The sequence below is a fragment of the Calidris pugnax genome, unplaced genomic scaffold, assembly GCF_001431845.1.
Source record: "Calidris pugnax isolate Ruff unplaced genomic scaffold, ASM143184v1 scaffold69, whole genome shotgun sequence".
Lineage (NCBI taxonomy): Eukaryota > Metazoa > Chordata > Aves > Charadriiformes > Scolopacidae > Calidris > Calidris pugnax.
This window is the reverse complement of record NW_015090859.1, coordinates 6,524,420-6,596,508: the sequence shown is the minus strand read 5'-3', so window position 1 is coordinate 6,596,508 and position 72,089 is coordinate 6,524,420.

Below are 72,089 nucleotides of genomic sequence, written 5' to 3'. Positions count from 1 at the left end.
TTTTGGGGAAGGATAAATCTCATCCTTTAATGATACTGAATTGTGAACAAGTGAAGCAGAGTGGAAAGATGGATGCCAGGATGTTCCAGGACTGGGGCGTGAGCATCAAAAATGTGCAGAAGGAGGTCTGATAAATTACTAAAGAGAAGGAGGGGGGATGAAAAGAAACAGGGAAGAAGCATTTGCTACAACTAATGATGTGGAAATCTCAAACATCAAGCAGGCAAAGAGGTTACAGCAGAATTTTTAGACAAGGGCAATCTTTGAGTTGTGTAGTAGAAGAAATATATAAAAAAAACCCACAAACCCCAGAGATTTGTAAAATAGGGAAATTTAGGTATCTGCAGCCATTCGAACTACCTAAAGTTTTTGCAGTTCTAGCAACAGTAGGTTATCTCACTGCCTTGAACAAAAGGGACCAGCAGGAAGCACCTATATATGAATGACATGCACTTGTGTTAGAAAATAGAGAACACAGTGCTAGAAGAGATAAGCACTTTGAGATAAAGCTTCCTGAATTGGAGTCTGTCTTAGGGATACAACTGTCAAAACAAGCAAAGTTTCTGATTCATAAATAATTTATTTGGTTTTAATTTTGATATTTATATATCTTTATAGAGTAATTAAATTTCCCAGGAAAAAGGAGAAACTTAGGTTCTGGTTAGAAAATTTGATATTCTTTTAAATTTATGTTCCATAACAGGGTTCTCAGGTTGTGGGCATGTATATCAGAAAACAGTTTTGGGACAAACCTGGTTTCAGAATGAGAACACCCTTACTCGTAAGGTTTTTATGTTTCAGGCAGATCTACTTGGAACCCACTGTGAGTTTTTTCATGCTTTCAGATCCTGCCTTTAATTCAACAAAAGCCTCTTGAACCAAAGATTATTGTTAATCAAATAGTTTGTGCTCATTGACCACATTTTCCAGGAAAATGTCATCTGGTAGAATTCTTCAACCAATTCTGTTCAGGGGGAATAGTAATGAAGTGAGTATAAAGAAAAAAGGTTGCAAAGAAAATAAAAATCATTCAGGGAGATTGTTAACATAGATATATATTAGCATACAACAGTTATTTAGGGCCTTTAAATATAAGTAAGAACTTGTACCAAACTTGATTATATTTTATAGAGTCATAGAATGGTTATATTTGGAAGGCACATTAAAAATCATCTAGTTTCAACACCCTGCCATGGGTAGGGACACCTTCCACTAGACCAGATTGTGCAAAGCCACAACCCACTTGGCCTTGAACATTTCCAGGGATGGGACATCCACAACTTCTCTTTGTAACCTGTTCCAGTGCCTCACCACCCCCATAGTAAAGAATTTCTTTCTGATATCTAATCTAAATCTACCCTTTTTCAGTTTAAAACCATTACTCCAATTCCTGTTGCTATGTTCCCTCATAAAGAGTCCATCCCCATCTTTCCTGTAGGCCCCCTTTAAGTACTGGAAGGCTCCTGTAAGGTCACCCTGGAGCCTTCTCCAGGCTCAACAACCCCAACTCTCTCAGCCTGTCTTCACAGGAGAGGTGCTCCAGCCCTCTGATCATCTTCGTGGCCCTCCTCTGGACTTGTTCCAACACGTCCATGTCTTTCTTATGTTGAGGGCCACAGAGCTGGATGCAATACTCCAGATGGGGTCTCATGAGAGCAGAGTAGAGGAGTAGAATCACCTCCCCTGATCTGCTGGCCATGCTTCTTTTGATGCAGCCCAGGATGTGTTTAGCTTTCTGGGCTGCCAGTGCACATTGCCTGCTCATGTTGAGCTTCTCATCCACCAAAATCCTCAGGTTCTTCTCCTCAGGGCTCCTCTCGATCCATTCTCCACACATCCTGTATTTATGTTTGTGATTGCCCTGACCCAGGTGTAGGACCTTGCACTTGGCCTGGTTGAACTTCATGAGGTCTGCATGAACACACCTCTGAAGACCTTTCCAGGTCCCTCTGGATGGCATCCCTTTCATCCAGTGTGTGCAGAGATTGTCCTGCAGCCCGTGATGAGGACCATGGTCAGGCAGACTGTCCCCCTGCAATCCATGGAAATTAATGGCGGAGCAAATATCCACCTGCAGCTCGTGGAGGACCCCTGCACTGGAGTAGGTGGATGTGCCCAAAGGAAGCTGTGAACCTGTGGAAAGAGGAACCTATGCTGAAGCAGGTTTGCTGGCAGGACTTGTGACCCTAGGGGAGACCCACTCTGGAGCAGTGTGTTGCTGAAGACCTGCCCCCCATAGAAAGGACATGTAGAAATGACTCACATTGCAGCAGCTCATGAAGAACTACAGCCTGTGGGAAGGACACACATTGTGGGAGAAGTTTGTGGAGAACTCTCTCCCATGGGAGGGACCCCACAGCAGTGCAAAGGGTGAGAGGAGGAAGGAGTGGCAGAGAAAACATGTGATGAACTGACCCCAACCCCCATTCCCTGTCCCCTGATAGAGAATTCAGAAGTGAAGTTGAGCCCAGGAAGAAAGGAAGGGTGGATGGAAGGTGTTTTTTAAGATTTGGTTTTATTTCTCATTACCATACTCTGACTTGATTGATAATAAATCAGTTTCCCTGAGGTGAGTCTGTTTTGCCTGTGATGATAATTGGTGAGTGTACTTTTCTTGAGCTGCAAGCCTTTTGTTATATTTTCTCTCCTTGGTCCAGCTGAGGATGGGAAGTGATGGAGCAGCTTTGGTGGTTACCTGGCATACAGACAGGGTCAACCCATCACAGAATTTTATAGAGGAAAATTGAGTAAAGATTGGGAAAATTTCTGCAAAGTATATATATCCTCATCGAGCCCTGCTCAGTCTAACAGAAACCTATAGACTATTGATTCCTGACTGGGTTACTTGCAGTTCCTTAGCTTTTTTCTCAGCCATATAGTTCCAGTTAGAAAGAAAAAAGATTGTTTCATGGAATAAGAAATAGATTAGGAATTTAATGCTTCCCAGCTGGAAAGTAGAGATGGGCTAAGGGGAGCCTGGTGGCCTTTCCACATTCCTTTTGGGGAACATATACAGTATTTAATTGTTTGAGTAATCTCCATAGCTGGCTGAGAGATATAGAACATATGGAATTCAGGGGAAATTTAAAAGCAAATGAAGTCTAAAACCAGATTTGCAAAGCCCTTGGTGATAAAAGGCTGGGCAAGCTTGTATTTATTTTTTTCTTTATTTTTTTTTCCGTAAGGGACATAAAGCAGGGAGAATGTAGAGGGACATAGTAAGGCTATTCCCCCATAGTTGGAGTGTACCTGCTGGCACACTGAGGGTGACTCAGAAAAACTACAGGCAAGCTCTTTCAGGAATAAATAATTCTTCCTGTTCAGCAACAGTTTTTTTAAGAGAACTGCAGATTTTCAAGCTTTGACAAATGAGAAACAGGACGCACTTGAGAGACCTGCAGAAAAGATGGATGTTCATATAGTTTTTCTATCAGTGAGAAAGCGAAATTCCCCTGGGGCTGGGAGCATAGCTGAAGAATTTTATCAGAGGTTAGTTGATCCCCTTTCTGTGGTGTTTTCAAGGGCTTTTGGTGATGTCTTGAGTGAAAGAACATTAGAATCTTTACCATATAGAGGCCTTTGCATTGCCTGCTTTCTTTGGTAAAAATAAAGATTTAGACCATACTACAGATTGGAGACTTATTGACAATTTGAAACAGATCACAAAATTTTGATTCTATTTCAGCTAAGAAACTGAGAAAGAAAATAGTAAGGCAATTATTGCATTCAGTCACTCTAATATCTTTAAAGGGCACATACTGCCAGACACTCCGTGTAGTTTATGGAAATTATTTGAAATTGTGGGAGAAGACAAAAATGGACTAGATTTGAAAGACTAGATTAGAAAGAGTGAAAATTATCTCACATATCTCAAGAGTGGATTGTCCTATAGTTTGTTAACTTGCATTGCAAGCACCTTGCAGATTAATGAAATGTGTTCTATTACATTTTTTAGTGTTTTTATTTGGTTCATTTACCAAATAAAGGTTCTTTTACCTTAGAAGGGTTTCAAGGTTTAGTTGTTCAGCTGGAGGGACAGAGATTTTCTAATGTCCCTGAAAATTATCACACTTCTGAATGACATTATAATAATGGTAAGCTATGGAAGGTAGTCATATCTATGTATGACATTAATATATATATATATTATACAGAGAAAATAGTCATTACAGTGATAAATGTAAGTGTGTGACACCGGGATGTTTATTGTGGGATACTCCTTCACAACTCCAGAGGCCTTAAAGATCACATGAGCCTTTTTGTAAGGAAGGAAGGGGAAGGACTGTTTGCTTTGTTTTTTGTTTGTTTTCTTAGGACTAACTGATTTTCAGGGACAATTCAGTATCTGATTTTAACTGGGAGAAACTTTTTATCCTGTCAGGTAAAAGTAATGAGGTGGAATAGATGAGCCTTGACTTTGGCAGGAAAAGGGATGTTAACTAAACACTTTACTTTTACTTTTTGCATATGTGTGACGTGTATCCTCCCTTTGCAGATTATTTTATTTAATAAAATAGCAAGTTAGAGTCACTCCATATGCTTTGAGAAAAGAAATGCAACTTAGTGGAGAGGTAGTGATCTTAACACCTGTCTGGTGATAAGGTTTCCTTCTGTTTTTCTCTGCTGACCATACCAGGAAACAACCTATTTTACTTTAAAAGCATAATGACATAATTGCAAGGTGAGGAGATTGAGTTAGGTAGCCTGTACTTCATCCATCCCTTGTCTGTCCATTATGGAAGGGTTAGTGACAAGGTGTGCAAATGTTTTCTTGATGATCCTATTTGGTTTTGTAATCTTCAGCATTCTTGCATAACTGAAAATCTTGGTTTTTGTACAGTTTGTTTTTTACATTCTTAATATCATAAGTTGTATGACTAATACCATAGGTATTGCTCAAATCGAGGTAAAAGACAAAAAAAAAAAACTTACTTTAAACTGAAGTTCAGATTGTTTATAAGATGATCCAGTTCTTAGCAGTCATTGAGAAAATTCGGGAAAAGTTTGGGACATGAATGTTGGATTCCATGTCCGTGGAATTTCATGGAAATAACTGTTTCCAGTTTTAGAAATTAGGACCATGAATGACCTATGTGTTTTCCTGTAAATCAACTATTTAAGAATTCATTTTCTCTCTTCTGGAATCTCAGTAATAAAGCTGGGAAGAGTGATGAAGACGAAAGAAGAGTGGCATGTGTCCATTCAAGTATAGTCAAAAGTCTGATAATGACAACTACCCCACAGTTGAGACATGGAATATCCTTCCCTGTGTCTTTGGTGCCTTTTCTTGAAAAATTCTGAAGCATTTTGGTTTTGTCTTAAAGTGTTGTTCATAGTTGGAATTTCTATTGATCAGCTGGAGAATGTGCTCTAGAGTTAATAGGATTGTTTACTTCCATCTTTTTGGAGACTTGCATTATGCTGTTTCTGGGAACCTTGAAAAGAAAACTCTTAAATTTAATTTGAGGTTTTATTCAGATCATTTATAGCAGGTGCCAAATTAACTCTTAGAAATATTTAGAGGTCTAAGACAAAAAGATGAGAATTTCACACCATCTGCTATTTAGGATTGCCAGACCGACTTCAAGTACAGACATTACTCTGCCTGAATTAGGCAACTATAGTAGATAATCTGAATACAGATTTTTATTTTTTAATGATGTCTTTATCCTGTTCTGACACCGCACACAAAAGAGAGAATAATGAAATGTACCTTCTGCCTGTCAAACTGTCACTATAAGAGCCTTGACTTTCTCAATATTTAGTACAGACCTAGGTTGACATTCAGCAATTGTTGCTGCCTAGAAGGACACAGGGAGCTTTTCACCAGAAATTAACTTCAATAACAATATCTGAAGCAGTCGCATTCATTGTCGATATCCTGATGGAATAAGGTCACCTCTGCTGGAATTAAAACAAGAGAAGGAAACTGTAGTATTGTGCTGCATTCCTGCAGTTTAAAATTAAACAGTGTCATGCCCTTGGCCACCGAACCATAAACCTGCAGGTCTCTAGTGGATGGAGAGTGCAGGTGCACTGTCAATCACAGCCTACGAGGCCTATCTCACTATTGTCTGGCTTTACATGCAAACACTATCTTTTAATGAGATCTTAGCTATTAGAAATCCTTCCAGGTTGTGCTAGGATTCCAGTTCTTCAGGCATTCAACATTTTTGATTACTTTAGCCTCTATCAGCATATTGAATTTTTGGTGTTACATGGGAGAGCTCCTTGGTAAGGGAAAGGTCTCGCCAGAGAACTCCAGTCAGCCCTATGTCTCAGCAACTTCTTCTTCACTATGTGGATGGAAAACTGTGAGTTTTCTACTGCTTTCAGGAAGTCTGGACATTGTGAGGTTAAATTTATGGTGCCCCAAAATATCACTTGACCTTTATTATAGTGTAAAGCTGTATTAAAGTAGTCCCCACTGATGTATAAATGCCATACCTGTGGGTAACAAGAGGCAGTCTCTTTGATCTGGTAACTTGTTACTAAATAGACAAGACAGTTCCTCATGCCTCACTTAAGTGCTTTTCTCACACTTCTTCTATTGGTTTGCCCAGGGTCAGTCAGGTCTTCTGTGAGAAGAGCTAAATATTGAACCCAGATTTGCTGAGTCCTCATTTAGTATACTAACCACAGTGCTATTTTTTTGCTTTCACAGCCAGTGTATGCGCTTTCCATTTTTCATAGGCTGCGTTAAAGAGAGGCTAAATTATTAACCAGAAACACTAACATTTGGAAAACAAAAAGCTCAAGGACACACATACAGTAGCTCTCAGCCAGCAGTGGTGTGGGGGATGTTTTTCGACTGATACTGTAAGTGCAGAATTAACATAAACAGCAATTATTACTCCAGAGTCTCTGGACTCTTTGATGCTCTTGCTGTGAGCAGAATGTTCTCCAGCGTGCTGTGCTCCACTCACAGAGAAAATGAAAGATTCGGAGAGACCACAGACTAATGATCTCCAGTTGGCCAGTTTTACTTGTGTAGTAACAGCAGGTAGGTTGAAGCTGAGAAAAAGTTCCAGTTCACATATTTGAAATTTAAAGGTAATGTCTGTCCTTCGAATGTATGCTGACACAATCCCCTCTGCAGTGTAGCAGAGTACTATTAATGAAATCATTGCTGGCTTTTTTATATTTTACTGCTGTTGACATCTTTGCAGCTGTTAGAGAAATGACTCAAGGCCTACAAGTTCTGGGTCATTTTTCATTTGTGGGATATTTTCTCCTCTACATACTCAATTCTGACTTTTATTTTTATTAATTTCTTATTGCACCTGAGGATCAGAGTGATATTTAATAGGATTTTTATAACCTCGCACAGAGATAGGGTTATTATCTGAAACCACCTTTACCAACTTGATGTCTACTTAGATAGGGCTGAATTCTGACATCCTGAAGTGAGTAGACTGTCTTTTATTCAAGTTGCTTGAGGCACTTTGCATAATGCCTTTAAATGTTAAAATTTTTTGTTGCTTGGTTTTATATGGCAGATCTAGAGCTTACTGTGTTTACTAGCAGTCTGAGTAACAGTGGTAGAAACAGGACACACAGTCAACTGCAAATAGAGCCATTTTGGTTTTTGACCTTCACAATATAAACTGATCATTAAATGCACAACTTGTACTTCACAATCTTCATAATCTTCTATAGTAGAAACCCCAGTTCTGCAATAATGTCAAAGAGATTAAAGTGACAAATATACATCAAAGAATATATTTTATAACCTTTAAATAACCTCAATATCTCTGTGTTTGAAAGAATGGAATACCACGACTTACTCCTAATCAATCAAAAATTCATTTTTGTTGATTCAGCTTCTTCAGTGACTTGGCAAGATTCTTAAAATTGGCAGTGCTAAGAGATTACAGTCCGTTTTGAAATTAACAGAAGTGGTTTGATACTGCCTGACCGTTTTTGCCCTATCCAAACAATATGTTCTACCTTTCTATAGTAATTATTATATAATTCCGTACATGTCAGGTTAGAATATTTAATGGAACTAAATGGATCATTTCCCTCTTTCCTTCATTTAATCTCCAAGGTTTATTACCCCCAGTAGAGAGAGAGGGAGGGATGTCCATCGCAAGAAATTACCCATGGTGTTTTCAAATAAGATTGCATGGAGGTGTATAGATTTTTATGTAATTACTCATCTACATTTTTCCTGATAACCTTTATTACTCATGCTGCTTTTGATCTCACTAACAGCATTGTTTTAAAGAATGAGAGCCATTTTAAAGTGTTCACTTTCTGAATCAATGCACGTAGTCCTGGTTGAATGAAAAATGCGTATTTTTACCATCCTTGCATTCTCTAAGTCAATATGAACTTGGTTCTGGCTATTCCAATGCTACTGAAGCCTCTGCTCAGGGTCTTATTTCCTTGGCTCCCAGGCCAGCTGGTGCAGGCTGACTCACCTCCCAGTGTCACCTCCTTCTCCAGTGGGCTGCACACATCTACATTATATATCAGCTGGTCCAGCTCTCCTCTCTGGCCCTATGACACAACAGGCCTGTAATGACATTTCATTTTCACATCCATAAAGACAGTGATGTCACAGTGTGTTTACAAGGCTTTTATGGAAAGATGGTAAGAGTAAGTGCCACGTCTTAAAATGTGATGTGGTGGCAAGTGAGGGTGTTTGAGGACAGAAAGGTGCCTGGGATAGTCCTGGAGGACTGATGGGGGTGTGGAATGACCTTCAATAAGCTTATCACAACAAGCTGGATTCCTGTGGACTAGAGTACACTATCCCTCAACCATAACTGGTCTTGTCTCAAAGAAACTACTGAGTGTAAAGAGGACAGTCAGTAGCAGTCAGGCATAAACTGCAGTGCTAAGCCATCCACTTTAGACCACCCTCAGTTATACATGCTACACTGCAGTATCTTAAAAAAATAGTCATATAATGGCTATTTAGATCATGAGATGCTTCCTATCTTGAGCCTGGATAGCAGAAATTACACCTATTATTATGTGCATAGTTTGGTGTCTAGTATTTGTCATTATAAACCTATTATAACTTCCCCAAACACTGATAATTTTGGCATAAATTTTTCCACATCTTGAGTAGTTATTTTATTTTAATACTTCGGTAAAAATGCCTCAGTCATTTAAAATGAAAATTAATTTAGGAGAAGAAAAACATTTTTCTTTTAAAAATAGTATTACAATTTGCTGCTTTGAAGTGCTCTAGTGCCTTTGGGCTTAGCAGCAGAAGCACTACATTTGCCCAGGTGCTTTTCTTCTATGCATATGAAAATATAGTTAGTTTGGAACAAATTATCAGACTCTGAAAAGCCACATGTTCATATACTGCAAACTGCGCCAACAAGAAGCCTGCTGCTGAATGTTCTGCAGGGTCAGGTGCAGAGCAAATTCCCAAGTGTCACAGACCTTTGATCTATGGATGAAGTATACAGCAGCTGAAACCACGTCTTTGGTGCTGTGGCAGCAGGGCTGGGCTGGGAGATAGGTGTTTAGGTCTTTCTTGTAGTTCTGCTAATAATTCTGGATTCATCACTGCAAGACCTCATGTATCTGTTTCAGATGGGATGGTTGAGCAGTTTCATAGATATTTGACCTGTCCTCTCCTCCCCTCCCATTCCCTGCCAGTTCATCCACACAAAGAATAATTTACCTTCATCAACTATGCTTTTCATTCAAAGCCCTTGGTCTAGGTTGCTGGTTTAAAAGATCTGAGTTAAAATCTATTGTCTTCCAATGTCATGCTGAAATATGGAATTATTGGCTTGTTTGCAGGGACTTTTTTTTTTAAGCTTCCTCGTCCTTTCCCTTCTTTTATTTTAAGAGATATTTCACCCCCGCAGCTGGGATTAAATATACCATCTTATTTCAGCCTTTGTATATATACATGCTGATAATCTATTAATTGTTCTCATTATATTTTTATATCTTCTTTATTCAGTGCACAGTCTGGATGACAAATGAAAAACAGAGCAGTAATAAAAGCAAATATGATTTGTAGTTGAGATGAAAACTAACTAGCCTTTCTGGATTTGTCACCATTTTCTACATAATTTTATTTAAGAACTTATTATAAGTGCAAGGATGCTGAACTGAAGCTGCAAAGAGAGCTTGATTCTGTCATTTCCTATTTTCTATGTGCTTCCCTTTGTGGTTGTGGTGAGTCATGAAGTATTTCATTTAATAATTACATTTAAAAGAAAGTTAATTATACAAAGCTGCACAGCACCACACACACACAGATACATTTAATTGTCAAAATTGCTGAACAAAATATCTCCCAGGAAAAGCTTTACTATCACAATTTTCACACTTCAACAGCAATTATGTAAATAGCAGACTCTGAACGCAAATGTTACTTCTTTTCCAATGATTATGTGTGTTTTATAACTAATATTTTTATTGATCATTGACACTTTTATTTTTCAGTGAGGCCTGTGATGCCCTACTGCCAATGTGAAAAATTAAAGTCCTGAATAAGATACTTAGCAAACACAGGGATCTCTCAATGGAAATCCAGTCGTTAAAGTGGCATTCTTCTGTCTTCTGTTACATCTTTTTTTAAAGTATGCTCAGTCACATTGTGTTTTTGGGATATGTTGATCTTTCTGTGATTGGAAGTGAAGGCAATATTTTAAACAATTACTAATACCTACTATAAGCTGCTAAGTAGCATATCCTCATAATGTGACAAGTAAGTATATTGTTAGCTAACATGGATAGCGCAATCTCATTGTGGAAGTTAAATGATGAAATGAAATGGCCCATGAATTGGAAATGCAGGTTACAGTTCCTTAGGTATTATAGACTGTATTACTAATGAAGCAATTTGTTCTGTGTCCCCTCACATTTCATTTGCTGCCATCAACAATTAAGAGATGTCGTAGTAAGGTCATTCCAGATTAACACCTTGTCTTTGCAAAGATCTCATTAAAATAGAGAGAAATTCTAATTTGTAGCCAAGATAATGTTAATTCAATGGGAGAATAAACATTGTGGAAGCAATCTGTGCAAAAGAAATGAATGTTAGAAACATTTTCTCTTTTTACTAGGAGAAGTAATTCTTACATGGAAAGACATCCTATTGAAAATAGTAGCAAGGCATGTTACTGTAGGAATTGGCTGAGTACCTTGGCCTGGTTAAGGAAGCGCGTCTTGTTGTCTGGGTTTTGCACAGATGTGCAGACCCATAAATAAATTGAACAGAAAATAAGATTTCTCCCTTTGCTGGTTGCCAGTATTACAGCTAAACTACAAAGAAAGTAATTTCTCCAACCATCATGCATTTATTTCCCAGTCATCCTTGGAAACTTGTAACAGTGAAGAGCGTTGTAATTGACATTTCATTCTAATATATTGGCTGCCTTGCCTGAATTCTGACTGGCTGATAAAGCTCATGGAAATCCATAGTCTCATCATGTCCTGAGCAATTTCAGTCCAGCCCTGTGGCAATCTAAGCACTTAACCAGCAAAATAAGAAAGACAATATTTGGGGATTCAACTTTTAAAATGCACAAGAACACACTGACTGAAATAACCCAGTTGTCCCGGTATAATGCAATTCTTTTTCAGCTTACAAAGCAGAATGAAAGAAAGATTTAAAAGAATATATATGCCAATTTAAATAAGTAAATGCTCTGACATGAGTTCATCCCAACTATAACTTCATTGAAGTTATATTTCAGATAAATTTCATCATAATACCACATTTTTTAAAGGAGAAAAAAAAAATCAATTATCTTGTCTACAGATTTTGCATTACATCTCAGTAACTTGAAAGAAAATGTAATGCACATCAACTCATTCTTCAGGTCATATTTTCTGAATAGATGTGGATAATATTACACAGAGTAAGGTATTGATCTCTCAGGTTCTCCAGAAATGAAGTGTCATGTCTTGCAACTTGTTCTTCTTTACTATTCCATCATGTTTTCATTCACATGGGTTTCTTTTCTTGAGAATGCATTACTTATATAATGAGCCTTACTTCATCCTAAGTCTTTGAAAAATGCTAATTTTTTTTCCATCTTGTTTTTTCTGTGTATGTGTATGGGTTTTGAATCAGAAGTTCTAATAGAAATTTATCTGACATCATAATTATGCAGATGTCTTCTTTTTTTTTGGTATTTGATTTGTATAAATGCTGTGGGGTTTGGATTTGTTTCTTTTTCTTTCTTTTTTTTTTTCTCCCCCCCGCCTCTCCCCCAGTGTTGCAGAAGGTCAAAATCCATGTTAACCTTGTCAACAACGACATGACCACCAGACAGCTGTTTCCCAGTCTGCAAAATGCCTTATTAGTGTTTGGCCCCTAACCTCAGAACTGTCACATATTTGGTTTTTTTACTGTTGGGTAAAAAAAGGGGGATCATAAAGTCATTTCATTCCTAATAGAAGATGCAAGAAACTCTTGTAATCACTAAAACACAGAAACTTTCAAAATAACCCTGCCTACCAGACTCCTGGAGCCAGGGTTACTCCTCAGGTCTTGTATTTCTATGTCAGGCTGGATAGCATCTAAAAAGTCTAGCTGTCAGGCAGATTGCTGTGCAGGTGAGTTTGGGGCCAGAGCTTCTCACAGACTCCGTGGGGTTTTCCATAGAGCAGAGAATATGGAAACTCCAGTTCTGGGACTACCTGCTCATGGGCATGGCTCAGGGGAGTGGGATGAGATGGCTTTGCCTTGTCATTCCCCTAGAGAATGAATGCCTCTAAGAATAAATGTCTGCAGGTAAACTAAAGGTGCTGCTTACCATTCTCCGGTACTGAGGTCAAAACCAGCATAAACCTGCCTGTAAATATAACATTCAGCTCCTGCTCTGCAAGCATGTCTGGTAAAGGTCTCTTACCCATCCTAACTCCTGAACTGCACCCAGGAACTGTTTGGAAGCATGTTAATTCATCCAGATCACAGCAAGGCCAGAGATGATTCCAAAGAGCTGATAGCATAGATAGCCAAGACCCGCTGCCTGGGCAAAGTGTCCTTCTGCTTTGTATAAGCTGGGAGCATATGCTTAGCCCTGAAATTTTAGCACTTTGATTCCCATACGAGGTTATACTTAGAATTTTATAAAGCAAAATGATATTCTGAAATGGTACTTCTATTATTTTGCCCCTGTGCATAATTTAGAAAATAAAGGTGTATATTATTTTAAAAAAGCAAGATCTGCTATAGCCACTCTTAATTACTTGTGAGAACACTACTTTGTTGCGCAGTCCTGTAACTTAAGTGTCACCTTGAGCTCTCATTTCCTTAAGGGACATATTATGTCTACGTTTTGTTAAAAGCTTAATGCATGACAATTTCAGGGGAATACACTGCTGCTCTGCTACATTTGAGCTGCTCAGAGGTAATGGCCCATGTGCATGGCTTACCTTCTGGAGCCCAATGGGAATCAGAAGTTATTCTGGTGAGCACACTCTTGCGTGAAACACAGATAAATATCTAATTTCTATCTTGGAGTTTGGAGGGGAAGAAAATGTACACGACAGTACGATGGATATTTGGTAACATCTTTCTTGGTGGTATTTTTTGTTCATGTATTTAATCCCTGTGAAGTAACTCTCCACATCCATCTGTATGCTCTTGTTCAGAATCTGTTCTCTCTCATATTCTCCTTCTTTTTTGCAGAATTAATTTTCTCGTCTTTCAAGACTCACCATAGCCTTGCTCAGTGCTGCCTACAAACTATCCATTACTGTTAAACTGTCAGCTAACATGTCTGATTGGCTTACTGTGGTGAATTTAATCACTTTTCTTAAGTGTTTTTGAAGGAGCTTCCTACAAATATTAGCAGGTTTATATTTTTTAAATATTTTTTGTATTTATTCATTTTTTTTGCAATAACAAAATATAAAACTTTCTTTAAAAGTCTCCATGGTGCCCATGAAACACTTGACACCAGTGAAGGATCCTTTGCGCTGAGATCACTTACCTGTCATGATGGTCATAACTTTTCCTTGTGTCTACCCCTCCAATTGTCTAGAAGATAGTTATCTAGCCATGCACATCAAACTAGACTGTAAATATTACTGATTAGAGATAGTAATTTTGTTCTGTGTTTGTATAGTGTGTGAAACAGTAGGAGTGTCATTGAGCCATGACTTCTTTTCTTTCAACATACAAATGCAAAATCAAAATTCTGCAACAGAACACACAGTGTGCATGGCAATCTTTACTTTCAGAGTTCTAGGACAGGTGCTAATGATCAGCTCCTAAAAAAACCCTTTATTTTAAAAACTAAGCAGGTTCTCAGCTGCTTATAGGACTTTGCAGAACCCAAATAAACTCCCTACAAGTTTTCAATGTCACTCTGTTCAGATTATATATTCCTCCAGGCACTAATAAAAAGAGGTTGGGAAACTGTGTAAAGGAACTTTATTGGCCTAATTTTTCAGAATTTGAGGTGGCAAAGAGTGTCTGCAGCTCACTATAGTCTGTAAGTCAAGACCACTAATGTGTCTTGATGATAAATCTGGGGTGGTTCTTACAATCATTGTAGTTGATATACATGGAAATATGTGTATAGAGATGCATATGTTTTTAGACAATAAATATGTGTGCACACAGACATACTTATATCTGTAAGAGCATGATCTTTCATTTCTGTACTCTGGGCTACTGAACTAAAATGTGGGGAATATAATTATTTTGGAAGAATTATCAAGTCTAGCAAATCAAACTCAGTATCAAATCAACTGCTTTCCTCCTCAAGGAAAAAAGCTGACAAAATTCAACATAAAAATCAGTAGTGCACTCATGACTTGCCTTTAAAATTCTCATGTTCTAGGTATCACTACTTATGCTCAGATTTTGTTGGTCACATTCACAAAGTTTTATTCTAGAAGCTCCTTTCCTATAATACAGCAATAATAATAATCAATCATAATATTAATAATATAGCAACAGACTGAAAGATAAGTAAAGTTATATATAGTCCTGAAAGTGAAGCAGTATCAAGGAAAATAAACTGCTGCTGTGGTAAGAAACTGTCAACTTTCACACAAAAAGTCATTAACTTTTTTTCTCTTTTGAATTATAATTTTGGCACTTTCATATAACACCAAGGTAATAGATTTTCATTATACCCAGAGTGCAAAAACATTGGCTGTGGAAAAAGCAACAGGGCTCAGATTAATGGGAGCCGACAAACTGACCAAAGAGGAAGTGGCAGCATGGCTGGCACCATGGCTCAGTGGTTGTGACAGGCAATTAGTGAACAGAGCAGAACAGATGTAACAGGAGGCAGCAACAATTTACTGAAGCATTAGCTTGCTCACTCTGTAGTGCAGAGCACTGATACTGTTTGCTGATACAAATAAATACTAATATGATCTGGGGCGGGGAAAAGAGGCAGTGTGCACAGTCATCTTACAGGACTGAAAAAACTTACAACAAAACAACAACAACAACAAACCCACCCAAAAAAAGCTCAGGTAGACTCAACAAAACAAAACAAAACAATTTTCTGGCCTTTTGAAGATGACATTGAGATTCTTGCCTCATTACCAGATGGTAACATGCCTTGAAAAAATAACATACTAGAGAGAACTTGTAATAATGTGTTCATCTTTCACAGTACTCAAAGAGGATGCATGATGTTCATTTTATTCCCCCCCTGTTGTTCTGGGACAGACTTACATTACTGCAGCTCCTTGAGGTTGCTGCTTGTTGGTATACTGATGTGGAGAGAGGAGCATGTTATGTCCTTACTACGTGGTCAGAGGAGAGAATAACAATCATGTGGGAGGTTTTCATGGTCAAAAGTGTTGCCTTGTAATTTTTAAAACCCAACTACAAAGTTTATACTGTGCTCTCTAGGTTTGTTTCTTAAGAGATGGCACAGATCTCACAGTGTGCTAAATTAAACTAGCCTACCTCAGAGAACTTAGGAGTTGTGGTTCCAGAAGGATCTGTGTAGATGTCTTGAGTCTCAGAGGATGAAGCCATCCATATGTATAGGGATGTGGAGACTGGATGAGGTGCCATTTTCTTCTATACTAAGAATTGTTGTCATTTTCCAAAAAGTATCAGTGTAATTATTATACTGTTGTTAACAGCAGAGAATACAACGTCTTCATTCTGTGAATTGACATAAATCCTATGTGTTATGGAAACATACATTTTATTTAGAACTGGAAAAGAAAATGGTCAGTCTTGTGTGTACAGTCCAGAGAATCACTATTGACATCTTGTATTGACAATATTAACAACACGGTCATTTGCTTCATTCCCACAAAGATTGGGCATTTACTTGCAAAGTATTACAAATTAGACCAATTGAACTAGGAGGAGATTTACCTTCTGTGCTAAGGACTGGACCTTAAGGTCCAGTCTCCTACCACCACCAGGTGGAGCCTGAGAATAATGTTCATGCTACCAGATCGAAAGTTGTTATATTTTGCTGTAGTTGTTCTTCCCTCACTGAGAGAGCATTTTACAGTAATGAAGACATGATTTGGTACCCCTCACTCCGGGTCACGCCATTTTAGTACTGCAAAGACTCATGGAAGGGAAAGTTGCTGCAAGAGCCAAGGGATCTCCTTTGCCTGCCTGTGGCTTCAGTTGGCTTCAATGGAGGTAGGAATGATTTCTGGTAACTACTTACTGTTTCTGGCTGAGTTTCCATGGGGAAAAGCTTCTCCTGTCCTCTTTTTGCCTCTCATTTAAATGCTGGTGCTTGGGTGTAAATAAAGCAAAATATGCTTAGCATGCATCCCATTCTGCAACACTTGTTTCTCTTTCACAGGAAAAGCATTGTCCTGCACTCAGAGATGTGTTGTCTCTGAGTCCCTGAGGAAAAAAGGTTGTGCCAGAATTAGACAATACTGTTTTACTCAGTGGAAAAAACTGTACGTGAATACAGTAGAAATGATTTTAATGTGGTTTTCATAAAATCATAGAACAGTTAGAGTTGGAATGGACTCTAACGATCATCTAGTTCCAACCCCATTGCCATGGGCAGGGACATCTCCACTAGACAAGGTTTTATGAATGAAGACAATAGTTTGTTCATGTAAGAAAGCCCCCCAAAAATTCAGCTAAATTAGAACAGGATGAAATTCTGAAGTTTTTCCTTAAAATTGTAAGAATCATATTAATTTGTGTCACTAAGGGATTTTTTTACAAAAATATGTGAGTATATGTAAGACACAAATATAGATGGGATTTGAGAGAATCTCTACTTAAGTGTGTAGTTAATTCATTTTCACTTAAAAATGCAGTTGCAAGCTGAGAAGGGAATGGGGAAGGCAGGCGTATCCTAGCAAATGGCTTAATGAGAAAAAAAAAAGACCACCACCACAGAAAACAAATTAAGGAAATGGGAAAGATAGTATATAGCCAGTTTCTTAAAAGGAGACAGAATAATTAGCTATTAGGGCTCAAATGGGGCCTATTAGAGCCCTATTAGGCTACACAAAGCTCTTCATTGTAAAGGATTTGCATACCTACTATTTTGAGAAATTGATGTTTCTCCATTGTATTCATCAGGCCTTTTGATATTCATTAGAGAGAACTTAGACTTTGGAATTGCCCTTTCCTTGTCCCACAAAATTTGGTTCAGGCTTTTCCTCAGAGCTAATCTAAGGGATGGTCATTTTCCTCCTGTCATTGACATGCATCATGCAAATGCCCCAGAGATGTGGACAAAGGCCACCACTTACAGTCCTGCTGCAGCAGGGGACATGACACAGCTTGGGGGCTCCTCAGGCACCTGACAGTGCAAATGGCAGGAGTCCTCTTTACGTGTCCTCACTGAGTGTTTATCTTCCCAATTCTGCTCCTCCAGCCTCCTCCAGCCCGTTTAGCTCACTGTTGATGTCTTTTACCTTCTGAAGATGGAAAGAGAAGATGCAGATCACTCTTCTTCGTTGTTCGCCCCAGGCACATGCCATATCTGAGGTTTCTCTCTTTCTGAGTTAATTCTTCACCTCCTCTTAGCAAACATATTCAGTCCTGTGTCTCATTAATGGTAAAGAACAGGTTTCAAATCTTGATGGCAAAATAATGTTATAGTCATGTAATTTTGATTCCTTCCTTCCTTCCTTCCTTCCTTCCTTCCTTCCTTCCTTCCTTCCTTCCTTCCTTCCTTCCTTCCAAATGGATTGCAAGGAAAGAACAATGTATTGTATTAAACCAGTTGCTTTAGTTGGAAATTAAATAAAAGGTTTTGGTCTTATAAGTTCTTTAGGTTTTCTGCAAATGTGTATGTGGTGAGGAATTTTTTACACAAAGTATTGTGTTTTCAACAGTCCCCCTTCCTTGCTCGTTACAGAATGTACCTGGAGAAGAAAGCAGAATTATGGCTGGAAAAGGAACTCTAAGTGTAGGCTTGGGTATTAAAAACATAGTAATTTTGTGTCTTTAGGTAAAAGGTAAAAGAATCTGTTTCTCCACCAAACTGTATAGCTGTGTATAGTTGGTTTAATTCTTGTAGCTGTTACGGAAGAGTGTTTACCTGTTGGATCAGGTAGGACTGCAATGCTCTCTCTTTGATTCAAATGTTAATGTCATTTTTTTGGAAGATAGAGGGCTTTAGAAGGAGAAACAGGTGAGGACACTGTTTTTCTGTTTCATGTAGGCCTAATTCTTTACAAAGAGTGGGCATAGCCCTATTTCCCTTACCTAACTGCAGTTCTCATGTTCAGAGTTTCTAAGTCTGTTCCTCCAATGAGTTTTATTCTGCTAAGTCATATCTCATTTTACTGTTAGGGCCACATTTATCTGGCTCCTGGATTTTCTGCCTAGCTACAACCCCAGTGCTTTGAGGCATCATGAGTGTTTCCTTCTTTCTATTTCCAGCTATTGTCTTAAAGAACTCTTTGCCTCCCAAAAAAAGAGGCCTGATATTGTGGCAACTTTCTGCCTGCATCTTACTACAGCAGTCATGAACTTGTGGCACAACAGCACTTGATGACTTGAATTACACTGTAAAAGCAAAAGCAGCAGCATGGAACAGTGGGAACAAGAAATAGCAGGAATGGCCAGTAAGAGCCATGGCAAGGATTCACAAAGTGAATAAAGAGAACTGAGGACAGAAAAGGATGCTTGAGTCTCTAGGATGGAATAGTAAGTGATGGGATGAACTCTGAAATATTATGTGCTGTCCAAAGGAGCTGACTGACATACCTGACTAAAATTCTTATGCCAGAAACCCTAGGGCAGTTTGACTTGGGAGCATGGACCTTTATGCATCCTCTTTTCCTTCATCCTCTCTGTTTCACCTTGGAGGTTTAGATCCCATTAACATTTTCTGCTTTCCTCTTCCAGTTAGTCAATGCAGGGGCTGGCCATGGATCATAGAATCATAGAATCATAGAATTATATGGGGTTGGAAGGGACCTCTGGAGATCATCTAGTCAAACCCCCCACCTAAGTGGGTCTATCTAGAACACATTGCACAGGAACTTGTCCAGGTGGGTTTTGAATGTCTCCAGAGAAGGAGATTCCACCACCCTTCTGGGCAGCCTGTTCCAGCACTCCACCACTCTCACAGTAAAGAAGTTCCTCCTCATGTTCAGGTGGAACTTCTTATACTCAAGTTTGTGCCCATTTCCTCTTCTCCTGTCACTGGGCACCATTGAGAAAAGACCAGCCCCATCCTCCTGGTACCCTCCCTTTAAGTATTTATAACATTGATTAGATCACCCCTCAGCCTTCTCTTCTCCAGACTAAAAAGACCCAAGTTCCTCAGCCTCTCTTCATAAGAGAGATGCTCCAGGCCCTTAATCATCTTTGTGGCCCTTTGCTGTACCCTCTCCAGCAGTTCCCTCTCCTTCTTGAACTGGGGAGCCCAGAACTGGACACAGTATTCCAGATGGGGCCTCACCAGGGCAGAGTAGAGGGGCAGGATGACCTCCCTCAACCTGCTGGCCACACTCTTCTTGATGCATCCCAGGATGCCATTGGCCTTCTTGGCCACAAGGGCACATTGCTGGCTCATGGTCATCCTGTTGTCCACAAGAACTTCCAAGTCTTTTTCCTCAGAGGTGCTCTCCAGCAGGTCAGCCCCCAACCTGTCCTGGTGCAGGGGGTTATTTCTCCCCAGGTGCAGCACCCTACACTTGCTCTTGTTAAATTTCATTAGGTTTCTCTTGGCCCAGCTCTCCAGCTCTCCAGTCTGTCCAGGTTGATCCAACTTCCCCTGGATACATGCCCTTCGTGGCCTGGTACCTTGCTCTGGTACATGCATTGCTACAAACGTGTTGTCGCGGATGGAGTGATTAACTTCACTAGTTAGAGTGAAGCAGAGAAGTATTTTTAAGGTGAAACAGTGATTTAACAAAACCAGTAATAAATGTGATAGTGTTTTACGAGATTCGATGTCAGGGTACACTCTATTATTTACTGCACAGAGGACAGGGTCAGACAAACTGTCAGGGAGACCCTCCCATTGAGTCACGAGGTTCAGAAAGGACCCCCTGGCTTTCTAAACTCCTTCTCAGAGAGGAGTCTAGGTGCGGCTGGATCCAATCCTAGTCCCAGACTTGGTCAACGGTTTATGTTTAAAGGATTATATATGTGCAATCAATCCTTTACATTACTTAGCTAAGATTTCAAAGTTTAGCATGCTATTAGTCCCTTACAGAGAATCTGTTGCAGCAAGGAATCTCTCAACCTCGAGGAGTAGAACCTTAAGCGAGCGTCCTCACAAAAGGGGAGATCCATACAGGAGAGCTCAAAGAGCTCTTGGGCTGTCCACTATTTATGCAGTAAGATAATTGACCTATAGTCATATTTTCATGGCAACAAAATTTCTAGGTCCCCATTCCAGACAGTATTTTGACTATGCTGCCAGCCATCCCCCAGAGACCGGGTGCAAGTTATCACAGTTGCTGTTGTGATGGCTGTGGTGGCCAAGGCCGGGCAGGAGCTGGTGGGGGGGCAAACCAGGGAAAGCACACCGCCACACATGTCTCATGACTATTGGTAAATAGATTAAACTGTTTCTCTTACTCTTCTTTCTCCGTAGCTACATGACCAGGACCAGTTGCAGTTACAGTCTTCTGGAGTTTCTAATTTAGTTCTGATCCCCTGAGTCACAGATTATTTTTCTAGAGGCCAAAGATATTGTATGAAAATGATATCTGTATTTTTGGAAATAACGTGTTCTTAATATATCAGCAGTGTTACAAAAATCAGTGGTTGTGGCCTGTGGTATTTCTCTAAGATTAGGCCAGGAGTCCTTTTTGTCTGTACCAGACTTCAGAAGAAAGTCTTTTCAGAGGTCATAGACCTCGTCAACCCATCTGGAATTGCTGAGCAGGAAGACTTCTTGTTATCTGTGAAAAAGACTGAATTTATCATCTAGGACATAGCTTGATAACATTGCAAGAATACAATTTGTATTTGTGAAAGTACGCTTGGAGAGAGTTGTGACCTGATAGATTATTTTCTTTTTTAAAAAGATTTTATAGTTTGTGGTCATGTAAAGATGACTTGACACTAACAAAAAGCCCCACTGAATAAATAACAATACTGTGGGAGAAAAAAAAAAAGGCACATGTTAAGATATTCTGAAAATGTTCATATGTACTTCAAGTCAAACCAGTCATCAATTTGCACTGTGAAATGCATCAGTGGCATTTATAATGCAACCAAGAGGTATAAAAGAATTGCAGTGCAGCAGCCCAGAAAAGAGGTGCAGGTTTTCTTGGCTTAATTAAGACAAAAGTGGATTCCAAAGTAAACCCTGCATCAAAAAAAGATTATTAAGGTTGTAGAGTCAGTCTTCATGAGATTTAAGATTGGTTTAATTTGCTTACTTTGTATATATGGTTTCTCTTGTAATAATAGCCTTGTGATAGCTATCAGCTAATATCATTTTATAGCTGATAGCCTTGAGTTCCCTTATGATAATGGAATAATATATAGTTTTATTCTAAAGGACTCTAATGTAATTCCATATTTAGAATAGATAGGACTCTCAATAATTTTATTGTACATTGCTCTATTTGTGGCTGTGGATCTTATTTACAGTACAATATTAATTTTCTTAAATGCTCTTCTGTAACACTAAACCTTACAGCTTCTGAAACTCAAAAAAATATAGGTAAGGAATTTGCAGGTATTATAGATGGGGAACGAAGATATTGAAAAAACAAAGTTAAAGTACCCGTTAATTTTGTTGATCTAACTTAGGATACTGCAGGATTAGTCTTTTAAAGTATTCAACATTTTTAACACACCAACTCCTGTTCTGGTTTCGAACAATTAGCAGAGAGGATTCCCTGATCCCCAGCAGTGTGTGCTGCCTGAAGGGTGAGTGGTCACAGTCTAGCAGTGGCCAAGGGTGCTAAAGGAAGGCCAGCAGTGAGAATTTCACTGAATTTCACTGAATTTTTAGAGTTGGAAGGGACCATAGAGATCATCTAGTCCAACTCCCCTGCTAAAGCAGGATTGCCTAGAGCTTGTCAGAGCATGTTACTCAGGACTGCATCCAGGCGGGTCTTGAAAATCTCCAAAGAAGGGGACTCCACAACCTCCCTGGGCAGCCTGTTCCAGGGCTCTGTCACCCTCACCGTGAAGAAGTTTCTCCTCATATTTGAGTGGAGCCTCTTATGTTCCGACTTGTGCCCGTTGCCCCTCATCCTCTCACTGGGAACCACTGTAAAGAGTCTGGCTCCCTCCTCCTTCAACCCACCCTTGAGATACTTACAAGCATTGATAAGGTCTCCCCTCAGCCTTCTCTTCTCCAGATTAAGGAGTCCCAGCTCTCTCAGTCTCTCCTCATAAGGGAGATGCTCCAATCCTTGAATCATCTTTGTTGCCCTTCGCTGGACTCTCTCCAGTAGTTTCCTGTCCCTCTTGAACTGGGGAGCCCAGAACAGGAAGCAGTATTCCAGTTGTGGCCTTACCACTGCAGAGTAGAGGGGGAGAATGACTTCCCTTGACCTGCTACTTACACTCTTCCCTATGCAGCCCAGGATTCCATTGGCCTTCCTGGCCGCAAGAGCACACTGTTTACTCATTGTCATTTTACTGTCCACCAGGACCCCTAGATCTTTCTCTTCAGTAGTTGCCTCTAGCAGGTCCACCCCTAACCTGTACTGGTACCTGACATTTTTCTTCCCCAGGTGCAGGACCCTACACTTTTCCCTGTTGAACCTCATGAGGTTCTTCCTTGCCCAGCCCTCCAGCCTGTCCAAGTCTCGCTGGATGGCAGCACAGCCCTCCGGGGTGTCAGCCACCCCTCCCAGTTTGGTATCATCAGCAAACTTGCTGAGGATACACTCTGTCCCCTCGTCCAGGTCACTGATGAATATATTAAACAGCACGGGTCCAAGTATTGACCCCTGGGGGACTCCACTGGTTACAGGCTTCCAACTTGAACCTGCTCCATTAATAATTACCCTTTGGGTCCTGTCACACAGCCAGTTCTCAATCCACCTCACTGTCCCCTCATCCAGCCCATACTGCCTCAGTTTCCCAATGAGGATGTTATGGGAGACAGTGTCAAAAGCCTTGCTGAAGTCAAGGTAGATGACATCTGCTGCCCTCCCCTCATCCAACCAACCGGTTATGGCATCATAGAAGGCTATCAGATTGGTCATACATGATTTACCCTTGGTAAACCCGTGTTGCCCACTTCCAATAACCCCCCACTCTTCAACTTGTTTGGAGATGACATCTAGTATGAGTCTCTCCATCACCTTCCCAGGGACAGAGGTGAGACTAACTGGTCTGTAGTTCCCAGGGTCCTCCTTCTTGCCCTTTTTGAAGACTGGAGTGATGTTGGCCTCCTCCAGTCCTCAGGCACCTCTCCTGTTCTCCATGATTTTTCAAAGATGATAGAGAGTGGCCCAGCAATAACATCTGCCAGCTCTCTCAGCACTCGCAGGTGCATCCCATCAGGGCACATGGACTTACGAATGTCCAGTTTGGCCAAGTGGTCCCGAACCTGGTCCTCCTCTACTAGAGGAAAAATTTCCTCTTTCCATATCATCCGCCTTGCCTCCAAGGCCACAGATTCATGAGGGGCAGTCCTAACAGTGAAGACTGAAGAAAAGAAGGCATTCAGCAACTCTTCTTTCTCCGTGTCTTCCACTACTAGGGTGCCCACCTCATCCATCAGTGGGCCCACATTATCCCTAATTTTCTCTTACTCTTTACATACCGAAAAAACCCCTTTTTGTTATTGTTAACTTTAGTGGCCAAGATGAGCTCAGCTTGAGCCTTGGCCCTTCCCCCTGCATATCCTCACTGCTTCCTGGTATTTCTTCTTGCCTGCCAGGCCCCTTTTCCAAATATTAGAAACCTTCTTTTTGTTCCTGAGTTCCAGCCAAAGCTCTGTATTTAGCCAGGCTGGTCTTCTTACCTTTCTGCTTCATTTTTGGGACTTGGGTATGGCTCTATCCTGTGCCTTTAAGAGTGCCTCACTTAATATATATATATATATTGCATACAAGTAGAGTTGGGATGGACAGTTGTGGGGAGATCCTCCTTCAGCTTCCCAGAAACAGATGTTTCCCCACAGAGTTTGAACTCTCATGCAAGGGAAATAGTTGCAACAATAGCTCAGGTTTTCAGCTGTTAAAGCCTTATTACTGGCCAAAGGGAACACTTAGTACACATGTAGATACAAGATTTCATTATTGGTCTAATTTGATGGTATAATTTGACATTCTAATAAAAATAAAACAAAGAGTAATTCTTAGTCAAGTTACGGTAGTCCTGCGATTCAAGGTCCAATAACATGTTAAAATAGTTATAAAGAAAACCCTTGGTAATAGCTCCCAGACTTCCAAAGATGAAGCAGCATTCTTCTTCTATGAGAAAGGCTGGAATGAGTCATCAGCTCCCTGAGCTCTTCTCCAGGAAGAGTTTGGTGCTGGTGGTAGGGGTGCCTCCTCCCATGGTCTTGGAGTGTGGTTGAGTTTATTTGTACACATTTCCTTAACACTGTCTGTATACATTAACTTTCTGCTCATTTATTTTCAATCATTCAATTTTCTGTTGTTTTTGTTACATCTACATTGGTTTAACAAGATTGTACTCCTGAGGACCATAATGCATTTGCAGTGTGGAATCTCTGTTATCATTTTGTTTTTACACACTTGCAAATCACTTTTTATTCTATATATAGTTCAGTATACACTTAATACACTTAATAAACTAAAATTATCTCAAATCAAACCTGACCAGTAGACAATTACCATCATAGCTAAAAGAAGCATAAGCTGAGACAAACATAAATTCTGAAACCTTGTATTCTCCACCAATACAAAACCCATGGCATTTTTCTATTAATGAAAAAATTTACATTTATTGGCATAGTAGGAATCAGAAACAATACCATTTCTTCAGTCTGGAAATATTTTGCTCATAGTGGCTGCCTGCTGTGCCTATGCAGACAGAAAGACCTAGTGGTCAGCTCCTATAGACCAAAACCCAATGTCTGAAGTCTCATACACAGATAAATTGGAATAGACAGTTCATGTACACATCATGTACACAGTGCAGGTGTCCCAGTTTGAGCTTTGCCTGCCACTTCTACATATCCTGTTTTCCTTCACAGTGCCCTCATGTATCAAGTGTCCATTGTTAGACAGAGGAGATAACAGGAGGTCCTTTCTTAGAGGCCTGAAACGTGATGTGTGCTGTCTGCAAACAGCTTGAATGCAGGATAAAATTATTTTGGCTAGAAAAGCACTGTGGATGAGTAGACTCAGATCTGAGAAATAGTTCACTCTTCAGTTAGCACGTAGACACTTTCATACTGTGGAGCCCATATGTTTCAGTTTGGGCTATTTAAACCTATTAAATAACTTAAGCCCACTCGACACTTTCTAACCCTGAAGACTTCAGCAAGGTAATTCGAAGTATAAATTCTATAAGTCTTGAGTCATCTCCATCTTACTTCATCTACTTACCACTTTAATAACTCTCTGGTATCTGTTTAATATCTGCCAATTGTTTCAAAATTCTGTTTATATGAGAAAATTATGCTTAGTTGACTGTAATCAGGAAAGGCCTTTAAAAACTCTTTCTTGGGAGATTTCCTACATTCTGATGGAAGCCTTCTTTTTCCTATCTGATGTACGATTTTCTTTGGTGTCTCAGGGTCTTTCTGGGGCAGACTGTCCCAGTCTGACAGACTGTGGAGACAGACTCTCATGAGCATCACCCAAATGGAAAAAGGTGTAACAAATTAAATTTTCATCTATTTGTTCTCAATTTAGCTGTCAGAAATAAACAAACTTAATTGGACGATCATGCTAAATAGACATGCAGTTCTGGCAATAGTAAGATACTAGAGGAACACAAGGTACGTGTTGAGTCTGAGGGTAGGTTTAGATTATATATTGGGAAGAAATTCTTTACCGTGAGGGTGGTGAGAGACTGGAACTGGTTGCCCAGAGCATTGGTGGATGCTGCATCCCCGGAGGCATTCAAGGCCAGGCTGGATGGGGCTTTGAGCAGCCTGGTCTAGTGGGAGATGTCCCTGCCCATGGAACTAGATGATCATTAAGGTCCTTTCCAACCCAAACCATCCTATGATTCTATGAAGTTCTAAAGTACAAAATTGTTACACCACACTTTACATTTCCAGGGATGCTGTATCCAACTAACTATTGCTTTCACTTTGTTTTGTCAAAAAAACCCAAGCAATCCACCAAACAAAAAAGCACTGTCACAGAAATGCTAACATACATGATGCAAATCTTTACATAGTGTCTTTTAGGTTGAAAACATGCTTCCCAAACCAGGATGAACATAGAGACACATGCATACACTTTTGGTGAATTAAGTCTAATGCAGCTTCCATTGAGATAAGTAATTAAAATTCAGATAAAAAATAGGTTTCTGTAGATAGATGGAAGAGAGAGGGATGAAGAGAGGGAGAAAGGAACACCCGTGAACAACTCTGAGCCTCCCTGTCCTAAATATCCATATGTAGACTCTTCTGGAGTTCATTCTCTCTTTCCACTGGCTATAGAGGAACTCTAGACAACCAGCTTTAAGTCAAATACCTCATTTTCAAATGGCTGAACATAGGTAAGTTAAATCCCATGCCTAACATTTTTTATTTTCTTCTTCCTAAATGCATATATGTTAGAAAGTCAGAATGACTATACTGATTTACACCAAAGGTCTCCCAATATTGGCCAGTAGTGCGTGCTGAGAAAAGGATATATGGTTAGGGAAACAACCCTGCCATTCCCTATCCATTTACAGTTCTCAGTCATCTGACACTGAGTCTGATTCCTGGTCTGGGCTCTGACTCTCCTATGATATGAAAGTGTGAGTGATCTGATGTGATCTTTGTCCACCAGATAAAGACTGAACATCCAGGGTACCAGTTTTCTTTATGGTTATTGGAGATCCAAGGGCATCATGTAAATGAAAAACATTGCTTCAGACAGTGTTTACTACAAAAATAAGGGTGTTTTTAACTCAAGGCAGCTAAATCAAGATTGTGATCTCCATGTAAAATCCAAACAGAGACAAGCTAGTTTTAACCTCAGACCACTATCTGAGATAAACCTCAAGAAGGACATACAATGTTGACCTTCACTGGCCACATCAAGGCATAGATATAGATGGTTATCACATTGTTTGAGAGATCCTCTTGTTTGTTTTAGTCAAAACAAAACATTTCTGTCCTTGATTTACCCTTACTTCAGTGGTACAATATGGTTTCTTTTCCAGTTCAGAGGTGACAGCTTTTCTGTGCAAAACGGAATTAGGTTATATTTTTCTGCTGTGATCTGTATAGGAAAATGATGTCATCTTGGAAGGTGCACTGTTATGAAGCTATGTGATAAGTTTATATTAAAAATTACTGTATCTTTCAAGTTAGTAACATCTCTTCCACAAGCTTCATTTCATGCTAATTTGTTCACACATAAACCAGTGCATTTTAAAGCTTGCTGTTTCCTGATAGAGAGCAATGCTGTGGTTGCCAGGTGCAAAGGTGCTTTGAAAGTTATATTGCCTCATTTCAGTGATTGAATAACAGGGTTGTAGTTACCTGAGGGGATGTGTTTTGCCTCTTTTTCTAGAGGTTATATTTCCCAATTATAAGAGCTCTGTCCTTCATTTAGAGAGACAACACTGGAATGAGATACTCTGCAGGATATTTATAACTGTCTATTCTCAGTCTGCTGCATTGTTGCTAGTTAGAAGTGTAACATATGGCACTGGTGAGAAAATAATTATTACTCTTTGATAACTTACTTAGGGGCAGTTACTCTGGATGACTTGCATGACAGAGTCTTAAAAAACTGTTCTGTAAAGTTATTGGCACAATAATGCAGTAAAAGCATGTATTTTTTCACAGTTTTCAGTGCATTTAATACTGTTTAATGTGATTTTAAACTTTTATCTAGGAGTGGTATTTGCAAAAATCTCAAAGATAATCACTTTGATCTACATTGAGATTAGTTGCTATTTATGACTAATTTACTGTGGACCAAAGTTCAATAGAAGGGTGACTTTTTCATGCAACCTTTTACCTAGGGCTGATGAATTTGGGGTCCCAATATAGTCAGTCAAGAGAAGTTGATGGGTTATGAGAACTAAGTTAGAGAGCACTAGTGGACATATTGTACTTTGTGGCAGAGATTTATTAGAAAAAGAAAACCAGTCTTAGGTCAAAACCCAACTCTCTTTCTGGTTTTATTCAATAAATCCTATCTGCTTAGAACATTTCAGATTCTGTTTTATTGGAACATTCACCCCTCTCTTACAAGGAGCTGTATTTATTAAGAATATTTGTATTTGAACACTGGTTGTAATACATATTTTATCATGCTACTTCACAACCAGTCTTGGGCCCGTAAGTAGAAAGGCAGGAAGCTGACTGCCAATTTTGTAGTTTCACAGGAAGGAAAATTAAAAGGAAAACTTCTTAAGTGTCATGGAAGAGACTATAATAGCTCCTTGGGCTATGGATTTAGGTTGTGATAGCACAGGGGCTATAGTGTTGCTCTGGGACTTGCTGTTGAACTGTGGGTTGAAATTCATTCTATGCTTTTTCAAGCATAATTACCTGGTCTTTAAGTAACTGCACTGGATTTTGCCCCTGAGAAGGATCATTATCCTGAATGACTCCATTTGACTTTTGGTTCGTGCTCAAACTAAGAAACAGCAAACAAGAAAAAGAAGCTAATTTTACTTGTCATCCTAAATTATATTTCTCATATTTGTGCCTAGTTTAGAAATATAGCAAGATAGACAGGTGTCCAATGTTTTCCTTTACACAAACATATGAAAGGCAAGAACCTACACATCACAGTTCAGGAGGAAAGAACTGCATATCTTTCAGTTAGACAAAGACAGAGATAATTCAGGGTTAGAGGTAGAGGACCTGTTTGCCTCTAAATGAGGGGTATCAGGCTGTTTTTCATGTATCTATCTATCACCACAATCCATGGGTCTTTAGTGCTGTGCTCAAAATACTGCTCACAGGCAAAGAAGCAGCACACTTTATATAAAGCTAAACCAGTAGTGTAACTGAAATCTTAAAAGTCTGATCATTATTAACCCAGATCTAGTTGTTACAGAAAAAGAATATTAATGGCATTTAATTTGTTATACATACCCCTGAATTTTTCCCCTTTTCCTGGTGCTCTTCCCATGCTCCTATGGGTCCTAAGGTAGGTGGTATCACTCTGCTGTTGGCAGTGGGAGGTGTTACAGTTATTTGTGAGCATCTGGAGTTCTTTGGCGGGAGTAATATGATGTTCATGTTGGTGGTTTCTTTGTCATGACCTTAGGTTCCACGTAGCAGTGGGGTTTTTTTCGGTTTGAGGTTTTTTTGAACATTTTGCTAACACACTTTTATACATTTTTGCTTTTTCATTGGTCTGAAGACTCACATTTGGAAATTATAACTGAGTTTGCTATACATGGTGCCTTTTATACACAACTATGTACCACTTCTTTGCTTTCTTTATTAACTCTAAAACCAGTTTTGTTCACCACCAGGTCTGCATTTCTTTAACTCACTATTGGTGAGTGGTTTGGATGTGTAAGGTTTTCCACACCCACCCAGCCCATGCCTTATCTTTGATCAGCCCATATCTGTGCTCCCCTATACTGCATCCTTTGTCTCCCCTTCTCAACACTTCTGTTGTTGTGCCAGGCCTGCCTTTCTCTACGTTACATTATGATAGAGTTGTAAATACCCCATCCTCCATAGAGTAATTTCTCAGTACTGCTATCTGTATAAAATGATGAGTTTTATACTCTACATAAAATTAGAGAAAACTAAAAGAAATTACCTGTAGAAACCTGGTTGATTAAAGAAATTACCATCACAGCTAAGCTGAGTCAGACAGAGAAGCAGGCAGGTCTAGAAAAGCTCAGCAAGAGAACAGCTGATGGCCTCACAAATGCAGTAGAAAGCATACAATCTAATACTAGCAATGGCAGTACCATAATAACCAGTTTCATTAGTCTTAGTCACACGGCCAAAACACTGTATGGGTGTTTCTGCCTCTCCAAGCCCTAAGCACAAGCACCACCAACGCAGTTTGAGTTTCCTGCCACCTTCCTGTGGGAACCCCACCGAGCAGACGGCAGGCTGTGCTTCAGCCATTTCTGTAGTAATTCTCTGGATAACCTTCTCTGGCCTTGTTGCCTTGGGAACGGGCTATCTGAAGTGGTGGTCCCACAACTCTATTAACACCTCATTTACAATGGTGTGAAGATGGGTGGTATGCAATATGAATAAATAAAGTGCATTTCAATAAATCCAGGTCATAAGTCACTGACGACAGTTAATAGTCCACCCATGGAATAGGAATATAAAAACTGCATATGAGATAAAAATATTATAAGATCATTCACTTTTTTTTTCCCCTAAACTATTTTACATAATTGAATGCAAGACAGTATACTTAATAGTCATTAAGTTTTCATATTTAAGCATTTAAATTCCAGGGAATGTCACAGAGAAAATTGCCCCAAAACTCTGCAAATGTAAAACCAGTATCTTTTATGCCACCTCATGACACATGAGATATTTAGCACAGAGAAGGAAACTTCTATTAAATCATTTTTAGGAAGATTTTTGCAGAAATGAAGTAAGGTGATCTTGGTTCTGTAGAGTGCAGGCACAGAAGCATCTCAGCAACATTTGCCCAATCTTCTGAAAAATGGCAGAACTCTTCTCTTGAAAGTCCCTTTCTCATAATATTGATAATAATAATGGTAGAAATTCTGACAATAATGATGCTTTCAGCCCAAGGTTATATTTTGGCAAAGATACATAGAATGGAATGGAAAATTGGATTTTAAAATAGAAATCATCAGGCAGTCTTAACTCTAGAAATTGCTATATTCTCTGCCTTAATAAGTGATGTGATGGTGTGCATTCTAACATTGAATTAAAATCTTTTCCATGTCCTTTTTACAAGGAAAGACCATACACACACAATATATTAAAAAGACACAGCACACATTTAAAATAAAATGTAATCTGTAATCTAGTTTTTCCAGAGAAAACTCCATCTGCCATAGAATATTTTAGAACTTGCTCCACTGGAGCACATTATTCTTCCCCCCTTAGGCTCTCCAGTTGCACTTTAGAAAACTCAGCAGTTGGTATGATGATTTCTTTTAGACTTTAGGCTATGAAAAATCATTTCTGATTAAACTGACTTGAGAAGAGAATTGCGGTTGATTATATTATAAAGATATGTCAAAAGGGACACATTTTCAACTCTTGCGTGCCTGTGTACTTTCTAAAGTGTTAAGCTATCCTCATACTATCACCTGTTAAATAGTTCTGCCTTTGTCCTGGTTTACAGCATCTATAAATATTTTGAGTTATTATGTTAATTAACATTATTCTGTGTCTTCATTCTTTGAGTTATGTCTAATTCACAGTAATAAATATAATTTTTTGAACATGACTGGGTAATACATACTGGCAAGAAGGTTTTTTTATTTAATTAACCAAAAAGGAAAGAAAGCTTTACCTTAACAATTCTTCATTTTGTATAGCATGAAGCTATAGGTGCTCTATAAAATATTCTGTCAGCAATAAGAGAGGAAGTTAGTTTTTCTCTTTTTGAACAGCAACAATCCTTACTAGCATGTTATTAATATACGTATCCACACATTGGTTTACTTATGTATTGGTATTGCATTACTATGCTCAAATATAAAGGTCCTTCCTACTGGACAAGGTGCTATAAAAAAATGCAGCATCTGAAGACAGCTGTAATACAGATACAGTCTTGCTTATTTTTGTCCCAGTATATAAGATAGTTGTATATCTAAATTTCCCAGCAATTTAAGACCCAGTTATAGACATAAGAAAGGGAATATCCAAGGAATGGGTCTGAACAGTTCTAATAGTTGCTGTTGTATCTTACAACAGTATTAAAAATCATTTGCCTGCTCTTCATCCTTACACTATTTCGTCTCACAGTAGTCTGTTTTATCAGGTTTGTTATAGTTTTACAATTTCTTTGTGTTGAGTATCAAATTAAAATTATCACGTTTTTGATATAATTTCTTATGTATCATCGGGTGCATTCACATATTTATTGTTATTCATATAGGAAACTCCTGGCAATTACCAAAATATGGGAGAGTCCCTGTGTACCACGAAAATTATGACTTTCGGGTATTGTAGTCTGGTGCAACTTGTCTAACCAAGGAAACCATACAAAAGTCAAAGCACATATAACCTACAGGAAATTTAATATGAAACACTTCAAGATTGAAAGAAATAGACACAAGCCAGAAAACAAAGAGGGTTGTGTTTTTAAAAATATATACCTTTGCCTTTAACTTTTGCTGTTCTTACACATCCTGCCTATGAGTTCAAACCTCTTAGAAATACTACAGTTAATCATCAGACAGAGCATTTCAAAGGCACCCATAAAACCTGTGAAATTCTCACAGAGAAACTCTATTACTAGTGGGTACCTAGTTTGCCTGAGAAATATATACATTTAGATGGTTGACAGTGATATACTTTCCTTTTGCATAGGCAAAGCTGCTTTTTTCCCCCATCTTTTCTCATAAAGAGGCAAAGATGGAGTTTCTTAGGTGAATAGTAGGTGCTCTAATAGTTCAGTTTCTCTCTGAGAACTGCCAAACACATTTGTCAGTATGCGCTCAACAAATTGTACAGATAGGGAGGCAAAAAATATTACCTGGGGCAGCACTGTAGATATTTTGCCATAGACTATCATTGCTGGCATTACAGAAAACATTTTCTGTGCTTAGCCTCTTGGCAGTTTCTGCTGTGTGCTGTTTCTCCACCCAGCTGTACTAGGTGTTTCTCCATCTGCGTCACCATGCTGTGTGGGTCTGGTTTCCTTCAGACCTACTTCTGCTGGCTCGTGTTGCTTTCTCACTGCACATAGTGCATGCCCGTGGCAACGTGAGCACTTCAACAGCTGTCCCCCCAAATAAACTTGTGCCTGTGTTTATTATTGCTGGTGCTGGCAGACCAGGCTCTTTCTGTAGGCAGGCTTAAGCCAGTTGTAAATATGGTTTTAAAAATACAGGTAAATGTCATGACACTGGAGCAGCAGGGGTTAAGTATCACACTGAATACCTATCTGTTTTTTCAGTATCGAAACGTGTTTTTTTAAATTTTTATTTGTTTCTACAGTTCACAGGGATGCAGCTGTATCTGCTACTTTTTACACATCATATTCTTCTTGTTGTTTTTTTCCTCTAAAGAAGAAAAGACACAATAGCAGTGGTACCTTCGGGCAGAATTTTGAAAATAATGGGATTTAAGATAATCAGTCTCTTCCTGGAAGAAAGGATAGCAGGTTTTTGCTGCCACAAAATAAGTCAAGTCTCTGGAAAGCTTCTTGCTATTATTGAGACAGTATGGGGCCTTAGAAGTCCTTTTACTGTTTAGGAATTAAAAAACAAAGAAAGGAATCTCTTTCTCACATACAAATTCAGATTTCTCACATCCACTATTCACTGAAACCTTCTTCCTCTACAAGTCTTTTATAATAACCTCAATTCCAAGTGATGAGAGTGAAATAAATGTGTGCTTCATTATTATGCCTTGTGTTATATTGCCTGCTTGTGACAAACCCCAAACTGGTGACCAAACCAGACTTTTCTGACATGACGTTTTTAGTCCTAAAAGGAGAACCTTGACAGGGGTTCTCTTACAACCATATTCCCTATATATAAAACCAGGCAATGATTTTGCATGAATTAGCTGCTGTGTCTGCTCTTTCCAACAGAAGAGACATTTTCTGTGCTGTAAATTGACTGCAAGACAAGCTTAATATGTTTTGTAATACTCTTTATGGAGAGAACGCAACATTTTATATAGACAAAACATACTCAAGGGCAAGGGCTGATTAGAGTCATTCAATTTAGAAAACAGCATTCAAACTGTGCAGGGCTGCCTGCCTATCAGTGGCACGGTGTGACAAGGATGGCTCCACGCTCAGCAGCTGCTTTGAATACGCTGGTCAGGCTGCTGTGATCAAATACGGATTTTCTGAAACCCCCACAATGGCTCCTTCACCTGTGTAATAAGATTAACAAATCCACTTGAAGGGCAGAAAAGCTTTGCCAGTCAAGTGGAGATTAGCATCTTTTACACTGGCAAACACTTAAAATGGGAAACCTCTTCTGAAAGATGAACAAGACACACAAGACCAGAACTGGGCCAAAATCTGTAAGATTGTGTAACTGTGAGTTCCTGGTTTTCACTGAGATTGTTCAGGTAGTAAGGAATGCAATCCACAAAGACAGGTTGAACTGTACGAACTAGCGAATAGTTAATATTTAAACTTAGTTGAACTTGAAAATTTATATCAAGAGAAACTACTCCAAAATATCTCACTCATCAGACAAGGTAGATAGACAGAAAACTCTGCTCTCCTAAGCTATTTCTGCCATAAACCTGCAAGAGAAAACTCACAAACCACAAAGCGTACCTTCTTAGTGCTGGAAAATGAAATAGACCTTGGAAGACTACAGATGAAATATAGGTACAATAGGTACAATCAAGAATAAAAATGAAAAAAACAATCTCACTACAACATTAGGTGACATCAGCTGTGTTTGTTTATAAATAGCAGAATACACTTTATGCTGGTATCAAAAGTAACAAAACCTAAGAGAGAGCAGAAGTATGCTGCTTTTATGAATGAGCCTGAAAGTAATTTTCTCTAATTATTGTATCAAGAGTTTACTGAAATCAACCAGAATGCCATGAGACTTTAAAAATACGGAAAATACAATGAGCTATGGTAAATAAGCTCTGTGGTGAATTCAGGGGCTTTTGGTCAGTCACTAGTTTCTCTGCTTAGACTCATGCTAAATACAGGCAAACACTATGAGATTTCTCTATTAAGTTCTGCTAGTTCAGGTCATCAGTGACCTGCAATGCACTTTCCCTGTCCAGAGTTTCTCCTAAGCAAAGCTTGCCAATCACACAAAATTACTTAGTGGTTCTGGGATCTGGACATATATAGACAAGGGAATAAATGGAGAGTGCTACCAAACTAATTTAATGTGTATCATAAATCAGAAGTGAATGTTAGTCTCCCATGGGGAGGGAAAAGGCCTAGTGTATTAAAACACTTTGATACATTTGATCTTCTTTGTTCATAACATGAAGTATTTTCTAAACACCTTTAAACTGAAACTGAAAGATATACTACTGATATTCATCCTGGTCTTTGCACCAATTCTTTCTGAGCAAACCTAGGACTTCAATGCTGTCCTAGACACAGATATGTGATCATTTGACAATATTCAAAAATCCGCATCTAAAAACTGTTTTTATGCTTAATGAACACAGAGCCTTTCTTCTCTTTAAGTAGTTCTCTTCCTTTGTGCATAGGAAGTCCATTTTGTTTTTTTTAATACTTTCTATTTTTCCTCCAAATGATATTATGGAAGATAACAAAAGACCGTATATATCATTGCCCCTGAGTAAACTGTGAACCCGTATGAGTGAGAGACCTACAGAGGTTAATGGAATTGTCAATCTAATATTGCCATTCCAAGTTTTATGATTTCTGTCTGTAATTAACTACATATGGCATTTATTATAAAAGATCTAACTTATTAATAACAATTAAATTTAATGCAGCCATATAATCACACTTATATACATATTTAACTTTCAAATTTTATGGATTTTTTTATTTTAATTGACTTACTGCTACAGGCTTTTGTTTAATTAATTCATGGCTATGTTTCTATGTTTCAAACAGCTTCAATGCTTGTGAACTTTGGCCAATCTAAATAGAAAATCTTTGTTTCCATAATAATTTATTTGAATTTGGTTCTGCAGATTTTATCAGGACACAGTTTTTGTCTTATTAGAGATATCACTTGAAACAAGAAAAAATAAGTAATCCTTTGTAGCATACTTAATTCACAGTCTCTCTGAAGTGATGGTGCTAAAGAGTTTCATGTTCTTCAGAATGGATTACTAACAGAGTAATAATCAAAAAGATTGTGTTTTTCAGTTATCCAACCTGAGGGAAACCTCACCAACTGGGTATTTTAGATGTTGATAGCATGTTTGATTGAAGTGTATTCCTTCTTTGTTGCAGATGTGAACAACGGCCAAAACTTATGCTTCATGAAATGATAAAATGAAACCTGCAATACTGAAAATATGAAAAAAAAAAAATGCAATTATGTCACTCACCACTGAGTTTACAGAACAGTGTGAATTTCAGTGCCTACAGGACCACACTGAGCAGTCTCAGTGCATCCATACAGCTAATTGTGCCCATTTCTGTGGAATGTTCCTTGTCATTGTAGCCCTGGAGCCACAGGTACCACCATCAGGTTGAATCCTCCTCTCTGATGTCCTTTGTCTGGAAGGAACAAATCTATAAGGGACCTCAAATAGATGTGATGAAGCATCTCATTTCCTCTGCTCACAGAGTCACGTGCTTCCTTGGTGATATCATCGAAGCCATGGCCTCTATGGGAAAGTGACTAATTTCCACCTACATGAGATTAGTCAGATGTGGATAGATTTGCCATGACTTCAAGCATTTAAAAGCTGAATGTTTAATTTTTTTTTTCTCTATAAACTGTATATGTCCAATGTTCAAGAACAGGGTGATTCAGAGGATGACTCAGAATGCCTGAACTGAAGCAGCTAAGCATCTAATTTTAGGTACAATCCAGCTGGCCTCAGTCTAAGCTAGTTACACCCCTCCTTAAGAAAAATGCTTTAGATCATTTTAAATGCATCACTTCAGAATCTCCTCCTCACCTCCTGATTTAATGGCTGATTTAGATGGATAGTTTTAAATTACTCTAAATGTAGCAGATGAGTTGGCGTCCTTAGACATCTAAGTTAGACGTCCAAAGTTAGGATGTATGACTGTCATTTTAGCTGTGTCATTTTAGATAAACAACGTCTTGTGTGAGCATCACTTAAGGAAAAGAGAAGGCTTTCTGTAGGAAAGCTCTGTAGAATTCAAACTTCTGCAATTCTGCGCAAAACATGACAGTAATAGGCAGCTAATAATTCACTTACAATTAACCTAGCAGGGATCACCAACAAGATATTCCTCCACTTTGTTCTCCCAAAGTATCTAATATTTTAAAAGTTCTCCAAGCTAGGACTATGTAAACTGAGAATTGAGTCAGAGAATTCTAATAACAAATTTTTTTGTGGACTTTTGGTAGCTCTTTTCTTAGCTTAGACTCAAAAGTATCAAAGGAAGTAAAGGTAGAGTAAATGCAATTTCCTAATTTTTTTTTTTTTTTTTTTTTTAAGTTTATGTTGAATAAAGTAATGAATAAGAATTCTTCATTCCAGGCTGTGTCTTAGTGAGCAAAATTGACTCATAGGCCTTACACAGTTTTGGGAAAGGAGATGAAAGGGCTCTTTGTTGTTGACCCTGCTGATGAACTGGAGGCGTTTCACTACAGATATACCTGAGAAACTTTTGGTTGAATTGTTGTGATGAATTATGAGCACATTGTCCAGAGAAACACAATCCTGGCCAAAAAAAATGTTCTAAGAGGTACATTATTAAATAGCCAAGATACCTGAATAACAATTCCTAACAGTGCTATAGCAGTTCCGGGGAGAAAACTTCTTGTCAAATTGGAACAAAACATCTTGAAATTTCCAAATTAAGACTTCTGGAAAATTATTTTATCAGTGAAAAAAAATGAATCATATTTTGAGTTTTGCATCAGTTTGTGTGGAGGATAGCTACTACTTCTGATAATAATTTATTGCTGCTGATTATTTTTTCTTGACTGACTTTTAACATATTGCTCCTAGAACACTTTACAAGGGAAAGGAGGCATTGTTATTGCCATTGCACTGGCAGAGAAATTGAGACCTGATTTGAAGTACATTACCTGAAGTCAAACAAGGTTATTGTAATGACCACTGGGGAAATTACAAAACCTTGCAAAGTTTAGGGACATTTTTGTTAGGGCGTCTGTGTCTTGAAACACTCTACTTCTCTTAGTTAAAATAAAATTGTATTACATAACCTGAGTGATTTCAAGAGTTAGTAAGTGACTGATTTTCTTTTCCCTTGGTAAGCAATAATTCATGCAAACAGATTGACTGAAATTTTACTGTGCTACTGAAATGGGAAAACAGTGAAATATTGTTTTAGACTTTTTACAAATGAAAATGACAGCATGAGGAAAAAATGTTATAAAGGCTGATAGTATTCAAAATATAATAATATTGAGAAAGCTAAGCTCATTCTTTTGAAGCAAACAATATTAAAGAAACTGGTAAGTGAAAAAGACCACTCATTTCATGTATGTGGAAAGAAAATAGACATTAATATCCCAAATGTGCCCAGATCAGCAAATTTATGAAGAAATGTATGAACAGAGAACACCTGACATCAAAGCCATTTATAATTACTGAATGGTTTATATTTAATCAGAAATACATGGGAGGGGAGAAGGAGCTGGGAAAAATGAAGGCATATTAAAAGTTTTAGCAAATGCAAGAAAAGTGTTGCCAGTGTGTGCTGTTTTTAAAGGCTATTTTCCTTTGCTTGAGTTCTTATGAAATGGGGGAATTGTCACTTGCTTAAACAAACCGTACAATCTAAAATCCTATTGGCATTTCAGCAAAATGCAGGTGAAAGAAAAAAAAATGCAAGGCCCTAATTTAACATAGAAAAAGGAAAACATCTTGGATGCTTTAATTTTGCTGTGGAAAACGAACATGTATTTTTATGCACACTATATATATATGGTATATTGTATCACAATGGTCAGAAGAGTGAATTCCATACCTGTTTATGCAGCAGCAAATTGCAGGAAAAACTGCTTCCTCTTAATAGGATCTGAGAACCTAGTAAAACTATCTCAGAGAAGTATTTGTCTCATCTAACTTTAAACACCTGTAACATAAAAGTCCACATTTGAGCTAATTGCCTTAGGCACATTTAAAGTTTTCCTGGACCACATTAGATGTCTACTTTAGGATGGGATGAATTCTGAATATAAATCCAAAAGAACATTTTAAGATGGAAACAAAAGCACACACGGTGATTATAGAACTGTATCCGTGGGAGAAAGAAAATTTCCCCCACAGTTAATGTTATCAAGAAATCTTTAGGAAGTTAACATTCAAAAATCCAGATCCCACTATGACAGCTTGTCTGATATTTTGATGTCTAATAATAAGTAATAATCAATCCTTTCCCTTTATATTCATATAAAGATGAAAGTTTGGCGCAACAAATATTTCCTGGTTTTCAGTAGTTCAGATTCTGCAAAGCTTTCCATGAGGAGGTTTCAGAGATGATTTAATAGCACCTTGAAAATATAATATACTTCTGCAAAATGAAATATTTAAATATCAATGGATTAAGATGGAAAATGCCTAATGACTTCTCTTGTGGAATAATATCTTGAATATTTTGGATCCATTTTCAATCTTAGGGGAACCACCTAACGCCTTAATCGCTGGAAAAAATGCTGCAATAGTTACATCTGTACCAAAATTACTTTAACCAGGTCTTGAATAAAAAAAAAATAAATGTATTTTTATTGCAGAATATGAATTCTAATATATCTGTAATGGCAAAATGTCCTGAAAAGCTATTAACCAAGAGAACTACTTGGGCGAGCAAACCAACCTACTAAGCAATTTTGTGAAAATTAAAATTCATTTCCTACACGGTATAGTGTGCTGGTTCACTATAGCCCCAGTAAATAGCTTTTGCTGTTCATGTTTCCCCTTTCTAAATTGGGAGAAGCAGTCATCCCATTTCTTTCAGTTCAAGAGCCTTAATACCATCTGAGCAAAAGTGCTGAGGATTTGTGAGAGACGTTTACGTTATTATTTCATAGTGGAAATATTTCACAAATATCTACCTAGTAAAACCAAATCAAACTAAACCAACAAAACTGAATTTTCCTAGCCTTTCTTCCTATTCCAGTGTAAAAAATAATGTATTTTTTTTTTTGCCTAGAGACCTCACAGGTGGACAGGTCAGTCATTTTAGTAATGTTCTACTGCTTAAGATGATAGCACTGCTGGGGCTTTTCAGTCTGTCTTTGAAGATTGTCTCAATATTTTGAGAGAAAGTTATCCTGGATGCTAGAAGAAACCAGCTTCTGCTACAGAACTGTATGTCACAATCTGACAGATTATTTGTGGCATTCCAAACAAGTTTTGTGGGGCTCAAAAGCACAGGCATTATTTCCAGTCCACAAGAACTGGATATCAAAATAAGCATCAGTTGTCCAGTAGCTTCATATTTTTCTAATAAACATGAAGTTAGTGTGGGTAAAAGGTGATGTGTTGGTTAAAGTAGCTGCTGTTTCAGAAAAGATCTAGAAATTCCCAAAGAATAGCTGTATCCGTGATTAATATGACAGGAGGAGACACAGTGAAATGATGAATGCTTGTAACTGCAAATCTTTCGAGTTTACAAAAGCAATTGTTTATTTTCATGAAGGTTTTGAAAATAACCGTAACACTCATGAAGTAAGTTCACACTAATTTTGATACTTGTTGCCAGGTGAATTGTTCATAGACATGTGACCTAAATGTCCAGAAGGTATCCCTGTGTCCCAATGAAGAGATTTTGGAAATAGCTCAATAAAAAGATTCAGGTTGCCTTGAAAATGATGTGCATTAATTGTTTCAAAGCCTTACTTTTTGTTTTTTTCAATTACTAAAAATTCAGAAAGAAACTCCCTCCATAGAAAATCAGCCCATAGCATTCCTGTGTTAAAGTTTAAAATGCTTTTGACTCCTAAGATAAATGGAAAATTCTTTTTTTCTTATTGTATCCAGGAGCTTTTATGTAGTGTATTACAAAATGGCACAAAATAATGAAGTTTAGAGAAGCCATTAAGGAAATAAAAGTGTTTTTCAACTAAGTAAAGGTGCCTACAATTCAAACAATAGTACTGCATTTGGCAGATAATTAGTCAATGGTTGTCTTTTGAACTCTGAAAATAAATTCAGAAGGAGCAGATATGCTGTGCCTTAAAAAGTGACAGCTTTCACTGTTTTTTTTTCTTTTTAAGCCTTTTGCTTAAAGATTTTTTCAAAGGCAGTTTTCTAACCAAGTACTCTAATTATGTACACATGAATAAGCCTTGAGGAAACCATACAGGTCTATTCAGCTATATGCTATACAGATTTTAATTTTACAGATTCTTATTATTTTGGTTCCACTAAATGCTTTTAGCTAGGGTTGACCAAAACTTTTCCCTTTGAGACCCTGTTTTGAATTTCTTATAATTACCATATTTAAACTGTTCAGGTTGATATGCCCCATGCCAGATGTCTACTCTAGGATGAATCATTTTGGAAAATTCCAGCAAAACTAGCTCAGTAGTTTTGCAATATTAGAAAAAAAAGTTTTTATTTTGTCCCCATTAATGTGTTATTTTGAAACAGTTAACTTGAATATTCTTGTTATTTCTGAATTAATCTTTCTCCACTTTACAATGGTATATTTGTAGAAATGGGTCTGAATAAAGTTCCAGATAAAATCTTAGCAACAAACAAGCACCAACAAAATCATGGAAACAACAAGTCTGAGCAAAAACCACACAGACACACACTCTTATTGATTTTATTTGGGGTCAAATTATATCATTTGGAGGAATTTACAATTTTATACTAACTTCTAGTGTAAATTCAATATTATTTAAATGGGTTCTACTTGTTTCTGCTTTGTCTGCTTCTCCTCTCTTTTTCGCCTTTCTCCAGGCCCTTGCACATGAACAGACCAGTAAAAGAACATGAAGTTTAGTGCCGCAGGTACAGCAATACGTGAACCTTCAGAGGCAAGCATATAGATGCCTCAGCCTGATGCCCTAGTTCACTATGCTGTCGGGAATGGAGACGCTACAGAATCACGATGACAAGAAGTCCTACCTGAATGAGGTTTTTCCTTTCACAAATGTTACTTCAGAAGAAAGAACAGCTAATTAGAAGGACAGAATACTTAAAATAGCATTTTGACTGTACAAATTATATTTTTAAAAAGTGGATGTCTTCCAAACATATCAACAGAGTGAAACAGAGAACTATGATTAAGATCTATCTACAGATACACATAAATTTTTAGGCAGCAACATCTTAAGCACTTAATATGCTATCCTGATAACTCCTCTAATTTCTTTAATATTCCTCTTCACAAAAGTCTTTTTTCAAAATCCTATTCCAACCCTTGAGGAAGATCTTTAGGGAGAGGTAAAAGTGACCTTTTTAAAGAAAAACTTTTTGGGTATCTGTGGTTGAAACTTCTGTTATTATTTACTTAGAGTAGCTCACAATATGTTAGGCACTAACTCTACCAATAGAAAGAAAGTTGTGATCCCCATGCAAAATTTGCCTTCCAGCAAAAGTGGAAAAAGATACTAATGGCTCTACAGATTTTAACAACTTAGTGTTCACAAACTAAACCTCCAATTCACTGCAGTTCATGCTGAAAATCTATGTGTTCATGTCTGGTCAAGCAAACAGTTTCAGGCTGAGTCCACCCTCAGGTGCTGGGTGCCCTCCAGTCCGTAGCACATGGGGAGAGTGTGCAGTGACCATACATGGTTTTATCCTGTGGAAACCGTTCTGTGCATGTGTGCGTGGGCATGTGCACATATGGGCATGTTCATGCAGGGAGAAGACAGAGAGCTACTGCTCTCCTCTCCAGATGCAGTTTAGGTAGGGCTAAATTGCATACTTGCACAAGGGAATTTGGGAATGTTTCTCAGTTTAGTAAAACAGCTTAAGAGCTTAGGAAGTGTCATTGAGTGGTTAAGTATTTGCAGGATCAAAAGACAGATAGAGCATACAGAAAATGAAGTGGAAAACAAAAATATCTATTAGCTTTCCATTTTAGGCTGTGTGATATGCTAGTAACATGTTTTTGTCATGTTAGAGGTATAAAATTTGTTTTCCTGAATCAACACTTCAGCCATAGTCTTCCAGGAGGGTCCATATTTATGGCTGATTTTAAATTGTAAAGTGACAAAAGACTTCCATTTAACACATTACATGGTCTTGATAAGTATTTTTTAAAAAAAGAACCAATCAGTGTGTTGAAATTAATGGCAATCTACAATATCTCACCATTCAATCACCATTTAGCAGATAAATAATGAAGATGAAAGTTTCTCCATTTTCACTATATATCACACCTGGCTCAAGTTTGCTGCTTCAGCAGCTCTCTGAAAAAGATATGTCTTGCAGCATGCCCTCAAGGGCATTAAGATTTGGGCTATTTCAGATTAAGAAAACTTCACTGAGAATGCACTGCCAAGATTTCTTTCTCTTTTACACCTAGAAGGATCCAGCCTGAGTGACATCTGTCTGTATTGTGGTTGAAGAGGACATATTAGAGATATATGCCTGAGAAGACAGTAATGGCTTTACAGAAAGGGCATGCCCCACCTTTTAGCCTTCAAGGCCTCATCTGGATTTTCATCAGCTAAGACAAGTGATTAAATTAGTCGTTATTGCTGTTTGACTTCATGCCCAGAGAAGACGTATACCTCTCCAGTCTCTCTAAACTTCACTTCCTTCTCTTCTCCACTGAGTTCCAGCCTATTCACTTCCTCAGAAAAGACGCTTAGCACCCACAGTAATTAAAAATAGTCTTATTGCCCTATTAAAGGGAGGCTGCAGTATATTACCTTGCAATTACACAGTGCACCAGAAGGCACCATACCTAAAGGTCAAACACTAATTACTGTTACTGGTGGGATTAGTCTGATCAAATATAGATGCCTAAACAGTAGATATCTACATCTGAAGCACTCACCCACCAGAAAGAAGAAATAGACATTTTTAGGCCACCAATTTATCTGACCTATTTCAGTCATCTACTTTTGGAGGTTAGTCATGTCCTAAAGAGTCTTTGGATCTTTCCATTGACAGGAAAGGGAGACTAGAGTATGTAGCTCATATGCAGCCATGTGTGTACCTAACAGCAGGTGAAGTAAATCCTGTGCTGGTGAATGTTTGTGTCAGAGCTACCTGTAAAGTCAGATGACACTCTTGTGCCTCTCTGAGTCATTGGGCCGCACAACTTCATCCAAAGAAGGTAGAAAGTACCACCTTTCTAGCTTCTTAGAGGCAACTAAATTAGTGGATACTTGTGTCTTTAAACCTTGAAATTCTTCTGTGCAGAAGATCCTTTTAAATTAAGTGAAATTTAAATTAAGAGAACTTTCAAAGCACAGTGGGTTGGTGTTTCTACAGGGTAGATAATCTACTCAAGTAGATTATCTTTCTAAAACTTCAGAACTTCACCCTTGCTAGCACTTATACACAGAGGATATCTTCATAGTCAGAAAAGGAAAAACATAATCCAAACCATTCAAATTAGAATGTCTTAGAGCATTGGAAAATTCATCTGTGAAGACTTCTGTTACAAGGTCTGATTTTTAGAAATGTTGCTGAATAAATATTTTTTTAAATCAGTTATTCGTTGTTTTAGGCACCCAAGTTTGAAAATGGGATCTGGTTTGCTGTTTTGATTTATTTAGGTACATCTCATTGAGATCATTCTTGTGTCAATTATAAGGTTATGCAGTGCTTGGTTGCCTGAAACTTAAACTGTCTGAGACTTAAACTGTGGAGGAAATACTTTGAGCAACAAAATCTATAACAGAACTCTGAATCAACAAATGCATGGTAATTTGGCATATATGGATACACAGTATTACTTAAATGTGCAATTTCTGGTTTGTGTTATACTAGGAAAATAGAACAATAACTCAAATTAAAATCCCACTCTGGGGTCAAGGAAAACATGAGAATTTTCATAAGGTTTGTACCAGTTCTCCAAAGGAAGGTAAATCCTATTTGGATAGTCTTTACAGGAATAAAATGTACTTCATTGTCCATTTACAGAACTGGATATTGTAGTCAGCGGTTTCAGAAGTAAATGTATTAAAATAATTGACAACATAAAAAAGTTGAGTAAATGTGATTAGTATTATATTGCTTAGATATCTGGCAGAATACCTGTAAATAATGATACCTTCTAACATAATAACCTTCTTAATATGTGACGTTAACTTACCAGGCTGAGTTATTTTTATAATTCAAAACCTATTTTAGATACTAGTGTGAAATATGGTGAAGGTTTATTTGAATATACACTTGTAAATGGATCTAAACTGCATTCAATGGTTATGATTCTTCAGTTACATACTTGGAGATCAAATGTGGTCTTTGGATTGTGAGGAATGAAGAAAGATATTTATGCTCAAGAATAAATCAATTTTGTGAAATAAATCAAAATTTGATGCTTGAAATAAGGGAGAAGAGAGAAATTATGTAAGTCAAATTTATTTATATTGTATGTTAGCACTTTCTAAGGAGGTCACTGTTGGCTAGATAGAAAACTACACTGAATAATTTAACCTAATATTTTCTTAAAATCAGCCCATTACTTTGAGGCCAAACATATGAATACCAAGACAATCCAAATTTTGTACGTTTGGTTTATGTCATATTAGACCTTAGTACCAATTATTTTTCAATTTATGAAGTTCTAGGAATACTATCACTTACAAAATAAACTAATTATGAAGCTTGTTAGTCAAATCCATTTTTTTGTAATATTATACTTCTAAAAACATTACAGAAAATTCTGCAAATCTAAGAGTTTACCTTAATTGCCAATGGATTTAGGAAAGGATGTATTACAAAAGGCACATTATTAACTTTTGTGCAAAATACCTCTACCTTCATATAACTGGGGGGAATATAAGTTGTTTTGCAAAATTGATCCTAATTCTTTGGTTTGGTCAAAAAAAAGCCCATTATGGGTAGAAAGAAGGGTTTCAGCTCATCTTTTGAAATTTTTCTCTGTTTTTCTGGTCTGTGTATAAATTAGAAAAGTATAGAGACTGCTTTAAGAGTAAAATAAGGGAGAAGAAATATGTTTTTTACATCTTTCTTCTACTTCATTGCCTTTGACAGGTAGAAGTTACAGTACTAATGTTAGTGGTGTTTAGTCTGTCACTTCATTTTTTTACCTGTAGTGGATGCTGAAATTAATTTTAAGTCAGCTGCGAGTTACAGGAGCAACAAAAATGTTCCTTTGGCTCAGAAACTGAGGCCTTGGTAATTGTTCTGCTCACTACATAAAATTTACATTTAAAAAATAAGTAAAAGCCTTGATATCATGACATGTACCACTTGACATGCAACATTATGATATGCACCACTTTGTCCACGTTATCAGGGACATAATCTTTCACATGCATTTCCAGGACACATACATTTTCAGAACACATACGTTTCCAGAAGCAGCAACCTTTACGAATTTCTCTTTGTACAGAAATAGATTTACTGTGAGAATTTAAGTGGTCTGAAGCTCCCAGTAGCCTTGCACACTGTAGCTTAGGTTGTGTAGCACCATGCAGCACCATGCATGTATGTCTTACATACCTGACTTGTGTGTCTACTTGCAGAGAAAGTGACTTCAACAGTAATCAAGTTCAGTCTTGGATTAGTTTCCTAGAGACAGCTCAATGAATTAATAGATCTTGTTCGTAGATATGTCATGTTGACGCTTCTCTGTAGCAAGCTATGTGAAACCATCAGCACACTCTGTAAGTCAGTGTATGTCTTCCATAAAGGAATGGATCACAGGTCATAATGATGGTGTGATGAAGTCAGAATACCATTTATTTCCATAAACTTAGTGTAAAAACTCACCAGGTAAGCACCATTTTTAAGTATTGTACTATGAAGTACATTCAAAAGAAGTGAATGCAGAATCTATCTTGCCTCAAGATGAGCATGATGGGATGCCACTTACAGTAGGATATATTTCTGAATATTATTTCCAAAGAGCAAAAAGGTTTTTTACTTATTTGGACAACGTGCAGTAAACATATAAAATATTGGATATCCGTAACTTCTTACCAGCAGAAAAATAGTTTGTTTTTTTTAAATTTTATAATAAAGAAACTGCTCCAAACTGCTCACGGTTATTCTAATGTCTCTGTCTCTAATGGCATGCTCTAAAGCTGTAGTTGATGGTATTGTAAGTTCTTGAGCAATAGGGCAAGAAATTTATTCTGGTTCATGTATCAGGATGAGAAAAATCAATTTTCTGTCTGGAAGAAAGAACTAGTTGCGTAGTAGAAAAATCTCTAAACACCTACAATGGTTTTGTGACAGCACAAGGTTAGAGAGATCAAAACACAGGCACACATATATTGTATGCCACACTACGTAGATGTAAAATCAGAAATAGTTTAGTTTCAATGTCTGTCAAAATAAAGGGAATAGCAAAACAAAGACGTGTGTACATTGATGTGATGGAGAACAGGACCATGTCTAATATCTCAATGAAAATGTAACAACTCTCTTCCCCCTTTATCAAAAAGTACATCCACAGTAATGACATTTGCAAGTGATAATTTCTTCTGTGATATATTTATTGTTAACCATTAAGCAATTCATCCTGTTTGCATTTCAGCTTCTGGACTTGTCCCTGACTTGACTACTGGAGGGAATATTACTGGTACCACAGCAGGTGGCACTCTTTCCTTCATATTTGTTATGAATTAATCTCTTCAAAGAAAACACAAAATAATTGAAAGTATTATATTTATTGAGATCTGTGAAAAAGTGGTCATAACAAGATCTGTTGGTCAAAGACCAACTTGAGGGTTTCAGAGTCTTCTTACTGTTCCAATACCTGCCCAGGATGCTGCTGAAGTAGCTTTCAGATGCATATGTAAGGAATTTAAGACTAACAGCAAGGCTAGCTAGGAAATGGGTTGTAGGCACAAATTGCCTCCTTTCTCTTTTCTAAGAAAGTATCATCAACTTGTGTTGCCGTTTCTTGGAATGGAGGCAAGTGAGGACAAAGCAGAAGTCCTGCCTTGTAAGGAGCTAAAGAAGTAACCTGTCAGGTGTCGTTGATGCAAGCAAAACAAGGAACTATCCAAAAAGGTGTCTTGGAAGAAAAAGTGTTTGCATTGGGGATTTGAAGAGCTGTCATCTCCTAATTTGCTGTCTAAGGCTAAAATTTATGGAAGAGTAAAGCCAATTTTTTCCTCAGTGCACCAGCACTGTTTTCACTTTCTATCTTCCATCTGGGTGAAAAATTCTTAGATCAGAAATGCTTGTGCTGAATGTTTAAAAACAGTAATGCCTGTCTATCCTACGCTAAAATACTGAAGCCTTGATCCTGTGATGCACTGTATGGAGTTCATTATGTAATTGATACAAACTTTCTATCTTGTCATGGCAAATTTAGCTCACCCTAGGGATAGGAGTAATTCCTATCATACCATGATATGGTAAGTAAGACCCACAGTAAGTAGGATAAATGTCCTTTCAGGACTAGGAGCTTCTGCTCTGTTTGATATGTACAAGGATTTTGTTATTTAATTACATGAAAACTAGATTGAACATTTAATAACAGTAATAGCAGTATCTATGGCCATAGGATATTAAATATGTGGTGGCTATCTAAGACGAGATGTTACACAAATGTGAGGCATCTGCTGTCAGTACCAGACAAATTGTATTTGTAGAATTTAATGTAACAGTTTCTGATTTTGAATTTCCCATACTTGGCTCTATAGGATATAAAAAGTACAGAGCAGATTACTTTAAAATATTTCAATTAAACATATAAGAATTTAAGATTATATATAGCCAGAATTAAGTAACAGATTAAACAACAGACCTTTTCTACCAAAGTCTTCTGCATTCTCTGTGCCTTTTCCATGAATTAACAAATTTAGCTATATTTACTTCTTCCTACTTGATGAACATATTGCTCTAGAAAAGAGAGAGAAAATAAATTAAATTGACAGTTATGAACCTATTCTGTGGTAATGGTGTTAGGTTTTTATTAAGTGAGGCTAGGCCTTGAGCTGGTGTCTTCTGAAGTTCCCTTTTGTGTGGACATTTTTTCAGTTGTCAAAAAGGACTTAGAGATTTTGTTTGCTTTGAAAAGGCTAGTTTATTAAAATCGTAATGTCTATTGTATCACAGAGTTTCTACTGTCTATTAAAATCTGCACTCTTTTGGAACAAGTATTTTGCAGCAGATAAAGGCAATCTGAAAGCATGTACTAAGTAAAATTAGAAAAATGATGTGGCTAATCAATGGGTCGACTTTGTGAGCAGCCACTGAATTAATTTTCTTAAGAATTCATTCGCATTTAATGCTGTTTATTATGGAGACTTTAATTTTGTTTGTGAGTCTAGCTGTATGCAGAGTTGGCAATCTTACTAAGAAGGAGAGCTTAAAAACCAGAGGAATTTGGCTTCTGTGTATGATGTACTGTGATGTACTGTCAAATAAAAAATAATGGAATTTAGCCAAAGTTATATATCTGTGCTCTCTGTTCCATGTGGAAAACAACGACTAAGTGTTACTAACTCTCATGAAGTTAAAAGCTTGCATGTCAGTGGACTTTTGGCTCCCAAAATTGAATCAGTCAGCCTTAGCAGCAACAAGGATGAGACTTTGCTTTGGGGAACTTTCCTCTGGAGATGCTGGGCCAGCATTTGAATTCCTGAGGAGCTGCTTGCTTTTTTTTTTTCAAGTGAAAAGTCTGGTGGAATGAATGATTTTCTTATGATCAGTTACAATGTGGTGACTGAAGTGGGTTGACTCTTTTAGCTGCCTGTTCAGTGGGAATTAGCCACATGGCCTCAGTTTATAAAAATACTTGATTTACAAAATCTCATATTTGGCTCTTCCATTGTCACAGTGAATGCAGCAGTTGTGACAGATGACACGGATTTATCATCAACACGTCATCAACATGTCATCAACACATCAGGTGCTCTTTGAGGCAGCTGGAGCCAATGGAGCACAGTGATAAGGGTCACAATCTGCTCAGGACAATTTCTTTTATTTTGCTTGGTACATTCAAGTACTCCTTAAAGCTGGGCTAACAAAAATGGAAACGACTTAGTTACTGAGAGATCAGGGTTGTTAAATGAGGCAGTGTGTACCACCTCCTCCAAATTATAATAATGTCCTCAGTGCAAAATGGGGTACTTCAGCTGAGTGGTTTTGGAAAGGTAAGAACAAAATCCTCCTGATTAAATATTCTGGCCAGGTCACTGATGGGAACATTGGAGACTTTTACTTCATTCCCTTGTTGATTTTTAAAACACTGTTTTTGCCTAGATCTCTTTGCCATGTATAATCAATGGAGAGGGGTGGATGGCCCTGAAAAGTGATTTATGTCACCTTTCAACTTATCTTCTTTGATAGGTGACAGGGAGATCTGGATGACTTAAATAGACTGGACATCTGAACTTTGGTTGGCAAAGTTAGCAGAGACAGATCTCACACTAAATGACAGAAATCTAGAGAAAATACCAGTTTTATCTTAAAAGTACAGAGGTATAATTCAATATTTCTGAACTGATCTTTCTGAGGCTACAAATCACAGGAATAAAAAAGAGGCAAATGTTCCTCAAAAACATTGGAGAATACTGAACTGTAATGTGGAGAACAGTTAAGAGAATTGGCCAAGCAAATAGGTAAAATGTGGAATGAGATGAATCAAATCATATGGAATCTTACAAGAGAAAAAACTTAGAATGCAGTAATATTGGAAGAGATAAAATGTTTGTGCATTTTATGTGGATGATTGTATTTAAAAAAATAGCAGAAGCTATAATGAGCCGTAATTTCAATCAGAGCTTCAAAAGCAGTACTTGAGCTGCTGAATAGCAGTACTAAATGTGGTAAACAGCAGAAGAGCCATCTCCTCTACTGTAAAATTAAAAAGGTTCATTGAAGCTAAAGATGCTATGATGACTTACATCAGCTGAAGAGCTGCCCCGTGAAGTTTATCAGTTCCATATTGAAATATGAGTTGGAAGGCGTGTATAATTATGACTTCAGCTGCTTCCTGTCAGGCAATGTTTAAACCTGCATGCTGGGTCTAAGGGCTGCCTCATCCAAAAAGGGTCCAAGAAGGAAGCCATGGTGGGAACGGGGCAAATCAGAAAAAGCAAAGTTTGTCTACTTTAGAGATGGAAGGAAAGACAAACTCTTCCTTATTCTGTGCAGCACAGGTTTAACAGAGTGCCGCAGTATGAGCTTTGATTTTACATTAACACATCTCAAATAATCTTCAGACAAGTAATAGTAAGAGCAAAGGATGCAGGCATTAGCATCAGGTTTGCCTAAACCACTTAACAATCATGTAACAGCACTCTGAGCAAGCCGCAATCTTGAGAGCAGGGAGTGACAATAATCAGGCGCCATTGTCACTGAAGCGGATGCCAGTCTGGAAAGTTATCACAGAATGAATCAGATGAAGGTTTTGCAGCTTGGCCAGTGTAAAAGGATATCGGAGGACATACTGATGGCTTGTGGCTACAACAAACGACAAAATTAGTGACTTTTTATATTACTTCGTGAGGACTCCTCTTCTTCAGGGAGAAAAGACTGTGTTCATGAATATCTCTTTACAAATAATGAGGATATATTCAACTTTGCCTCTTCAGTTCTGATCACCCATGTGTCCTCTTTTCTATTTTCAGTCCTACCCTGTACAGTTACTTATATCTTGTATCTGTATACATATATATATGCATGAGGAATATTTATATATTTCTCTACCTGTTTTGCAAGGATCCAGTTTTTACAGAAGACAATTAAGTGGACCTGTTGAATTCCTTTAAAGAGATAACATTAAGGAAATAAATAAAAAATAATGATAAAACCCTGACCTGATTAAGATAATGGCTTTATTTTATGAGAACAATAACAGAAGAATGAAAAGGGTTGGTGACATGTACCCTTCATATAATTAGTTCCTCACTAATCATGGAAAATACTGCATCAGTCTGACTTAATTTTTTTTTTTCTCAGCATAAATTAATTATATAATATATGCAGGCAAAAAACCACCACTACAATGGAAAGAATACCTGTTCAAATCCTGTATTAATTAACAAAACAGAAAGCTTTTAAAAATTGCATCAGGTAGAGACTTAAACAAAGTATAAAATGGATTATGTCTTTTATATTATTAAGGTATTTTTACAGCTATTGTCCTTAAACCTGCCTATGTTTTCAGGGTGCAAGGAGACTCTTGAAAATATGAACAGATTTATTCAGACTATTTCTCATGGAAGGAATACTACAGATTCCCTGAAGTGAATCAGAAAGAAATAATACTGGACATCTGTGGCACCCTGTGGGCACAGTCATCTCTGTACAGTGGAAGTAGACCCACCCAACTCAGACTGCAACATCTGAACTGGAATGGAACTGGTGTCTTTTCTGAATAGTGTCATCCTAGTATTGCCATCTTGTAAAAGATGTGGAAGAAAAAATTAATGTCTTCTCAATTCATGCCCAACCACATAATAAAAAAAAACTTTTAGGAGCTGGGAAAAAATCCTGGAAGTGGGCAGTTGAGAGCAGTGTGATCGTGTCATTCAGAATGTCCTTTTTTCTTTTTGTTTCTTTTTATTTTTTTTTCCCAACAAGAAGTGGATGTCTCAGCTGAAGATGTTCCTCTGTTCTCTACCAATGTGCACACATATACATTAATTTTTGCATCAGTCTAGAACAGAACTGTTTACAATACAGTGATATATGGATATAAAGCACATCATGTGCATAAATGTGGTCAAGTTTTTGAAGGTGAACTAACTAACTGATTCTGGGGATAGTAAAAGATGTTCCTGTTAACAAATGAAAGAATCTGGCTTTATTTCAGTACTTATTCATATTGATCTAATGGAAACCAGATAGCCTATTTATGGAAGTTGAGTATTAAAGGACATTTTCATTCTTATGATGTTCCCACTAATGTGTAAAATGAACCACTTCTATTATCTTAGAGAGCTGTCAGCTGCATTAGATACTAGGTATGCTTGATTAACTCTCACTGTCTTTGCACCTTATAATGTAATATGGCCTCAAATGAAACTTAGGTAGATGGGGTAGATGGCATTTTAACTTTGAATGCTCGTGCTGGAAGTAACATTATCTTTTTTGCTATTTTGCTACAGAAGAAATCTGAATAGACTAATTGCTTTTTAAAATCTGTAAGCTCCTTATTGTCTTTAGTCATAGCAATTCATGTTGCATTTAAACACATATTTTTAAGGAAAAGTACATGTCACCATTATCCCTACAGATAATGTGACTAGTGATATAGTAGCTTGAGTGTAGTAAGTACTATATTGCCCATAAAGCAATGCAAAATGCTCTGTGAAAGAAACTGAGATCTCATTTCCAAGTTAAGATATGCTGAACAACTGGACCATTGATTGAAAAAAGGCTGTGTGCATGCATTTTTTCATTCATTCCTTTTGTATTGTACAATGGATATGAAATGTATTGTAGAATTCTTTCAGTAATTTAGCATTTAGTAATCTAGCATATTTTCTTCTTTTATTAAAGAATTACTTAAGCAGAATTGAAAAGAAAAATATTTTGCTGCATTTCAAATGCAGTGGTCTTTATTGGCCTTTTACAAAATGTAACTACCGGGTTTTTTGTATCTTTTCTTTCTTCTACCTCTCTCTCACTTGCAGTCTTAAAGGCTTAACTTCACACAGTGTAAACAGTTCTGCTAATCAATTGAACTAATAGTATGTTATAAAGATAAACATAGATGCGAGGTTTGGGAAGATTTAGAGTATAGTAGTCTTTCGGAGAAAAACAAAAGAAAAAAACCCTGTCATTCAGAGCTACGTGTCTTTGTAAATCTCTTTTATTCCATTATCTTTTCTAATTTGATTTCTGTCAAATGTCTTTTGTTTTACTTAGATGGTTAACACCTCTATGAACTACCTCTGTATATTTCCTCTACGCATTTTTCACAAATTGTAATTTTAGCCAGGATATTTTCATGTTCCTTTTATTTTTTTTTTTTTTCCCCAGTTTTTTTTTCGTTGGAATTGGAGTCTATCTAGATAATAAATTGGTCTTTCAATCATATAAAGAATGGAATCTTAACTGTGGCTGATATTCAAAGGATGGAAATACTCTCCTACAAAATGTAACTACCGGGTTTTTTGTATCTTTTCTTTCTTCTACCTCTCTCTCACTTGCAGTCTTAAAGGCTTAACTTCACACAGTGTAAACAGTTCTGCTAATCAATTGAACTAATAGTATGTTATAAAGATAAACATAGATGCGAGGTTTTGGAAGATTTAGAGTATAGTAGTCTTTCGGAGAAAAACAAAAGAAAAAAACCCTGTCATTCAGAGCTACGTGTCTTTGTAAATCTCTTTTATTCCATTATCTTTTCTAATTTGATTTCTGTCAAATGTCTTTTGTTTTACTTAGATGGCTAACACCTCTATGAACTACCTCTGTATATTTCCTCTACGCATTTTTCACAAATTGTAATTTTAGCCAGGATATTTTCATGTTCTTTTTTTTTTTTTTTTTTTTCCCCAGTTTTTTTTTCGTTGGAATTGGAGTCTATCTAGATAATAAATTGGTCTTTCAATCATATAAAGAATGGAATCTTAACTGTGGCTGATATTCAAAGGATGGAAATACTCTCCTACAAGGTTGGAGGTTTATTTCCTTGATTATACATTCTGGTATTTTGTGTGTTAATTTTACTTTGTTGTCTTCTATGAGATAAAAGCTGGATAAAAGCGCTTATGAATTTATCTAATCTACCCTTGTACTTTAAATCCTTTGATTGTCTTAAAAGCTCTTGGTGCCCTCTTGCACTTAGTGCATCTACCCAATTTTAGTCCTCTGGTTTCCATGGCTTCCAAACGTTATTCATTGTGTTTAATAAATATCATTACTGACACTCATCTTTCCAGCAGCAAGAGCAATTTTATCCAAGTGAATCCCACAATAGTTTCTGCAGTCTGACTTAATGTGATCCTGAAAATTAATTTCCCATGCAACTTCTGCCATTAGGAGTGAAGTGGTTACATGCTGAACTGATTTTCCTCTGAGTTCTGAACCCCAGAGCTGGCCTCACTTCTGGTCAACATAATTGTAGCCAGGCAGCAATAAAATATGCTTGAAGTGAAGAGCCTTTAAATGTTACAAGATCAATTATATTGGTTGGTCTTTTCTAGGAGCCATCATTGACATGATCAGACTTGTGAGCTACCATTATTAGTTGCTGAGAAATGCTCCTTTCTCTGTCCAAAATGAATGTATCCTCTCACAAATTGCAGAACTTTAATGAAAACAAGGCTTATTGCTGTCTTTTACTGCTTCTAAATTGCAGCTGCAGAAATGTCTACTGAAATGTGCTTTGAGATGGAGACAGAAAGTAGTGTCAGTTAGAAAATATGTCTATGGTATAGAATTCGAATTTTGCTGGATAGATTTGTGGCTTTGATGAAGATCTTTTTTTCCCAAATACGCTGTCACCAATTTATAAAAACACAGTTAAACAAATCTGATTGATATGTATGCAAAGGACAAATAAAAGACTCAAAGACCTGGTCCGTCCATAGTATGAGAAACAAGTTACATGTTACATAAATAACTCCACATGAATAAAGTGCCGTAGTCATGTGATCTGGTAATGATTGGATTACAGGAATGCCAAGTATCAGCTGCAAGTCTAGGGAATTCTGTACTTTCAAAGTAAAACACTAACGATAAAGGAAGTATTTTATATAATTTGTGTGCTTGTGTTTAGTAAAATGTTTCTTTGGTTTGATAATTAGAAAGTACTGAAAGGATACTGAAATCTTAAGTTCAGTTGATATTTCATGTATTACAAAGAAACTGGAAAAAAATCTGGGCATTTCTTCTTTTTCATTCTGTTGGCTCAACTTGCTTGCATTTTTCAGAAGGGTAGTTCTTTGCAAGACTGATATTTCCAAAGAAAATAGGATGGTTTGATTTGACTGCTTGATGGCACATTTCAGGGTGAAAAACCCTAATGAAATGTTGTTTCAAGAAAATTAAAAAGAGAGAGACAAATGAACCATGTACAGTAAATAATTGTTCTGGGGAAGTCAAGGAGGTCTCTAATAACTCAGTTTTACTAACTAAACTAAACACTGGCAGTTTACTTTGTAAAAGACCAAGTGTTTAAAATTAAGAAGCTTCACAGAATTACTCTGGTTGTAGGTATCCGTGGCAATGAATAGCAATATACATGTGTATAAAGTAGTAAATGGTTTGCACAAAGTAGTCTTTTAAATTACTGCTTCAGAATTCCTACACTTATTGTAAAATATTGACTTTCTTGCAGCAATAAATTCACTTTTGGGGTTGCTTGCCACTGTCTGAATACCAATGTGATGTAAATGAAGTGACACTTGGTGACTGGCAATCTTATGGCTGCCAGCCTTTCAGTTGGTACCAACACACAGAATCCTAATGATTTGTATGCAGTGCTAAATCACTCTATCTGCTGCCTAACTGTGCAGCAGATGTATTTGACCATAATGTCTGATAGCATTCAGTAAGTAACCTCATGTTGAACCGTTTACCCAAATGCTTGACTTTTTGGCTCTGCTCACTAACAAGTTACATAGAAATGAACCATGGGGCTACCTTGGACTCTCTTGTCTCTTTGCTTCTAGTTTTAATCTTCTCCACACTAGCAGTAGACCATTAATCCCGAAAGAAAATTTATTTGGTCTCTTAAGAAACGTTGCTTTAGCGCTCTATGCCATTACTTCAGCTACAGACAGGCAAACAAAGATAGGTTCCGCTCTTTTCAAATCTGCTGTCATTCATCCTGATAAAGGACTCTGTAGCTTACAAAAGAACATCTTTGTTTAATACAAGTGGTGGAAATAAATAATGGTTTATATATTAAGATTTCTGTTTACATTATGTCAGGAGGATTTTTAGGACATGCATGAAAGGGAGTACAGTAAAGAGAAACGAGTGAAACTGTATTAGTTTAAAATGTAGAGACTAAGACACCCTGCACTGTATGGATAAAAAAAAAAGCTTCTGGATAAACTAAGGAATAATCCATCTGTCTGCTTTTTGATTGCTCATATTAATTTATTATTACATTCCAGGATGTGAAGGGCCACAGTAGACACAATTACATAACTTTTATAAATAAAAATATTTCATAATTTCTTACTCTTTACTGGTGTGGAATGAATGCTATAAGTCTGTGAGTTAATGAACTAATACTTTTGTAAAAAAAGGGTACAAACTGGAAAAAATGCAGTTCTGAAAGCTTCAGGGGGAATTTTGCTGCTACAAAAGAAAAGGATCTGCTGTTAATAATTTATTTATATTTTCACACAGTCTCATCCTTCCTCTTTTCTTCCCACTTCAGTATCTTTGCTCTGCCATATAGCTGTCAGGTGTCCTACGTTGCCTTTGGGAAATATATTGGGAGTTACTCCAAAGGAGATAGATACACAGAGCAAAACCCTCACGACTACATGGGTATGGAGAAGAGTAAAACCAAGTATCATTGTTAGAATTTTGCAGCGTATATAATTTCCCTTCTTAGCCTGACTGTAGGCAAAAAGGTCATATTGCAAACATAAAACGTCCTTTTTTAGCATAGACACTAACCTATGAAGTTCTTACAAAAGGGCTGTACGCCAGGGAACTGGAATGGAACAAATACTACAAATGTGCTGAACAGTTTTCCTTGTAACAACAGAGACAATGTTTTATTCCAAATAAAAGAGTTTAACAACCTACCAAAGTAATAACTATGCTTTCTATCTAGTGCCTTTGGCCATGTTCACCTCTGAGGATTAATCCTTTGGGAGATATAACGGACAGCTAAAGCTAAAGAAAACTTTTTCTGTTTCATGAATATGTTAGAAGTCTTGCCAGACAGAACATGGAAAAATGTACAGGCTTTTTATGTAAGATAGCTAAGATGACTTAAGCAACATATTTTAAATTCTGAAGAGGAACTCCCTAGCTCTAGAAATCAATTAATATTATAGTTGCATAATTGTTTGCAAATTTAAGTATTTGCAAACACTACTATGCTTGTCTGCACTACTTCCTTCAATACCGTTAAAAATAGTTATCTTGCTTTAGCAAACTACTCAGTTTTGCTTTCTAGACATTCAGACAGTGTATTTTGACATAAATAACTTGTCTAATGCTTCACTGCCAGTGGAAAAAAATCCTGAGGAACAGTGTCCCCGGACTCTACACCTCAGTTTCACCTCCACAGCTCAGCCACTTGCAATAAAAGGAAATGTGCCAAGAACAGGAGTGGCAGTGTGCTTGGGAAGCTATCTAAACCTGAAGACAGTGATTAATTGTGGATAATCCAAAAATAGAAGCTACAATAACCTTTTTACTGTAGAGTTACCTTCCATCCTGCATATCTTTACAGTTTTGTTCTATTAATTGGCAATATAAACTTGAGGAGTTTTTTTAGTTTAAATAATTCTGTATTTGCATTTCTTTTTACTTCCAAGTCTGATGTTGAAGTTGTGATGTCTTAAAGGACCTCTTTTCCATATGGCAGAGCACTAGCTGTGAAGCCTGCATCATGTGAGTGAGCCCTGGAGTAGCACTAGTCTCTGGCTGAATTTCATTTTCTGCAATTATTCATCCCAATATATTTTAATCTGAATACCTCAGCATTCAAATAATTCTATTAAACTATCGACTTCAATTATATAAAGGAAAAAAGGAAAAAAAAAAAGAGTCAAACCACCTATCCCACTAAGAATGTAAATAAATCAATCAAAATACTTTTTTTTTTGCAATTTTTTTTTGAAATAGCATTATCTTTCTGACTTTTGAAAAAGTGTTAGTAAAGCAGAGAATGCTATTCATAATCACTATGAATTTTCTGAGGTGGGTCAAGTGTTCTGAGGTTGTTCTGATTAAGACCAGGCAACTTTAAATTCCATAAAAATAGTAATTTTTACTGATTATTTTAAATTGCAGATAACTTTGCTAGTTTGATGTAATGGAATGCCAGTTCAGCTGTGAATTTTTGTGATGTGAAGCAGCATGTTTAGGAGCATATTTCACTCTTGACAGTAATAATACTAAATTAATATCTCAGCAAGATTCAGAAAATATGGTTCAAATTTAGTGCTACTTATACAAGGTTTGCAGAACAGTAAGAATTAACAAATCATGTCATGATTTCAAATTAGTAAAACAGATATTTAGGAGCTGTTAAAAGACTGAGTTAAAATATGAAAACACTAAAAAAATATTACTTTGTGTGTTCAAGGACGCTAAATATTTATTTTACAGAAGTTGAAGACTGAGTGCATTTTTGTTATTTTTTTTCTGAAACGTATTCTAACTTAATCTATATTATGATATTGATGTTAAATGAATTTTTAATAGACAGAGAACAAAAGTTTCCGTAGGCTAAGTTCTACCTCCTGCTGTCCTCATGCTAACCCTCCAATTCTCACTGAAACAGAATTTGCCCAAGGAAATCTCTTCACATGTGTGAAGGTGGGAGGTAGCTGTGGGGTGGATAGGTGCATAGTTTTGTCCCCTGTTATGTCTTCCTTTCTCAGCTGACAGAAGGTGGCAAACACCTAGCTTTGTAAGATGAAAAAGGGTATGCTGCAGATTCACACAGCTTCAGAGAAACGTAGAGGGATGTGATAGAATATCAGCTTCTTCAGGCTAGCTGGGCAGACAGTCTTACTACAGATTTTAAGAAGTCAGTAGTGCAAATTACTCATTTTAATACAACAAAATCAGAAAATTTAACCATCTGCTGGGGTGATCTGATGCATGTGTCTTTTATGGGCCTTATCTCATCTAAGCTTCCTTTTAAGTGATAACTCTAGTTCCATAAGAATGTAATGTTGGTATAATGTTTCTCTAATTTGGTTATACTTTAATGTTTTTTCTTTGGAGAAACTCTCTATGTGTAGAGATACCCATCTGCAACTAAGTTTCTCCTTATTAGCTTTTTCTTGAGAAGTTTTATTACTAGTTTTTGACCAACTCGTGCTGTCCCAAATGCAGCAAATCCCTTACTTACATATCCAACAACAGTTAGGAAAGATCAGACATCTATCCCTAAATGTACTTGTGGGATAACCAAAGTATAAGGATATTAGTATGTGCATGTGTGTGGAGGAAACTAGCACCAACCAACCCGATTTTCAGTTCTGTGGACATAATATTGTTGTCACATATACAACCTCTCAAAGACCTGAGGCTTCTTTATGATTGCTTTAGCTGTTTATTTGTAAAAGCATTTTTTTTCCAAAGACTTTTAAACTCCTTTCAAAAAGTTGCATACAAAATGGTTTTCATTTGATGATTTCAGCTTTTTTAGAAAAATATGATTGCTTCTGACTATAATATTAAAGTTCTCTATGGAAGTATCAAGATGCATAGAGATTAAACACATCCAAAAAAATGGAGAATATGAATGACCTGAACATTTATATGAAATATTCATTGGATTTCCCTTTAAGTGAGGGTAATTTTGGAGATATGCTGCATTGACTTTCTTGTATATCACATTACTCTGGATTGTATGTCTCATTACACTATGTTATCACTTCATGGTATTGTAGTTTGCATGGTGACAGTTAGAGTATAATGTAATGTGATGATGTACTGAAGCTGTGAAATACTATTAAATGATGATACTCTAGGGATTCAATAAAATACACCATTTCACTAATCTTAGCTTTAGAATCTGCAGGAGAGTGTTGAGGGAAATACTTGCCTTGAAAGGATTTTCTGGATTTACTTACCTCACTTGTGACCTGTATGGCTTACAGCTGAAATTGCCATTTCTGTAGGATTCTGCTATTGGAGTTGATACCTAGACTTTGCTTGTCTACTGCAGTAATGCTCTAGTAATCCGTTAACTGCATGCTGTTAAAGGAGTGGGATCTCTTGCAGAGATGGTCATTTAATTTAGAAGATTACGAATGCCTCCACTTGGTGCTTGACCTCATCTATGGTGCAAGCTGAGAATGTAAGAGAGATTGACCTGGGAAGGCCATGAACACTGCCACTTTAAAAGCAACAACAAACCCCCCAGACATCATACACTTTCCTATATTTTTATTTATGTCAAAAACTGTTGAAGCAAGCCTGCATTCAATTTCTCCTATTTTAAGACTAATAGAACAGTACTCTACCAAGATGAAATACAGGGTGATCAATTGTCTTGCATTACAAAGCATATTTAACCTTGAGTTATCATGATTCATACACTGAATTTCTAATCTGATCATACTGAATATGATTACTTTTAATCTTCATTTACAAAAACAAATGTATTTCATTGCTCAAGGAAGTTCTTAAAATGTTATGTATCTATGACAAATACACAGCTTAGCTGTTGGCACATGGCTAACAAACTTTTATAATTTTAAGTGATATGACATTGAATCTCAGATTGGTTATCATCAGTATCATACAAAGTATTGGATGCCTTGACAAGTCTCCTTTGTGAGGAGTATCTCACTTATCTCACTTATTTTCCTGTCATGAGACAGAACAGTTGTAGAGGTGTTGAAACAGAGGTCATGGGGTTACTAATTTTTTTTCCGTTTAAAAGCAGGTAGCCATATATAACTGTTATGTATATTTCCTTTGTTTAGATGGAAAGAACATCTTAAAGCATTTCTGAGAATCTTAAGTGCTTCATCATATCTGATACTTGTGCTCTGTATTGTGATTGTCCTAGTGCTTCATGAACCATGTCATGGAAATTGTGAATAATTATATCCTTTCTCCAAGAGCAGATTTGCAGAGGAAGCAAAGAATGACACCTTCCCTTTCTTCTGTGGGGTGGATATTTTCTGCCTTGTTGCAATGACTCCTCAGTACCTTGAACGTTCTTAGGTAATTAGAATACTTGTACTGGTGTGGCTCAAGAATCTCTTTCTGGCTTTTCCCAAGGTTATTACTTTATTTTGGTAAATCAGAATGGGATATGCCCTGAGGTAGCGTGGTCATGGGTAGCAGGGTGCGTGGGAGAAGATGTGCAAGTACTTAGAATGGTTTTCACCTTGGATAGTGTGGGGTCTGAGCATTACATAAATGGTATGGCATAAAGCTATTTTTTTGGCTGGGATAGTGTTAATTTCCTTCACAGGAGCTTGTATGGGATATGTTTTGGATTTGTGACGAAAATAGTGCTGCTAACACTGGGATGTTTTAGCCACTGCTAAGCAGTTCTTACACAGAGTCAAGGCCTTTTCTGCTTCTCACACCACCCCACCACTGAGCAGGCTGGGGGTGCATGAGATGTTGAGAGGAAACACAGGCAGGACAGCTGATTCCAACTTACGAAAGGGATATTCTATATTGTATGATGATGTGCTCAGCAGTAAAGGCTGGGTGAAGAAGGAGGAAAGGGACATTCAGAGTGATGGTGTTTGTCTTCCCAAGTAACCATTAGGTGTGATAGGACTACAAAGATGATTAGGGGCCTGGAACATCTCCCTTACGAGGAGAGGCTGAGGCACTTGGGTCTTTTTAGTCTAGAGAAGAGAAAGCTAAGGGGAGATCTGATCAATGCTTATTAATACTTAAAGGGTGTAAAGAGGATGGGGCCAGTCTTTTTCATTGGTGCCCAGGGATATGTTCTAGTAGTAATTACTACATCTACCATTACATAGTAAATAAGGCTTCAGCAAAACTTGACCAAGCCACCTCACTGGTTCAAAGCTGAACAAACTATAATTATTTGAATTATATAGAATCCTAGCACAAACACTGCAGCTGAGATTTCATCTTTTGTGCAGCTTTTTTGCTTTCCCGTGTTTGTACCTCTCAGTCCATCCTGAAAAGGACAAACAATAGAAAGTCAAAACGATTGACTTAAATCTCTTTTGGATGCAATGCATCTGTCCATGGTTGATTCATCTATTTACCCCCTAAGAAACTGTGGTCATCCCTGTCCAAGCAGATTTTCAGCTGATTTAAAGATAATGGTCAGGGTTCATTAGAAACCAAACTGACATGTTTCGGAGAAGCTGTATGTCTACCGAGTACTGAATGCCAGAGAAAAGTTTTCTTAATCACACTAAAACGTTGCCATTTGTTTCTGCATTGCTGAAAAGACTATTAATTATGAGTGTCTTTTCATGTACATGTGACTTTTTATTAATAATGGATGACCTTCAGAAGGTTAAGCTATGAATAACCATGTTAATGTTCCCACTAGGTTGATTAGAATAGTAAAATAGATCTGCTTCTATGATGCTTGGATCTTTTTGTGGAGCAAACTGCTGTGACCAAGTGGCACAAGCAGGGCCTTGCTACGGCCCCATGATGTGGTCCAGCTCCCTGCCTGCCATACCGGGCCGGCAAGGATGCAGCCCCTGAGGGTTTTCTTGGTGGGAAAATGCGGGCAGACTCCAGCCTGGTGCCACTGCTCTGACAGTAATGGTCCCAGGGCATTCTAAATATGTCTCTGAAATATATATATTTATATAACTAAATAGTTTCTAGAGGAAATGTCAATATCCCAAGTCAGTTGCATTTTAGGGGATTTCAGCTGAGTCTCTGATACCATGCAAAAGAAGTAATAATAGAAGGAAAAGCCAATCTTACTACAACAATATGTGTTTACTATAATCCCTTCAATAGATTTCAGTTGTCTACCATGGCTTCCTGACACTCATATTTAATCCTGTGTATCTATTCTGACTTCCCTCATTTTTTATTGACTTCAAGCAATCTGGTCACATTTTTTTTTAAAGTTTTACAGCTGTTAAAATGAAGTTGCTGGTTATTACTGAATACATTGCCAGAAAAGTGGCATTTTGTTGTGTGCTTACAATGAAAGGACTTTATAAATATATTGCACCTGCTGCTGTACTCCAGTATAGCCCAGTGTTGGCTGAAAAAATGAAAGAACAGTTCTTCAGTTTAATATAAAAGAAAATATCAATTATTCAGTTTAATATAAAAAAAAAAGATTTAATTTTGAAACTCAAGTTATTTGATACTGAGGCTGTTACTTGACAGGTGATTAATTCTTTCTCTAACTGGTGTGATCATTACTAGTCTTGAAATCTACAGAACATTTCTTCCTACTTTATAACACACTACTATTACACTTAAAAGGACCAGTGCTTCTCACTTCTCTGCTTTGCAGCTTCTGCTGAGTGAACAGGCAAGAAGGCAGAAGAGGTAAAGTCTTTTGATTGGGCATTTTTACTGTTACCATAGAGACTCATTGCAAAACTCAACTAAATGTGCTCCTTAAAATGTCAAACACAGGAAGCAGAAGGGAAATTTCAGTGGAAAAATATATGAAAAGCATAAAGCTGTTATACTAGCTAAACTCACTCTGCCACTCCTTCATTCATTGTAGGTTAAGTAAATTCTGCTTCTGAACCGAAGGGAATTATATCCTTCAAATATGGGCTTTCAATTACCTTTGAGGTATGAACTCTAGTCTCTTTGGTAGAAGATGAAAATTAACTGTATCTGCCCATGCCGGTCTTACATGAAGCTTAATTAATTTGGATTTAATTTTTCCTCTCACTTCAGTTTTTTTTTAAAAAGTATAAACACATCAGCAGTAGTCTTAGAATCCACAGAACACTATGCATACCTCTGATCTTATTATTGAGGGTTAAGAATGAGCCAAATTCATTTCAGTATCACACTTTTTATTAACGATATTTCATGGTGGGGGTGGTCTTTCAGCAAGGGACCAGTAAGCAATGAAGCCAACACAGCTGTGGGAGGGGGTCCACTTTGCTGCCCAGCTGGGAAACGCTGAGAGCAGGGTAGCACCTCTGCCCTCCCAGTGCGCTCTCAGCCTTTCTGGTGCTTGCCTTTACCACCTTCCACCTCTCTCTTCATTTAAGGAGATTAAGGAGGACTATTTGGAGAAGGGTCCTCACTATCAGCAGCAACCCTGAACCACAGAAACCTCCCAAACCTCTCATCAGATAACACTGTACCTTTTTTTTTTTTTCATAGGAAATAATGTGTGCATGATGAAAGATAAATGTAAGATAAAAATTGTGCTTTATGTGGTTTGCAGGAGAATTAGTATATAGTTGCCTAAAAGACCTATGGGGATCAATTTTAGAATTAATATCCTGTCAGTTCTGGGTAGCCCTGTCATGTAGACTAAAACACTTTGGCTAGAGTGGATATATTAAGTGCAGTATTTATTTTGTGGTCTAGGGTATTGGGCTACGGGCCAGAATTCCCAAGTTCTTTAGTCCTTTCCCAGGTTTTGACAAATACATTGGAGAATTTCACTTGACCTTCCTTTCTTTTTCCTTGTTTATCTGTGAAACTGCCACCATGGTATTGAGAATGTAAAAATATTCCATATACCTTAGGCCTAATATTTTAGTAGTTAATGTTGAAAATACTTGATTTCTTGTAATTTCTTGTGTCTGAAGGAACAGCGTATTGCAATGAATTAATAGTTGTTAAAAAAGCACATACATAGTATTTCCATTCATAAGTCTCATCTAAATTATTTCTTCTTCTGGAGCATAATTTTTTTTCGTGTAGAAAGCTTATGTTTAAAAATCAAGATTCCTATGCAACAATAAACATATGGTAATATGTAATATTTGAATTATGTTTAAGATCTAATAATAATTATTAAGATCTATTAATAATTATTAACAAAACCATAGAGCTTTGATAGTTGTGTGGAACAGTGTGGGGTTTACAGTTTGGTTTATATCCTCTAAATGAAAATATTTCAGAAGTACAGTTTTTATGACAGTGGAAATTTCCGCCAAACACTTTATTTAAAATAGCTAGCAAATGAATACAATGAACATGTAAAAATCCTCGTTATATTATTTTTTTCTCTTCTCTTTTTCAATGCCAAAAAGAGAGAAGAAACAAAAGGCAGAAAAATGAGAAAACTTTATGCAAAAACTTTTTTTTGTACATAAAAGGTTTTCAATGTATCTTGAAAAATATTGTGAATTTCATGTTTTTGCAAGTCCTTGGTTTTCAAGTCTCTTTTGTTAAAAGATATTGCACAGTGCCAGTAATTTTTCTATTATGGAAAATTTTTCACAGTTATCTAAACAGATTGTCTCAATACATCCATTATGTCGTAATTCTTCTTGATGCATACTGCACATGATAAATATGGAAGTTCTTTTTTTGACACTGTATCATGTTAAAATAAATAAACCATAAGAAAGACAACTTTTCAAAAATGAAATACTTGTGATTTTTTGAGGATGTATCACATTAGTGCCTAGGGTGACAACTCTTAATCCTTCTTACAACAAGGAAAATCTGTCACAGAAGTTAAAAAAAAGGCTTTTATTGAATTAACAGGAAAATTGTAACAATAATCTAATAATAGGAAATGCCTTGGGGAATCTTATCTATGGACTTTAATAGTCTAGTTGTGCCTAATGAAAAAATGTTTCATAGATATTTAAAGTAGCTTGTAAAAGGAACCAATTTTAAATCTCATCTGTTTTCTAATGAGCGTTGTGCATCGCCTGTTTATAAAGAGGCTGAGAGACAGACAGTTATGCTATGACAGTGCTAAGTCTCTCCCTAAAAGAAGAGAGCACAAATAACACATGATGCTCTGTAGGTGTGAAGGACAAATCACTCATTGCCTTTTTCACCTCAATTTCTGACAAATTAGTAAAAGCAATTTCTGAAAATCTCAGTTTACTTCCCTAGACATTAACATATGAATACAATGACCTATTTCATTGATAAACAGCAGCCTCAGAATGAACATATTTGAGAACAAATTATTTTTATGAGCTAATTGCCTTTGAAAATCCTGTCTTTGGATATGCAAATGAACATTCTTGGATGTTATCTTGACAACGTTTTGAAATTTAATCAGGAATATAACTTTGGTTCTTCCTTTTGGAAAATAGTTTTAAAAAATATTGTTTTTACAGAAATTCAGAAGAAGATTAAAGGATTACATATATATCATGTTATTATTAAACACTGAACTCAGATTTATGCTAAAGGACTAGTGTTAGCCTTTCCAGGTGTTTTGAGTAATACTAAAGCCCATAGCGAAGAAACATGGTATAGGGATATCTTTTTTTTTTTTTTAGGGTTTTCAGAGAGAAATATATGAGGCTGCACCTAACAATTTGCAAGTTTATATATGCTAAAAAATGGAGTTCTTGTTACTCCACATTCTTTATCTTTGCTTTTATCTTCCACCTATTACTGAAAAATAATGTGTAAAAGAATCTAGGAAAAAAAAAACAACTTGGGTTTTAAACACATCTTAGGCTGCTGCTACTTTTCTTGCTACTGTAATTTGAATTTTATTTTTCATGGCTACTGTTCTGTACTATGTCACAGTAAAATGCATAATTTGAAAATCAATGAAAACATTTTTCCCATAAAACACAACGCCCTCCAGAGGTTTACTTGGCTCTGTATAGGTCAAAATCTGTGACCTTCAGTATTTGTAAAATACCAGTGGTAACTTCTCAGATTGTCACATCAAAATTGTTTTTAGATCTCCAAGGAGGGTTCAGACTCTAGTGTCAGTAGCAACAAAGGTAAGGGCAACAATTATGTGTCAGCTCTACTCTATCTTCAAAGAGGGCATTTTGCCAGTCTGACATATTGGCTGAAAAAGCCTCACACGTACAAATCTTTGTTTTCTTTCTAATTTATTTTTGGAGATGTGGTAGAACCTGAGATGAATCTATAAAAATAAATAGGACAAGAACAATCACATAAGACGACTATATATATGTAGTCACTGATGAACTGAAATTTAGTTCACTTTCTTTCAGCTCTTGGAGCAAAATATATATACCAATCTTTCCCCCTATTTTGTGGTTTCCTGTAGTAATAAGTTTTTTATACTGAGTAAGTCAACAGCTAAGAAAAAGTAAATTGCCTAAAAAAATATAATTGTATAGCAGTCTAAGGTTTCAGACTGCATGTGGGGTTTTTATATTATTTTTTAAATTACAGTCTTTACAAATGATATGATTTTTCTTGTTCACAAGGCTATAAAGGATTGTAGAAAAATGAAGAAAGAATTCTCATGAAAACAATATTTGATTGACTGCTGTTGCTTCCATGCTTTAAAAGAAAAAAGTCTTGTGTTTATGTAATGCTGTTGGCAAAAAGATCTCTTGTCATTTCTGCAGGTATGGAATAATTAGAGAAGAGAACACAAATGAGATTACCATCATAATAATACTAGGGAGTATTCTAATATATTGAAGGAAGGACAAAATTCATCAGGGGAGCAGAAAGGTCACAGATAAGAGACACATGTTTAAATTCCATTTTGGACTTGCTAGGAAAGAATTAAATGAAATGCATTGTATATAGTCTCTGTGCAGAAAAAAATTTAGAATAAGGGGACACCCAGAGAAGTATTAATCCTGACTTGTTTTCTCTCAAAAAAAAAAAAAAAAATGAGAGTCAGAGAGCGAGCTTTCAAGAAGAAATAAAATCCTGAAAGACTGAAGTCCTGAAGAAACTGTGAAAGAAATGGTGAAGTTTTCATTGATCTAAATAGAATTGAAGTGTTCAACTAGCAACTTCTGGCCCACCATTAGTGAAGGAAAAGGTGGTGTGCAAATTAGTTCCGGAATTTGACGTCTACAAATCAATGGGTGCTGAAACTATCCACTCGAGGGTGTGAAAATAGATGGCTGACCTCATTGCGAAGCTGTTGAGAGCTTGTGAAGATCAGGGGATATTCCAGAAGACTTGAAGAAGGCTAAAGAAGGCTACAAGAAGGGCCTAAAGGAGGATCCAGGAAGCTATAGGCTAATTAGTCAAACTTCAGTCCCTAGGAAAGTTATGGAATGAATCCTCCTGAAGGCTATCGCAAGTCAAACAAAGGATATGATTGGGAAAAGCCAGCACAGATTCACCAGGGTAAATTGTGATGAACAAACCTGATTGCTGTCAACAACAAAGTAACCTCTTTGGTTGATGTGAGGCAAGAAGTGGACACTGTCTACCTCGATTTCTCCAAAACTGTCAGTATGGTTCCCTGCAGCCTCATCCTAGAAAAAGTGATGTGTTACTGTCTAGACAAGTGGTTTGTACAGTGGGTGGGGAGGTGGCTGACAGGCAGCATGCAGAGGGTGGTGGTAAATAGCTCTTTTTCAAGCTGGCAGCCTGTAAGTGGGGTGCCCCAGGGATTAATGTTGGATCCAACACTGTTTAATTCTTCTTTAAGTGATCTAGATGATGGGATTCAGTGTATGCTGGTGAAGTTTGCTGATGATACCAAACTGAGTGGGGAAGTGGATACTTTGGAAGGGAGAGCCACTTTGCAAGAAGACCTGGGTACACTGGAAGAGTTGGCTGATAAGAAGTTCAGCAAGGAAAAGTGTAAGATCTTGCACCTGAGAAAACATAATCCAGGAATTCTGCACAGACTGGGATCTACCTGACTGGGAAACAGCTCTGTGGAAAGGGATGCAAAGCTCCTGGTGGACAACAACCACAGTGTACTACTGAGGCAAAGGAAGTGAACAGGATGTTGAGCTGCATCAACAAGGGCATCGTTAGAAGAGATAAAGAAGTCATTATCCCACTCTACTCAGTGCTTTTCAGGTTGCACGTGGAATACTGTGCTCATTTTTGGTCCTTGCTTTACAAAAAGGCATGGACAGGCTGGAGAGGCTTCAGAAAAGGGCCAAAAAGACGATCAAAGGACTAGGAAGTCTGTCATACAAGAAAAAGCTGAGACAATTGGGTTTGGTCAGCCTTGAGAAAAGAAGGCCTAAAGGAGACCTTATCACTATGTTCCAGTGTTTAATGGGGGGCTATAAAGAAGATGGAGACTCCTTTTTACATGGAGTCATATGGAAAAGACGAGGGGTAATGAGTACAAGTTACTCCTGGGGAGACTGTGATTGGACACAAGAGGAAAACTTTTCACAGTGCGAACAATCAGCCATTGGAATACTCTCCTCAGGGAAGTGGTGGATTCCCCAGCATTGGACATTTATAAGCTTCAGCTGGACAGGGTGTTGAGTCATCTTGTGTAGACCATGCTTTTGCCAAGAAAGGTTGGACCAGATGATCCTTGAGGTGCCTTCCAACCTGATATTCTGTGGTTTTATGATTCTGTCAAATTCAACTTTCACCAACTCGAGACAGGAAGGACCCCTGACTTTGGTGTTTGTTTAAAATGAAAAAAAACTGTTATGCAACTGCCGAGACTACTAAACTTTAGATTGTTAACACAGTGCACAGCTCAGTGATGTTCTACATTACCTCAGGGAGAAATTTGCTCTTTCAAAAAGGATGAGTATGCATATGTAGAAATGACTCATGGTATGCATTTACACTTTGAACTAATTATTATTTAATGAGTGCCTAAAAAAAAAATTAAACCTCAGAAGAGGTAATTTCCTTTTATTTTATTGCATGAACAAGAGTCATGTAAAGCCAGCTGTGTAAATGTGTATTCTTCTTTCAGCCATGTTATTGTAGGCCAAACTAGTAGCACTCTCTATTTTTAAAGTTGCCTGATACTCCCTACTGTACAAAGCTGTGTCTGTTAGATCAGCTTTGCCAAACTTTCCTGTTTGTCCTGAAAATGATTATAATTTTCAGAACAAACATCTTCATGAATGTTTCTGAAAATTTTCAGCCATAAAAGTACAGTTCTGACCGTGAAGACAGACAAAAAAGTAAATTTTGCTGTCTTAAATACTGCTTGAGACCCCAAAAAATGCTTTAATGCACTGAAATGCCCTGTACAATTATATAAGAACTTTCATTTTGCAGGCATTATCTCATGTCAAGAATGATCCTTTTGCCATCACCAATGGTGATTTAAATTTTAACTTAGTAGCACACTTTAAACAGTTTGTACATGTTCATTGCTTACTTCAACTTATTGCTGAAGAATAACGGTTGATATCTTCAAAGAATTCTTCATCCCTGTGTGTGCTCAATTTGTTTGGTATATTGGACAGTGCCGTGCTCGTGGCTGTTCTTATTCTCAATGGAAACAAATTGAATGTTTTAGGCAAGGCCTATCCCCTTTGAGGGGCATTTGAAGAGGTGAGTGTGACATTTGACAAGCGTACCACTACTGTATAATCAGATGGTCACTTATATGCATGTTTACTGGTTTTGACACCATTTGAGTTTCTTCTGACCCAGAGCAGTGTATACATGTAATCACAGCATGTCTCTAGGCTCATCAGCATTGCTGAAAACAAGATGCCTTAGCTTAGTCAGAGTGTTCATATAATTATGGACTCCAGTATGTTCATGGAGTTTTTCAGACCTGGTTTCCTGATTTTTTGTGATTCACATTGCGTTGCACAATATGGACATACATTAAAGCAAGAAGTATCCAATTGTCTGTCCTCTGACACTGTCAAATTTTTTAAACAGAAATACTGTTCTGCTGTCAAACTCACAAAAAAACACCAGGAATGGGCAACTGACCTTTCATGCTAATCATGCGCCCGAGACTCCACTCATGGAAGAATAAGAGAGTTTTCTTGTCCAGCACAGGAATGTCCTGGGACATTGTCATGGTGCTGCTCAAATGGCGACATGTAATACCATCAGAGAAAGTCCAAAAACATGCAAAAAATCATGTGACTTACTAGCCATTCATTGAACTCCTAGAAGTCCACTGTAAGTATGATATGATCCACAAGAAGGAGAAGAGACAATATATGCCTTCTTTTCTTTTTCTACTTATTACTACATTTCCTAGCTCTTGACAACTTTCTCAATGCAGAACCTATGTTTATGATAAACTAATGACCTCTCCCCAAAGGTACTTGTAGTTTGCTTTATCAAATAAATTGTTACTGGCTACTCAAATTTCAAATACCTATAGAGTGAAGGAGA